The following is a 63845-nucleotide window of genomic DNA, read 5'->3' on the forward strand; positions in this document are numbered from 1 at the left end:
TCTTAGTACAGAGTGACTGTCAGCCAGGCATGTACCTCAGTGCCTCTAGCAAATTATGTCCAATTAAATATCTCAAAATGGCCACCACATGTAACAAACTCCTGCCCCCAAGCCACAGGCCCACTGGCCCATCAAATCAGCTAAGGACATCCTGCCATGATCACAGACTCCTCAGTTCAGTCACAGAAGCTCACTCCTCATGTCCAAGGATAGGCTAGTGTGCCCACCCCTTTCCCTCACCAACCACATCTCAGTCAGGTGGTTCCCCGTCAGGTGGACTGAAATAAAGAGAACATACTGGGCCCCAGCTCTTGCTCTTGTCTGCCTACTCTAGTCTTCCCGGGGATACTGGCAAGTAGGTTCTGTTTAGGGTGTGGCCAGGCACTTGTTCCCTGTGCCCTGGTGAACCTAATCCTACACCAGGAGGCGGAGGAGGAGGAGGAACAGGTGCATGCAAAGCAAGGTGCACATGGGACTCAGGGGGTAAGCCACTGAACCTGGCCCCTAGCCACATTGGTTCTTATCTGGACTCTGCAAACAGGAGCCCCACCAACCACCCCCACCAGCTTTCGTGACGGTATCATCCTGGACACTCCCTGGAGGTTCTTCCCAATCATCCAGGAGATTTCAACACCAACTCCCCATGTTCTCTCCCTAGTCGTCCCTGCACAAGATCCAGCAACTCTCACCCAAGAAACCTACCATAGTACCACCACACCAACTCAAGACCCGCCCACATGTGCTTCCTGCAGCCCTGATACAGGCAACTAAAGAGGGGATTCCACCAACAGTTAGCAGAGGGAGAGGGGTCCTCCCCTGTCCTCCAGGTCACCTCTCCACCCTCAGTTTGCTCCTGTTCCCAAGGAGAGCTGGCCTGAGTCTGTAATCACTTGATGAAACTTCTCTGCCTAGTGATTTGTATCCAAGGTCACAACTGACCTTTCCTGGCATGTTCAGTGTATTCTCCTGAAAGATAGGATTCTTGCCTAAGAGTAGTGGGCTGGAAGAGGCAGGCTTCTAGCCTGGGACCTGGGGGAGGCACACACACTGCAATAGTCAGGAAACATGCCAACAAGCATTTAAGAGCATGGTTTTGTTTCTGGTGTCTAGTCCCAGGAATCCTGGAGTTCCCTGTACACTACCAACAACACCTCTCCCCAGAGAAGGGAAGCCTGAGGGTAGGACAGGCAAGGCCAGGACAGGATAAAGCCTAGGCCACTCCCTACAATGGCTCCACTGAGGCTACCCACCCCCGGCTTGGAGCCTACAGGTTGTGCTCCTTCCCACCCAACCCTGGTGCCCAGCCGGCCAAGCAAGCCCTGCTCTAGCAGTCTATGGCCTCTTCCACCTGCCACAAATAGGAACTCCATCACAGAATGGGAAAACACACGGGCTACCACAGAGGCCTCATCCAGCACAAAGGCTGAGTCCACAGGCCTGAGAAGGGCCTGGTCCCCAGTGGGGCAGACCTCAGCCCCAGGGTATTGAGAATTCCATACCTTCTCTCTCTGGGACGTCTCAACTCAGGAAGGAGGAAGAGGGGTTCACCACCCAGGACAGGGGGGACATCTTTGAGTAAACTTCTAAAACTATGCACCAGTGCACAGCTGTCAAACAGGGTCCCTTAAAAGGAAAGGCCTGCCTAGGTTCTGGGGGACAAGGGCCTACTCGTTCTTCTGACTTCCACGTCTGGGTTGGTACTCCACAGAATCCTACCCATGAGGCAGCACTGCTCCTCAGAAGCCCCTACCCTTACCCCCTCACACACAGAGGAGGTTGGAGCCAGAACCACTTGTGACCACCCTACTGTCCCCTCTGTTTGACCATAGGAGTCATAGGAGTGGGGAGGGGGCAGGAGACCCCTGCGTTTTGAGTCTCTCGCCCCATAGTCTGTGGGGCCCTGAGGAAGGCTGCGCTAGGTGCACAGGTTCATTCTAGCACCGGTCGGAGCACGCGGGACTCCAGGTGACGCGCCCCGCATATCCGGACCCAGAGCGGGTCCTCACCTGATAAGCGCGGAGGCGGACGTAGCCAGGAGGCCGAGAATGAGCAGCAAGACGCCGGAGGTCTGCATGGTCGCGGTGGCCCGGAGAGAACAAAGCTTAATGCCAGAGGTCGCGGGCTTATAGTCAAGATGACGCCGCAGTCCCGCGGAGTCAGCTGATCTGCTTGTTTGCCCCTCAACAGATCACGTGAGACGCGGGCAAGGGGCGGGGCGACCCGGACCCGCCTCTAACACTGCCCCGGCGCAGGCGTGCCCTACTCCAGACCCACGCACGGCGCTCGGGAACGCGCCCGCCGACTTTCCCGGGACCAGAGAATGCCTGGATGTAGATCACGTGGGGAAGGAAGACCGAGCAGTCCCGGAAGCATCCACTGGGGCGGACCTCACCCTCAGCCCCGTCCCTCTCCGATCTGTCTTTTTGCATAATTAGGTTTCCCACTACCAGGATGTGATCTTAGTCTAGTTGGGCTCTGACCCTCTCCTGGGTACCAGCTTAAACCCAAACCTTTTCTCTCTCAGCTGCTTTTCCTTGCGAGTTTCCCAGGAGCCTCTCTGGACTCTTGGGCCAGCAAACTCCATCCTCTTCAAAGCTCCACTACCTGCTCATCTCCCCAGAGCTATACCCATTTTTCCTAAGCTAGAACAACTAGCCTGCAGATCCATAATGTAGCAATGTTGATTACAGGCCAAGTCCTGGACCATGCATCTAATGATACAAGGAGTCAGGGTCTGTGTGAGCTTGCAGAGAAGGGAGTGGAGGGGAGTGCACACTGAGAAGAGGCCAGGGTTGCAATCACCCTTGGATCTTTACTACTTCACTCTTTAAGGCCCTGCTTGATGCCAGTAAATGAATTGAGAGCTGTTTGAGAGAGGCAGAGTCCATCTCCATCATGGGGAGCTCACAGTCCGGAGAGGCATTTAAGGGGAATGTCTTCTCTGAGAGGTGGTTTCCAAACAAGGACAGGAACACAGAGGAGCCTTGCCAGGGTCTGATCCAGGGAGCTCTTTTGAATATGTTCTGCCTGTTCTGAGGTAGACGCCTCTTAGTCCACTGTACAGATAGACACATGAGCTGTTCTGGTTCCCCAGGTTCAAGGCTACAGTTCTCATTTGTTGAGCACTTGACCTCTGCCAAGGCTGTCCACTCAGGGTTAGTGTTAATGGTCACAAGTGGGGGTGACCACAGCCTGGACCCTGCCTCTGCAGTCAGCACTCCACACATTGCGTAAAGCTTGTGTATGAGGGCAAGAGCTGCCCTAAGATCTTGGAATCTGACCCTCTACCCTTTTGGATCTAAGACTATTCTTTGGTAACCCAAGAGACAGGGTCTGGCCCTGGAATTGTCATTTGCTTCTTAGGGCTATCTAGAGACAACTGCTGGACCATGGGTGGGCAATGTAAAAGGTCCTCCGGGGCATCATGCTGGGTCTCCCAGCTAGTGCTGTAGGGTGCTCAGGTGCCAATAGAGACATCTGTGAGATGATCAGGCTGCTTAAGGTAATGAGCAGTATGTGTCAGCATAACTAGAGCCAGGACATAGCCGCCAGCTCCACTCATGCGTGGCTCGTACAAGCTACAGGGTAAGAGGCCGACAAGGACCCCCAGAGATCCTCTACCATCCATTTCTGCAAAGAACTTTAGCTGCCTCTGTCTCTGGGGTCCCCCATACCTGGCACATCGTAGGCATCCTACAGTCTGTGTGAGTGAATACCCAGATGCACCCAGTCCTGTAGCTGCTACCCCACTGGACCTGAGAGGCTCAGAGATGGAAGCTCAGGTGTGTGTCTTCTGATTCCCTCTCATCTGACGGAGCTCAAGAATGGGCCACAGCTTCTAGAATTCCTGAGTCTCCCCCACCATACTAGAGTGTATCCTCCCTCTCTGCCTGTCTCAGGCCTCCAGGCTCTCTGCACCTGCTAGGCAGACTAAAGACCTGTTTGCACCCGGCTTGCCTTTTATATTCTCCAGCCAGTAAAAGGTCAGCATGTTCAGGCCCTGCAATTCTGTTGATAGTCATCCACCTTCAGTCCAGGGATACACTTAGGGCTCACTTTTCGACCCTTGCCAACTGCACCATACATTGACCCTGGTGGATTTAGAGGGGCCCATTGACTTATGACAGAGCAGAGAGGTTTCTTGGGGTTCCAGGTGCACTAGGCCAGAGCAGCTGCACTCAATAGGGACACAGGTCTTACCTGGTACATAGCCTGAAGGGAATGAGGAGGCAGGTGGGAGAAGCCAGCCTAGATATTAATCCTGGGTACCTACAACACATGGAGCTGCCTCCAGAAAAAGGAGTGCCCCTGAGTTTTCCTTAAAAGCTAAGCCCTCAGGTTGGGGAGCTCCCTAGCATCTTCCCCACCCCAAGCTTCTCCTATCCATTTAACAATAGGTCCAGCTATGATGGAAGGGCAGGAAGGGGAGCAGGCCTGTGCAGCACCCTCCGTGTAACACTTCCTTCTCACTGAAACATTCATTGCTTAGAGACCATCCCCCAGCCTTGGCTTTGAGGTGAGATAGCCCAGGACCAAGTGATTGGAAGCTATCCTGCTAGACTTCCACTTCAGAAACCCCCACAGGGGTCACACAGTGCCTCCTGGGCCAGCCCCCTCTGGGCCTTCCAGTATTGGTGTGTTCCTCTCGGATTCCCATTACTACTGAATACCAACCATATGCCAGCCTCTGCTCTTGGTGTCAAAAGAGAACAATGCAGAAAGTCCTGTCTTCCTGGAGTCTATACTTCAGGTGAGGACAGACAAAACAGGAACTGGGAAGTTTGTGCAAAACTCAAAAGCTGGTGCAGAGATGGGGTACAGAAAGTCATGGGGAGTGTTGCAATTACGTGGAGGCCTCATTTTAGTGGCTCTAAGGAAGTAGACAAGAGCCATGAATACCTGACAATCAACAGAAGAGGCTAAACAGTAGCTCAAGGTTTGGTCTATTGGGGGAGGAGAGAAAGAAACAGGCAGAGAAGTGGACAGGGGCATTGGGTCTTTAGGAGAGGGAGAAGGCCAACTAGAAGATACAGCAAGCTGTCCAGGTGAAAGGAAGCAGTAGGGCCTGGATCCTGAGGTGGGGAGAGAAAGTCAGGCTCTGCTCTATAGGAGGGTTTTTTGTTGGCTCCACAGATGTTACCAGGACTGGAGATCAGTAGTGACTTTGCAGGGGGCTATCTGAAACAGCTAGACTAGTGATGTCTGATGGGACAAGAGGTCCTCTGTGAGAGGAAGGAGCCTAGCAAGGAAGGCAGGAGCTGAGCTTTACAAGTTCAGGTCCAGTGTGTACCTGTAGGGTGTGTCTGAGGTACTGGTGAGTAGCAGGGGCCATTTGAGTTGGGAGTCCAGGAGACAGGGCCAGGTGCCATGGAAGCAACACATCATCCGTATTCAAAGTTTCCTACCAATCAGAGTGGGTGAGACCAAGGACCGGGGTGAAAAGTCTATGCACAGAAGAGGGCTAGCGATTGAGCCTTGGGGCTTCCCAACATTATATGGCTAAACCATGGGGGACTCACCAAAGGACACCAAACAGTGGCCATCTGGAGACAGAGGCCATGAGAGAAGAGTACCTGGGAGCTCTGAAGAAAGTGTCTGATGAGAGGACTGGCCATGAGGTTAGGCAGCCCAGATGATGCATGGGGTGGAAGGCAGAAACCATCGTGAAACACTGGGTTGAGCAATCTGACCTGGACAGCAGTCATTTCAGTGAAGAGAGGTGAGCATTTTGTTCAGTAATCAAGACAGGATGGTGTTGACAGAGAGTGGGTGGCAGCAGAGGAAGAGTGTCACCGTGGATGTGTCCAGATGATAGGACGGGCAGTGGAGAAGAACTATGCTTGAGTACGCTGAAATTGAAGTAGTGTTAGTGATCCTTCTCTCACATCAGACTGAACAATCAATAAACCCCAAGGGCACTGCAGACTTAGAAGGAAGGAAACACGAAGACGGCTTCTTCACTGCCTGGGAAGCAGCAAATTTGTTTAAACAGCAAGGTGTAGGAAGAGTATTGTTCTGAGTTCCAGGTCAGTCTGAGCAATAGTGTGGGGCACTTTCTTAAAAACAATAACAACAACAACAAAAACCAATAAAAATAATAAACAAAAATGGCTAACAGGTCTGAACAATCACATGACCAAAGACAGAATCTCAAAGGCAATTATTCAGAACAGATGCCTGGCACCTGCCATCACCAGGAGGGGAATTACAGATTAAAACAACAATGAGCCACCACTACACGCCTACTAGGTAGCCCAAATCCAAAAGGGTGACGACATTGGCTTAGGGTAGGGCAGGGAGGCAGTGGGCAGTCCCACTCATTGTGGTGAGGATGCAGAATGGTGTAGCCACTTTGGAAAACAGTGTGGTGTTCTCTTTCAAAACTAAATGTTCTCTTGCCATATAATTCGGCAATTGTTCTCCTGGGTATTTACTCAGGGAAGTTAAAGTCTGAAGTGAGGCATGGAGGCTCGTGACTGTGAGGTGACAGAGGCAGGAAGGGGAGCTGGAGACCAGTTTGGGCTGCTAGCCCCTGTCTCAAGAAACAGAACAGAAAAGAAATTTACATTTGTGCAAAACCTTACACACGCAGCATGATGGGGACTTCATCCATAATCGCATTAACCTAAAGGAAAACAGCTGTCTTTCAGACAGTGGTTGGACAGAAGTGTGATGTATGTCCACAAAGTAGGAAAGGATTCAGGGTGAGAGAGTCAAGCTGTGGACTCATGACTTAAGGACCCAGAGATGCACATTGCTAACTGAAAAGGCAACAGAATTGAGGTAATGTGGGGAGTCAGGAGGATTGGGAGAGGGAGGCAAATGTGTATCCGAGGGCTTCTTTATGACAGTGACATTCTTTTGTCTAATACTAGTGATGGAAATGTGACATGCAAAAAGCAGAAGGAGCACCCCAGTCCTCCGAGGCAGGCTGCTGGATGCTTTTGGTCCTGCGTGCCTTGAGCTCCTAGTTAAAGGTGATTAGGATAGAGAAGGACTCCCATGCTGTCTGAGTCCCTGTGGGCAGCAGTCTCTCTGAGCCAGTTCCTAGGCCCGTTTCCTCATTTCCCCAGCTCCATCAGGATCCATCAGGAGGCTGGGAAATGTCCGTGAAGGCCTCCAGAGGTTCCTGGGACTATAGGCCTGCTGGAAGGTTGCCTCTGCTTCTGTCTCCTGTCAGCTGGCCTAAGTTCTGCTCAGGAGCCTCTATTCCTCCCTGCCATGATGCAGGTCAGGCAGAGTTCAGCCTTGACTGGGCTTTGGGTCAGCTCAAAGCTTTTCTTCTGCATGCTACCTCTTCAGGGTGACCCCACACAGTCCCCAGTTCCAGCCTCTGCTGCTCCCTCTCTTTCTGGCTGCCAGGCCTGACTCCTTTGCAGCCTACATTCCAGTCTCTAGAGAGGGCTGGGTATAAACTGGGGGCATTGGGATAAGAAGAGACTCCGTGTGTGTGTGTGTGTGTGTGTGTGTGTGTGTGTGTGTGTGTGTGTGTTTGTACCTTCCTTGGAGTCAGCCTTTAGGCCTTTCCACCCTTGCTTGTTGGCTCTGAGACTCTTGTCCCATTAGCCATCATTAAATAACACAAGGAGGAAGCCTAGTCCAGACCCCCTTGACCCCTCATAGAGCACTGAGATGGCTGTAGGCTTTCTGAGTTTAGGGGAGGGGACTTTGCAGGGAGGGAATAGAAGGAGGGGTTGGAGCTAGAAGGTTGCAGGTGGCCTCAATGCTAAGTGGGAAATGGTTTCACCCCAACCTCCAACCTTGTGATGAGGTGCTGAATCACTCCATTTCTCCTCTTCCTTGCTCCTCCCCCTCCTGGCTGAGTCATTGATCTGAGACCTCAAGGCCCAGCTACCCTAAGGCTGGAAGGAGGTGTGACTTCCTGGCACTCAACAAGTTTCCCTACAAGTTTTTCAGGGGGGTATCTAAGGCCACCTGAGACAACAAGCTACAGGTCAGCTGAAAGGAGGGACCTTAGCTGGTGGGGGGAGGGGCAAGCTTGGGGCAGCTGGCATAGTTAAGGCAGCCCCTCCCCCTTAATATAAAGAAAAGCAACTGAGGATCTGCCTTCAGCCTTCATAATGCTCTCTGTTCAAGACTCCCAAGGAACCTGAAGGTCTCTAGTGATTGTCCTAAACATGAGGACAAGTTTCAGGAACAACAGAGCCCTGCAGGAAGGTCACCCTGAAGCAAGAGCAGTCACCTTCAAATCACCTTACAGAACCAGAAGTGAGCTACTGGCCAGCAAGGGCATAGCTGGACCATCACCAGTCACCTCCCACACCTCCCACCCTACCCAGTTTCTCCTGTTTAAACCCAAAGCTCTCAGCAGTGCCCCAAAGGTGGGTTCCTCATCTCCCCAGCATGGCTGGGGATTAAGATCTCTTCCTACTGCTTTACCATTACTTCCTTTTGCTGCTTTCTTTGGGGTGAGTGGCCAGAGGTGACATGTTGGCAATCCAGAATTAGAGCTCTGGCTTAGGACTCATTACTGGTAGGGTGTAGAGGTGAGTGGAAAGGAATTGGTAAAGAGAAGTTCAGGGACCCAGTGGCCCATAAACTGTCTGGAAAACTCGAGTCTAAGGGTCAAGCCCTTCTTTGTGGCCTTCCTCCATTTTGGCTGGGCATCTGCAGGTTGTACGGATACTCCCAGGAGTCCACAGACGTGTGTGCCTTATAGAGCACTGCAAGATAGTGGGATAGGTGACTTGCTATCTTCTAAGTTGGCCACCTTTGAGAATGAAGCCAGGAGGAACCAAGGAAGAGAGAGAGAGAGAGAGAAAGAGAGAGAGAGAGAGAGAGAGAGAGAGAGAGAGAGAGAGAGAGAGAAATCTGCCCAAGACAGGGGACAGAGATTGAGATGGATAGAACACACGAACCCTGAGGGGCAGTCTCCAGGAGCCTGGCAGAGAGGGGAAGTTTTGAGAGGAACCTAGAGATGGTAAGGTCAACTCTGGTACATGAATAGTAGGTGAGCACGAAGCTAGGCTTCGGGGTGGGCAGGGACAGGAGGCAAATCTACTTTGCTCTGATTACGGCTTGAACAAGCCTATCACCTGTGGATAGATGAAACACTTTCTTGTGTTCAGCGTCTTCTTGTCAGCTCTGGTAGTGATGGTAATTTGTGTGTGTGTGTGTGTGTGTGTGTGTGTGTGTACCTAGATGTTAGCAGACACACATCTAGATGTTTCTGTGAAAGTATTTCCTAATGAGATTAACATCTTCCTTAGCAGTTTATGAGAAAAGCACATGATGTGGGCAGGCCATGTCTAATCAGATAAAAAAAACTTAGAAAAAAATGCTTCCTCAGGAGGAAGGAGTCCTGCCCCCTCCTTGGAGCTCCAACTGCTCCTCAACTGCAGCCAGTTGTTTAAATGAGCCTCCCTCCCACCCACCCTTCGTCTTCATAGTCCCTGCATTTGGCTTCTAGAGAACTATGATGAAGACAGGTTTGAAATGGAGTCCTGGGAGGCACCTGGACAGTTGAAAGCCATGCAACAATGTCACACAGTCTCACTGTAGGGAGGGATGTAGGAGGGGCCAAGAAACGGGCAGTTGAAAGGCTCAGAAGAAAGAGGGCTGATCTTGAGCTGGACAAACCAGGCTTGAAGTAAGACTGTAGCATCGAGAAGAGGAGGCGAGGCTTGGGCACAAGAGCAGAGGAGTGTTTTATCAGAGCACAGGAAACCCTGGCTTCCATCTGCAGGACTGTAAGAGGTGGCGAAGGAAGGAGACAGGGAGACAGGAAAGAGGAGGAATGAGACAAAGGTAACAAAGGCTGGGACTCAGAGATGTCGCCCTGCTTGCTTCCTGCCTGTGTTTGTGTCCTATGGCAGCTGTCATAAGGGACTACAAACTGTCAGAATTAAAACAACACATGCTTATTCTCTTGCAACTCTTAGAGTCCAGAAGTCCAAACCCCACCCTGTACCTCCAAAGACTTTGCTCTATTCTCCACTTCCCCCATCACATCTTGCTATCTCTGGAGGACAGTGAGATTCTATCTTCTTTCCCAGTTTCCAGAGGTCCAGAAAGGGACATCTTTGGATGGGGTGCTATTTTATCTATCACATCATGGTTGGTGGAGATTGAGAAGGCTGGGTTTGAGAGTATATGGTATCTGGGAGTTGAATTTGTCACTGGAGTCCTCAAGACCAGCAAATGAGGTTGTCAAGGCTTATGAAGTTTAGATGAGGATATGATTTTTTTTAAGGTGGTTAGAAGAAGAAGACTATGAAGCCTGAAGCCAGATAATCAAGGGATTGGTAGAGGTCAGTGGGAAAGCAGAGGTGAGGTTAGGTGTCATAGGCCAACAGAAAGAACAGAAGAGACAGGTTCTGGCTGGGTAGGATGTTTGCCTGGATTGTGCATTCAGGACAGTCATGCTGATCATCATAGTGAATTAGCAGGGCTGGCCTGGGTTCGCTTCAAGGCCACAGTTGGGTTTATCAGGAATCTTGGAGCATTACCTGAGAGCTCCTTGTTTTCAGAACAACGGCATAGTTTTTCTCTGCCCCAAGTTCCTAACATCAACATCACTGCAGATATGGCCTCTATCAACATCACTGCAGATATGGCCTCTATCAACATCACTGCAGATATGGCCTCTATCAACATCACTGCAGATATGGCCTCTATCAACATCACTGCAGATATGGCCTCCATCAACATCACTGCAGATATGGCCTCTATCAACATCACTGCAGATATGGCCTCCATCAACATCACTGCAGATATGGCCACCATCAACATCACTGCAGATATGGCCTCCATCAACATCACTGCAGATATGGCCACCAGTCTCTCAGCAGGAAAGAGACCAGTCTGACCTCCATCACCTGCACTGAGTTAGATCTTCTTAGGGGATCCTGACTTTCCCACACTGAAGGGACCCAGGATATCCTGTTCTACAGAGTATGTCCCTGCTACAGAGTGACAGAATGGAGGTAGCCCAGCCTCTCTGCTTTCTGGTCCTAGTTTGTGGTCCAGCCCCTATACCTGGGACAGGGCCACACCAACCCTAGGATGACATTGTCATAGTGGGAGAAGAAAGCTGACTCCTGGGAGGCCAGGGCAGGGTTATCTTTCAGTTCTTCCTAGGGAACCTGTTTTGCAGAGGCTCCAGGAAAAGACCTGATTGTCTTCCCTCCACCCTCAGCCACAAGGCTTGTTCCCCAGGGTAGGCTGGTGGTGTTGGTTAGTACCTTTCTAACTTTGAGATGCCATCTTCCTGTGGCACCTGCCCCTCCTGGGCAGCTAGACAAACGGGTCTGGGGTTACAACACCCCTCCCTTGGAGCAATGACTCAGGAGGAAAGGGAGGGGTGGGTGGGACATGTGTCCCCTCCATCCTGGAACAGCAGCCCAGCTCTTCCAGCCTGGATGGCCCTGGTGAAGGTGGCTGGAAGGATGATTAGTCTGTCTTGAAGATAAATTTGAGAATCTCCATTTTCACTGTGAAGGGTAAAGCTGGAAGTAACACAAGACTGTCCCCTGAAAGTCCCTGCTTCACTTCTAACAGTAAAGACAGATTACCCAGTCCTGTGATTGTGGGTGGACCCTTCACCTCTATAGACCTCAATATCACACATGTAGATGTGTGATGGCTCTCAGTTCTGTGACTCTGATGAATGCAGGGTGAGTGATCTACCCACTCTGTCCCAGTGTGGTTGTATGCACAGAACAAAGAGACTTTATCTCCCAGGGCCAGAGGGGATAGGCAGAGCAGGTTGAGCCACAGAGGCAGGGCCAGAGGATGTAGCCTGGCCCACCCTGAGTGCCAGGAGGGCAGGGTGCCCAAGGGCTAGAACACAGTGGGTGAGTGTTACACAAAGATCAAGGAACACAAGCAGGGCACAGGAGAAGGGCTGTGGGTGTGTAGTTAAACACTTCCCTCCTATCATAGGAACACCACAGTTCTAAGAAAAGACATTTATTCAACTTCAGCTATACTTAGCCTAGAGCTTTCAGAAATCAAGGGCCTGAAGGCTGGAGGTGTAGCTGCATGGGAACCTGCCTTATATGCACAAAGCCCTGGGCACAACCCTAATACCACGTAAACTGGGTGTGGCGCACACATATAATCCTACCACTAAGGAAGTATAGGCAATAGATCAGAAGTTCAAAATCATCCTTGTCTACCTAAGAACTTAGAAGTCTGGGCTAGCAACACTTTCCTTCTAGGGAATCTGGGACAAAACCTTCTGGAATCAAGGTCTCAAGACAAGAACTCTGTGGATAGTTACCACAAAGAGGATGGAAAGCTTGGGCGATGACAAGGGCTCACTCTGGATTTCATGTCCTGACTCTAAGAGAGGGAAGGTGGGAGGCAAGAGGGCACAAGCAGTCCCCAGGACCTGCAGGAGTCAGTGACATGGAAAAGAGTGGTGGGGTTCTTCAGGGCCCCATCACATTAGGCCTGTCCCTTAGGGCTGTTCTTAGGATGACCTGGAGCCCAATGGGAGGCAGGCTCTGTCTGGGGTTCTATACCAGTATAGCCAAAGTCAGAGCCGACTCCTTCTCAGAATAGAATATCTGTAGTAGGGCTTGGGCATCTATTTGGTTATCCCCTTATTCCTAGGTAACGTTGTGTGAGCATCCAAGCAGACTGTTGGACACAGGAAGAAAACCAGGCTTCTGAGCACAAGGACAAGGAACAGTAAGAAGAGGAATGGGAAGGACTCGGATGCCTTCACTCTTATATCCACAGGACCTTTTGTAGTCTGAGCACTGCAGAGGGATGGCCACTTCAGTAGCTGTCCAGGAGAGGGTGTGCTGTTGGAGACCTGACTGAAGCAAACCTTAGCAGGAATGGGAATGAGCATCTAGCCCCCGGTCCTCACACTCAGTATGCCTGAGGACAGAGAAAGGCCACTTCCTCCCTGAGTGTCTATCATCATGTGACTGTTGTGTCCAGGATACTGACCTCTGAACACATGACCAGGGCCCTTCCTGCAGATTTCATGCCAGTCAGCAACTTCCTTCCCTTTCTGGAAGCTACTCTTGCTGCCCTTACACTGGGAGAGTCATATGATGCTGCCCTCAGCTCCTGGCCTCTATCCTGATCCTCAGAAAGGTAGCCCCTTCCTTCTCTTGCCCACAGATGATTGCTCTGCATGTACAGAACTGAATCTCCCTACTGGTCAGAGCCTTTCAGATTCCTGCCTATATGCTCTACTGCCTGGCCTTTGACTCAGGCTCTTCCTGCCTGAGTGGCCTGGTTTGTCATGTCCTTCCCCTGAAGAGACTACTGTGGATATCTGCTTTCAACTAGGAAATGTCCCCACAGATATTCCAAAGGGTGCAGAAAGGAACAGTCACCCTGGCCCTGCTGCCTATGGGTCTGTGGTCATTGATATTGATTGTCAATGTGACAGAGACCAGAATAACACAGAAATCACAGCTCTGTGAATGTCTGTGAGGGATTTTCTAGACTGAATTAATTGGGATGGAAAACTTACTCTAAATTTGAGTGGCACCATTCCATGGTCCAGGGTCTCAGACTGAATAAAAATGAGAAGACAAGTTCTGAGTTGCAGTGTGTTATCTTGCTTTGTTTCCTGTCTTAAGTGTGACCAGCTGCCTCATGCGGCTGCCACCGTGCCTTCCCCACAGTGGTAGATTGTACCCTCAGTGAGCCAGGGCTGGGAGTAGTGACACACGCCTTTAATCTCAGCACTTGGGAGGCAGAGGTAGGCAGATCTCTGTAAGCTCTAGGCCAGCCTGGGCTACATATTAAGTTTCAGGCCAACGTGGGTTAGAGTGAAAGCCTGTCTCAAAGAGAAACCAAAACCAAAACCAACCAACCAAACAACTGAATCAAAGGAAACCTTCCCTCCCCTAAGTTTGCTTTTAGTGGGCATTTTGTCTCAGCAGTGGTCAAAGTAACGGATACAGGGTCTGGCTTGCCAACTTCATGTGTGGACTTGAGTAGGATGCAAGAAGCCTAGGATAGGAGGTGACATCATAGACCCCAGAAGGGACACCAAGAGCTCAAGATGAGGAGCAAGAGTCACCTGTAGAAGGTGGCTGCCCACTGCCTTTCACACCCATAGACCACACCACAGCCACCAGAACATCCAGTCTCATCTGTACCACCCCGGCCTAAAGGGCAGGCAAGGCCTGGCCCCTATGCCCCAGATGAGGACACTTAGGCCACCCACAGGAGGAAGTTGCTCAAGGACATGGTATTTCTTGGTCTAGACATTTTTGCCTCCTGTGCAGTTTTAAGGAAGTCCCCATCCCTATCAAGGTTATGGCTGGGCTCTCCACATTAGGAGCTGTATCTATGAATCAGGTGTCAGAATCTCTGATGGGCAAAGGGTTCTGGTGTCATAGTGTAGGATGTCCTGGCCAGCACTCACAACACAGTGCCTCACTCCTGTGGACACCAGAGTGGAGCTCTCAAGTCCTGCCATTCCTCAGGCAGGAAGACCCTGCAGATCCTGAGCCTGAGAGACTCCAGCCCACGGATAATACTCAACCACAAACCATGGCTGGATCAGGAGGATGGCCCATGCCCTGAGGCTCACTGCAGCTCAGCCATATGAGCATCTACCTACACCTCTACCTTATATCTCTTCCCCTCCTACTTCTCAGTTTGCTGTCTTGTCTTGGGCTGGAATCAGCCCCAAAGTTGCTCATGTGATCCCCAGAACCAGAGGTTAAGGAGTCTGGAATGGACACTGGACTTGAATTAGCTCTCTCATTTTATGGCTTGAGCTCTTGATTCCCATGATCAGATCCACTCAGCAGTGTGGTGACAGTGGGATTTAATTTATGCAGGCTCATCACTACAGGACTTCCTGAGACTTCCAGGGGTCCTGGAAACAAGAAAAGAGCCCCCCACCGACCTAAAGCCATCACAGCTCCAGCCTCCCTTTAATCACAGGGAGGCAGGGACCTCCCTGGCAGGTACAGATCTCTCTGCCAGTCCAACTTTCTGAAGACACTGCAGTGTCCCCCAACCAAGTCTCCCACATTCTTATCAAGACATCAAGCATCTTTGGTTCCCATCCCCTGTTTATAGTGTTTGTCACCATCTTTTTTAAAGCCTGACTGTATGTAGTAATCGGAACCTGCTGGGGGTGCAGACGCCCAAGACATTCTGGAATGTGTCCCCTAGCACAATCCCCTACACTTCATGCTGCTTCCTCCCCACCCCCAAAGTTTCCCCAGCAGACTCTGATCAGCGTGTCCCTGCAGATGAACCTAAGTTTTATATAGATGGAGCCAGACATCATGTGTCTGTCCTTGTCTGGCTTCCTGCACTCAGCGTGATTATTTTGAGCCGCATCCACACTGCCTGGTACCTCACCACATTTGTTTTCCACAGCTGCAGTAACAACTTTCTGGAACTTAGTGGATTAAAGTAATAAGGATGCATTGTGGAGGTCTGAATTCCTAAGGGGTCACTGAACCCAAATCTGATGTCAACTAGATTATAACAGGAAACCCCCAGTTCCCTTCCTCCCAGCTCCCAGACCTCAGCATCCCTTGGCTCTGGGCCCAGTCCACCTGCAGAGCAGGCATTGGCCATCGGAGCACTGATGTCACAGGGTCAGATACACCTCCCAGGCCTAGACTTCAGCTCTTATTTGCACCCCATGACTACATTCCTCATTCTGTTATCCTTGATAATCTCCCACGGTGAGGTCGGCTGCTTAGCGACCTGAATCCCTTGTACAGCTCTAATTCCCAGTCACAGGGAGCTAACACACACAGGTTCCCGGAGGCTGGGGCATGAACCTCCTTGGGGGCCACTCTTCTGCCCATCACCCTCAATCCCTCATTAGTCCTAATTGCTGATGAATAGTTTTCCGGCCTGCGTAAGCCACAGTTGGTTTACTCATTTAATTCTCTGAGGTCATTTGTTGGATCCCAGGTTGGGGCCATTACCAGGGAAGCTGCAGGAGTTTTCACACTCAAATGTTCTCTGGGGGTTCTGGTTTTACTTCTGTATGAAGAGTGGTGGGACTGGAGGACACAGTAAAAGCTTGAGTAACTTTTTTAAAGCATCAAGTGTTATCTACAATACTCTCCTCATCCTCTCCGCCGTTTTTGTCAGCAAGATCGATTCTAGCCGTTTTGACCAGCGTGCCTGTGTGAGTATCCTTCGGGCACTAATCTGCATTTCTCTAATGGGCTATCAAGTCACGGGATGTGTTTATTAAGATGCTTCTCTAATTGTTTGTTGGGTTGTTTGTCTTATTACTGAAGGGAAAGAAATCTTGTGTGCATCTTCTCCCGGCCTGTGGTTTTTCTTTTCGTTCTTCTGATTGTGTGTTTCAAAGAAAATGTTTTCTTTGTTGTAATTTTGGGGGTTTGTTTTTTATTTTTATTTTTTCCTCTGTAACCCAGGCTGGCTTAGAGCTCACGACATAGCCATGGCTGGCCTTGAACTCATGGAAATCCTACTGCCTCAGCTTCTTGAGTGCTAGTATTAGAGGTGTGAGCAACATCCCCATTTTTTTTCTAAAAAGAATTTTATAAATATTTTGCTTACTTGTCTCTCATTCCATTTTATGCTGTATTTTCATTTTTTTTCTAAATTCACAGTTAGCTTAATTGTCGACTTGACAGGATCCCAAGTCAGCAGGAAAGGCAGTGTCAGTGAGGGGCTGTCAATATTGGGTTGCTCTGTGGACCTGTTTCTGGAGGATTGTCTTGAATAATTGATATGGGGAGACCCACGCTATTGTGCACAGCATCATTCCTTAGGCAGAGGTTCCTGAGACAAACTCCATGTGAGTGTTATCCCTTGTGTATTCTGGGATTTGACTTGCTGACCTGACTGGAGAGATTTTTATGCCTCAGACTATATCGGTCTCTTTTCTTACAGAGTCTTTGCCTGGCTGTGGAGTTGGGATAGTGCTGAACAAGCTAGGAAGAAGCAAGCTTCTCACCTTTGAGGAACAACTCCTCGGCAGTTACTGCCACACTTTAGATGTTGGGAGGCATGTGCTTCCTGAGACAGGGTCTCGTATTGGCCTGTAACTGGCCAAGGAGGTTAGGCTGGCTGGCTTGTGTCCCAAGGATCCACCTATCTCTACTTCTCTAGTACTGGGATTACAAACACACTACATTACACCTGACTTTTTACAAATTTATCTGGGAATTTATTTATTTATTTATTTATTTATTTTGTAATGAACATGATCCTGATCTTTATAGTTGTTAAGGAAAATATTGGCTCAGGACCCCCAAGACCAAGTTTTCAGCACAAAGGAGATTTATTTACCCCAGAGGGATGGAGGTAGGGAATAAGAGACAAAGACAGAGGAATAAGAGACAAATATAAGAGACAAAGATAAGAATAAGAGACAAAGATAGAGGATAAAGGAGAAGGTAACAGGAAGGGAGAGAGGAGGGGTATTTGTCCTGGAGTGAAACAAAGGGCTGCCTCTAGACGAAGAGGAGACAGACATGGCCCATAGGAAAATAGCAGGTTATAAAGGTACAAGGGGGAAACCTGGAGTTAGGGTGAGGTGTTTAGTTTTAATTGGGCGTGTTGATTAGGTGAGCCAAAGGGGGCTTTTAATTGCTGGACTTCAGTACTTTTGATAGCTGGACCTTGGTAGTCAGTATCAGGAAGAGGAAGTAGTCAAATAAAGGAATAGACCTTGGTGGCTAGCTTTAGGAATATAATCTAGCAGGTTTTATTTTTAGCAAGGTAGAGAAAGTTGGGAAGAAGAGCAAGGCTAACCAGAGCCATATGCTCAAGTGGGCTAGTATCCCTTCAATAATTGTTAAAAAGTAGAAAGGACTACAAGAAACCACTCCATGCTCCTGGCTAAGATGACAGATAAACCATCCAAGCCACTGAGGACAGATGCCCCAGCAGCTATGTCCATGAAGGAAGTTGACACTGTACTTAAGAATATTCCCTCAAGACTGGAAAGACGTCCTGGTATGTGAAGGGCTTGCTTCACAGACATGAGGACCTGAGTTTGGTAGAGCGCTCACTCACCTAGAATGCACACAACCATGGATTCCATCCTCAGCACCACATAAACCTGTGTGATAGCGCACACTTGAAATCACAGCACTTGGGAAATAGAGACGAGAGGATCAGGAATTCAAGGAAACCCTCAGCTATAAAGAGAATTTGAAGCCAGCCTGGATTACATGAGACCCTTTCTTTTAACAATAAAATAAATAGATAGATAGATAGATAGATAGATAGATAGATAGATAGATAAAATTCCTAGGTCCCTTTAAAGAAGTTTAGGTAACTGATTGGCTCCATGCAACCTTTCTTCCTCTCCAACTTGTTCTGAGTTAGGCAAAGCTGCACATCATGTTGTAGCTTTGTTTGTGCTGAGTTCAGAATGCTTCCTGATTTCCTGCTGGAAGTCTCTGGCTCCTGTCTGCTAATCTCCGTGTTACATCAGTGCTCTGTTGCTGTGTAACAAATGCAACCAGATAGCAAAGTGCCAGCCCACCCACGCTTGTTGCTGCACAGTAGTCAGAAGACCAGGCTGGGCTCTGGAGGCAAGGCCTCAGCTGCCTGTGCTCGTGCCTGGATCATGGTGTCTAGCCCCAAGATCCTGTTTATTTGTGGGTTGAACCCAAGCCCTTGTGGTTGCAAGACTGATATTATAATAGATCTCAAAAAAAAAAAAAAGATACTGTCTGAACAGAGGGTTTAGCAGTTAAGAGTGCTTACTGTGCAAAGAGTTCATCTCCCAGGACTCATTCAACAAGGTAGCATGCTGTGAACCCCAGCTCCAAGGAGGATGGAGACAGAAAGATAGCTGGGCTTGTTGGCTTTCACACTGGCTGAGACAACCTGAGCTTCAGGTTCATGGAGAGACCCTGCCCTAAAGAAATAGGTGGGAGTGACACATTTGCTGTTCTCCCCTGAGTTCTGTGTGTACACAAACATGCACACCCATGTACAGACATAATATTTTTTAATATGAAAAGGAGAGCTGGGTATGTGTGTGTAAGGTATATTACATGCACCTGTATTCCCAGCACTGGGAAGCAGAGAAAGGAGAGTCATTTGTTGGAGGTCAAGGCCAACCTGGGCTACCTGATACTCAGTCTGCAGAAACAGCACTTAGAAAAAGCTTGTGAGATTAGGCCAAACCACAGATGCCTCTCCTACCCCAACTCCTGCTTGCTTTGGGCTAATTAACAATGTACAGTGCCTGCCATACATGCATGAAGTCCCAGGATCCCCAGAACCTCCAAATTGATGATTTTGAGAATGAAGAAGTGAATTCTGTTCCTATAGTGGACCACTGTGCGAGATTCTATGGTGCTGACCATTGGCTAAGGGTCTAATCCTTCCTGACATGCTGCTGTTGTATTCCTACCACAGAGATACAGAGCTGAAGAGTTTTCCCACTTCAGACATCTCATAATCCCCCTGTTCACCTCTTCCCTACTCCACCCCCAACCCCACCCAGTGATGGTGCTGTCTCCTTGGTTTTGCCTTATGCACAGATCCGGGAGCTGGAATCATGTTAGACTGTCCTCTTCACTTGAAAGCATGTGTTTCCATTGTCTTTCATGATCTGATTCTTTATATCCATCATATATGGCTTCATCATAGGCTATTTATCTAATCACCTCATAAAAGGCATTTTGTTTGGTTTAGAAATATGATAATTGGTTTATTCATATGATAATATGAATAAAGTGGCTATCTCATTTCCATTGTGACAAAATACCCCCCCCCAAGCAACTTGGGAAGAAAATGATTTATTTCAGTTTATAATTCCAGGTTACATTCCATCACAGCAGAGAAGTCACAGCCTCAGGAGCTCAAGAGAGTCCCATCACATCCCCAGTCAGGAGCAGAGAGGCATGCTGCCTGCTTGCCTGGGCTCAACTCAATTTCTTTTTTCCTAGTTCAGAACCCCCTGCCTAAGGAATGGTACCCCCCACACTGGACTGAGTCTTCCCACATCAATTTACAATCATGACAACTTATCACAGACACACCCACAGGCCATTCTGATGGAGACAATTCCTCAAATAAGACTCTTCCCAGGAGATTGAGGTTGGATCAAGTTGGCAGTTAAATTTAACCAGTACAGGTGCTTTCATCATGTGTGTGCAGATTTCTGTGAGGAGGTCTGTGAAGTTGTTAGATGGGTTCTATTGTGGTTATGGAGGTTAAAATTTAGAAGAAATCTCTAAACTGTCTTCCAAATGGGCCTTACCATTCTGCATGCTCATCAGTGGTGAGGGATGCTTTCTGCTATGTGACATCCTTGTCAGGCCCTGGTGATGTCACTGTTTGAACATTAGCTATTCTAATAGGTATGCAGTGGTATCTCATTTTCGCTTTAGTCGTCATATGATACTGAGCATCTTTTCATGTACCTATTAGCCATCTGCATATCTTTGCTGGTGAGACATCCTTCTATACCTTCGCTTATATTATAAGTCATCTATAGGTTATGTTAGTGTTTGTACATGCTGGACAACCCCGCGCTACGGGGTTATGTGTTCGACCTCACCCATTTGTAATTTGAGAAAAATCTTTATTATACTTATTTATTGGAGAGACAGAGGGAGGGAGGGAAGGAGAGGGACACAGAGAGAGAGAGAGAGAGAGAGAGAGAGAGAGAGAGAGAAAGAGAGAGAGAGAGAGAGAGAGAGGGAGAGGGAGAGGGAGAGGGAGAGGGAGAGAGAGAGGGAGAGAGAGGAGTGGGGGCGGTCAAAGAGTAACTTTTGGGAGTCTGTTTTCTCCTTCCAGCACGTGAATCTTGGGATCAAATTTGTCATCAGACTCAGCAGCAAGTGCCTCTACCCACAGAGTCATCTTCATAGCCCCTTTGCAATTGTTTAAAAAGTGTTGTTATATTTGGGAGTCAAATACACTATCAGATAATGTTTTCACAAAAGTTTTCTGCCTAGAAACTTTAAAAAAATAAGAATTACTTATTGTATGTATGTGAGTGTTTCCCTGTATGTATGTATGTATGTATGTATGTATGTATGTATGTATACTACATCTACAGAGGTCAGAGCACATTGGATCCTCTGGGACTGGATGTCCAGACAATTGTGAGCCATGATGTGGGTGGTAGGAATGGAACCTGGGTCTTCTGCAAAGAGGAGCCAGTGCTCTTAACCGCTGAGTCATCTCTCCAGCCCCTTGAAGTTGTACATTTTAATAAAGCCCAGTTTATCAACCCTTCCCTCATTGTCAGCACCTTTGGTGTCTTGTCTAAGTCACTGGCAAAGCCAAGGCCAGCTAACCGGTTCTCTGAGCTGGTTATCGGGGGGATTTTGTGGCTTTGTTATATCCTTAATCCATTTGTTTATCTACTATTATCTGTTTATCTGCCTGTGTGTTTATTTAACATGGTCCTGGGACCAAACCCAGTACCTTGTTTGTGCTAACTAGGCCTGTGCTTTTCCATTGAGCTGCAGCCCAGCCCTGGGATAACTTTTGAAGTAAGTTTTAAAGTCAGTGCCTAGAATTCTTCTGTCTTTATTGTGCTTTGTCTATGGAAGTCCAGGTGTTCAGCACCATTTGTGAAAAAAAAAACCTACTATTCTTCCTTCCCTGGTCAGAGTCCAGTGGATTCTATCATGAGAGCCTCTTTCTGGGTAATAGAACATCTATTGAGCTATTTGTCTATTCCTTTGCCTATATCACACAATAACTTTGTAATATCTTTAAAATGGTTTTATTTTTTACTTACGTCTCTGTGTGTATGCCATGTGTGTATGGTGTCCAGAGCAGCCAGAAGAGGGTATCACATCCCCTGACACTGATATAGATGACTGTGAGCTGTCCCTTATGGATACTGAGAATAAATTCAGGTCTTCTGCAAGAACAGCAAGTGTTTTTGATCCTTGAGCCACCTCTCCAGCTCCTGTAGTCAGTCTTGAGGGCAGATAGTATAAGCTATTGGAGCGTATCTCTCTTCCATATTGTGTTGGCTATTTGGAGGGTCTTCTGCCTTTTCATGTAAATTTATACTTCATTTGACTTCCTCAAAATATCTTGCTGAATTTTTTTTTGTCATTACTTTTGCTTTTTGGATGGAGTCTTGCTATGTAACCTGGACTAGACTCTGTCTTCTCTGTCTTCAGCTTCTCAGATGATTAGGCTGCAGGTGTCTCCCACCATTCCTGACTTGCCTGTTGAGATTTTTATTAGTTGGGATGGCACTGCATCTACAGATCAAATTAAAAATAGAAATATTCAAAAATGCTTGCTTTCTATCCAGGATTGTGAACTATCTGTTTAGCCTCAGAGTTACAATGTTTCTCTCTGTAGCTCTTGTAGAAGTTTCATTATGCTGGGGCTAAAGAGGCTGCTCCATCCTTAAAAGCACTTGTTGCTCTTGTACAGGGTCAGAGTTCAGTACCCAGTCAGTACCCACATCAGGTGGTTCACATCTGTAACTTCAGTTACAGAGGGTTTGACGCCCTCTTCTGGCCTCGACAGATACCAAGCATGCATATGGTGTACAGACAAGCAGGCAAAACCCATATACATAAGAAAATGTTTTAAGATTTAAAAATAGGAATGACTAGGGAAACTCATGCTTTGGTTGGTTCAGTCTCTGAAGCTGTTTGAGATTTAAGGATAGGGAATTGAACTGAGTTTTAATGGATTAAATGGAAGAAAAATGGTTCAAGCCAGTAAACATGCTTCTGTGGAGCTCACCCACCTCTCCCTAGGTGTTGAAGGAAGATTTTAACATACAAAAGACCAGCTCCAGGTGTGATCACAGATTACCCAGATCTTAACTCACTTCCGATTGGTCCCCACTTGACCTCAGAGAAGATGAAAAAGGGAGACACAGGTCCCAAGCCTTGGGTAATCCTTGTGAATCAGAGTGAGAATACCAGAACTGGAGCAGGCTGAGGGCCTCTGTCTCCAGCAGCAACATGACTGACTGGGCTTGAGGCCCTAACTGAGGTGAAAAACAAGAGAAAATGCAGTCTGCACCCGAGATCCTATCTCTCTGCAGGCTTGCTATAGATGGGCACTTCTTCACACAAACTTACCAGCCTTCATGTGTGGCCTAGGAGTCTGTAGCTTTGGAAGGAAGCCAGGGAAGGCAGAGCTTTGACCAGAGAGGTCGTATGTGGGTGTGTGTTTTCACTTTGGTGCATGTGTGTGCATGCCTGTAGAGGCCAGAGGCCAGCATTGGATATTGTTTCTCAGAAGCCAACCACCATGTTTTGAGACAAGGTTTCTCACTGAGGATGGAGCTCACCATAAAGACTAGAGTGATTGCCACTGAGCCCTAGGGATCTGCCTATCTTTGACTCCCCAGAACTTGGATTATAGGTGTGTGACATCACACATAGCCTTCTTATGTGAATTCTGTGGATTGATCTGGGGTCTTCATGCTTGCAAAACAAATGCCTTACTAACTGAGCCATCTCTCCAGCGCCATATTCTAGTTCTTTAAAAAGATGCTATTACTTTTAGTGTGTGTGTGTGTGTGTGTGTGTGTGTGAGAGAGAGAGAGAGAGAGAGAGAGAGAGAGAGAGAGAGAGAGAGAGACAGAGACAGAGAGAGACAGAGAGAGACAGAAAGAGAGAATATGTGTGGAGGTCAAAGAACAACTTGTGAGAAGGAGAAAGGAACTTGTTCCTTTTTTCCTTCCATCATGTAGGTTCCAGGAATTGAACTCAGGTCATTAGACTTGACAGCAAGCACCTTTACCGACTGAGCCCTCTTGCTGGCCCCATACTCTAGTTTTTAATAAAAGCTACCTGAATATGGTGATAGATCATGACTGAGGTTTGAGGGAAATGGTCAAGCCTTTATCCTGTGTCTGAGCTCAGCTGATAGCCAAGCTGTGGCAATTGCTGAGTCCGGAGGAAAGAACAGTTTGTCTGCTGGCAATCGTTGTCAGTTTTGCAACTGTTTCAGCCACATGACAGTTCCGAGCTGAGCTTGGAAAAAAAAAGTCTAGGGTACACTTGAATCTTTGGCTTTTGGGACATCCAAAGCCATAGAATAAACCTATTCCCTGGGGACTGAGGATGCCTCAAGAAGAGACTGAATCAATGTTGCCTCTCAATATAGGGAAAAGATGAAGCAACCTCAGGCAGTACCTAATAAGAAAAACTAAAAGGAGCACTGCAGGCGGGGGTGGGAGCAGCAGGGTCCATGCCCTGCACACCTCTCCATAAAGTGTGTATGAACCACACAGCGACCTTGGAGATTAACCAAGATGCTTCGTACTCAGCACGTACAAGGGCCTGCTGTGCATGAATCACCAGGTGTGAGCCTGATGACAATATTGTCTTACATTATAGTCATGTCACCATCTTGGTATGCAGAGGACCTTTCTATGTAAGAGATCTAGTTAACCATTGACCAAAATGGAATACATAAGTACCCCAGAAGGTCAATTCCCCTAGTAGTTAGAAGCTTCCAGTAAGTAATTGAAAAGAAAATATTAACCTCTGCTAGTAATACTGGTGCTAATATAAAGCAGAGAAGACAACCAGCCTCTGATGGGAGAAGAGATGTCCATGATCCTTGGGTTGTGCAGGTTGTATGTGCATATCATGTGTGCTTATGTGCTTGTACATGCAGGTATGTGTGTGTGTGTGTGTGTGTGTGTGTGTGTGCACATTCATGCATGTGTAGGCCAGCTATCAACCTCAGGTGTCATTCCTGAGACTAACTTTTGTTTGTTTGAGATAGAATCTCTCCCTGGCCTAGAGCTCACCAAGTAGGCTAGGCTGGTAAGACCTCCTGTTTCCACTTCCTCACACTGAGGTTACAAGTGCACGACACCATGTTAGGGTTTCCTTCTCTACACCTGGGTTCTGTAGACCAGACTCAGAGCCCCACATTTGCAAGGGATCCTTCACTGACTGACCCATCTCCCAAACCATGTATTCTCTTAACACGAGAGAAATTAATACAAAGCAAATAACCAGGAGAGGTGGAGTATGCCTTTAATTCCAGTCCTCAGGAGGCAGAGGCAAATGGATCTCCATGAGTTCCAGGGCAACCATGGATCAAAACCAAGCCAAATCAAGAAGGAGGAGGAGGAGGAAGAAGAAGAGGAGGAGGAGGAGGAGGAGGAGGAGGAGGAGGAGGAGGAGGAGGAAGAAGAAGAGAGAGAGAGAGAGAGAGAGAGAGAGAGAGAGAGTTGTGAATGCTGATATATTTCTTGTTATCTGTATTAGTTTAGTTACTTCTCTTTTTATAAAACACTTGAAAGAAGCAATTTAATGGTAGAGGGTTTTTGTTGTTGCTGTTGAGTTTTTTGGTTGTTTGGTTGTCTGTTTTGTGTGGGGAGCATTTTTTGTTTGTTTTGCTCTGCTTTGCTTTCTGTCTTGTGGCTCACAGTTTTAGAGGGATTTGCCATCATCTTGGGAGGTGTGGTAGTTCATGGCTCCATGACAGCCATAGCCATAACCATTAGTTGCTGTTCTTGTCAAACTGGCAGATGCAGCTTAGAGAAAGAAAGATATATTTTAGTTCCCAGTCTCATGGTGGGGGTGGGCATGGTGGCTGCAGCTCCAGCTTTGGTGTTGGAGCTTGCAGCTGGTCACACCTGGGAACAGATGAGAAGCAAGAGACAGCTCAGCCTGGAACTGGCACATAGACCAGGCTACCCAACAAGCCTACCATAGAGCCCACAACCAGCCACAACTTTCTGAAACAGTCAGCAGCCGGCACCACATGTTCAAACACATGAAATGAAAATCCACCAACAGATTTACTGTTTTAATATAAAATGTCCCCACAGAATCACGTGCTTAAATCCCTTACCTCCACATGGAACTGGAGGTGCAGCGATGTGAGCTGCCTTGTGGGTGCCGGGAACTGAACTCTAGTCCTCTGGAAGAGCAGCCAGTGCTCTTAACTGCTGAGCTGTCAGCCACATGAAGGAAACTTTCTTAATTTGATAACAACTAACTGCCCCAAAGTCTGTTGGGTAGCAAGAGAGATGGCTCAGCAGGTGAAGGCACTTGCTGCAAGCCTGGCCACCTGAGTGGAATACCAGAACCCACATGGTGGAGGGAGAAGTGACCCCTGGAGGTTGTCTGACCTCTGACCTCCACACACAAGCCGAAGCACAAGTGTGTCCTTCCTAAATAAACAAATAAATAAATACTTCTTAGTGTTTTGATAATCACTGTGATTAAATATTCATTGTTGAGTTCCAGGCCAGCTTAAGCTATGGCCTTTTGGCTTTTTTTGTTTGGTTGGTTTAGTTTGGTTTTGATTTTGGAGTTTTTTTGTTTGTTTGCTTTTGTTTTTGTTGGTGGTGTTTTTGTTTTGGTTTGGTTTTTGGGGTTTTGGGGTTTTTGTCTGTTTGTTTTTGTTTTATTTTGTTTTTTGTTTTGTTTTTGAGACAGGGTTTCACTATGTAGCCCTGGCTGTACTTGAAATTGCTCTGTAGATTAGGCTGAACTAGAACTCAGAGAACTGCCTGCCTCTGCCTCTCTAGTGTTTGGATTAAAGGTGTGCACCACCACCATCACCTGAATATAAGACTGTGTCTAAAAATGAAAATGAGGCCAGGCAGTGGTGGCGCACGCCTTTAATCCCAGCACTTGGGAGGCAGAGGCAGGCGGATTTCTGAGTTCAAGAGTTCGAGGCTAGCCTGGTCTACCGAGTGAGTTCCAGGACAGCCAGGGCTACACAGAGAAACCCTGTCTCGAAAAAAACAAAAACAAAAAACAACAACAAAAAAAAGAAAATGAAAGAATAGGAAGGAAGGGAGGGAGGGAAGGAGGGAGGGGGGAGGGGGGAGGGGAAGGGAGGGAGGGATGACAGAAGGAACGAAGGTAGAAAGGAAGGAAGAGAGGACAAAATTCCCACAGTCACTATTTTCTTCTGTAGTTCTAGTAGAAGTTCAGCCAGACTGGGAGTAGGAGTTAAAAAAAAAAAAGTCAATATGTAAGGAAAAATTGTGTAAAATAAGTGAGAAGAAAATCGTTTTATTCTCAGGTGACGGGGCTGTTGCAGGAAACCCAAGAGAATCTACAGGGGGGAAAAAGCAAGCAAACCTAGCAAGAGTCCAGGGCAAAAGGTAACCCACAGTGACATAAGAGCAAGTTAGAGCACACCTCTGCACATGAGGACAACAGAACACACACTTAACTGTGCTGGCTTCAGGACTGGAGAGATGGATCAGTGGTTAATAGTATTAAATGCTCTTCTGGATGACCTGAGTTCAGTTCCCAAGTCCCTTAGAAGTTGGCTCACAGCACTCCATATAACCCCAGCTCCATAAAGATCTGTTTGTTGCCTTCTACTGGCATTTGTAGGCACGCACACACACACACACACACACACACACACACACACATACACACATCAGTTTGGTATGGTAGCTCACACCTACATTTCCATCCCTCAGAAGGAAGCAGGAGGATTTCTGTGAGTTCCAGGTCATTCTACAAAATTAGACCCTGTCTCAAAACAAATACATTATCAGTAATGGTAATAAAAAAATCCTAGACATAATTCTAAAGTACATGTCTGTGGCATTGATGAAGAAAAATATAAACAATAGAGTGGACAGAATGAAAGGGCCTTGCTTTGTCCCCCAGACCTGTAGCCAGAGCCACCCCAGTAGCCACAGTTGTTGCCAGGAGGGGAGGCCTTATGCCTTCCTGATACTGAGAGAGAAGAAATGATTACAGCCAGAGTGAGCCCTGAAGAACAGTCGCTGTGCTTTCTTAGGGGGCAGTGAGAGGAAGGGTGTGTCTAGACCCAGAAGGCCAGGTGTGTATCTTTTGAGAGGAAGTGAGGGCTGCAGCCCAGGGGCAGCAGTCAAAAGGCCTATATCAGGGCCCTCTGAGGCTCAAATCTATTGAGGAAACCTTGAGCAAGCCAGACTGCAGAGTGGCCAGGATGCAGAACATAAGTGGAAGGAATCACACAAGGACCTACACAAATGGGCAAGTCTGTATGTTTGGGTATATGACAGCTAATCTTGCTTTTCAACGCTGCCGGATTTAGAATCACCATGGAAGGAAAACTCTAGGCTTGTCTCAGAGGAAGTTTCTAGACTAGGATAATTAATGTGTACCTTCAATGTGGATCACACCCACTCATGGACTTTAAGCTTAATAAAATGGAGAAAGAGAGCGGAACACCAGCATTCATCTCTCTCTGGTTCCTGACTGCAGATATGATGTGACCAGCTGCCTCACACTCCCGCCACTACGCCTTCCCCGTCATGATGTACCACACCCTCAAACTGTGAGCCGAGGTAAACCTTTCCTTCCTTAAGTTGCTTTTATCTGGTATTTTGTCCCAGCAACAAGAAAAATAGCTGCTACAGTCTCCAAACCAGAGAGTCAGAACATATGAACAAGGAATCTCATTTTGAAAGCAGACTCTTGCCGGGCGGTGGTGGTGCACACCTTTAATCCCAGCACTTGGGAGGCAGAGGCAGGCGGATTTCTGAGTTCGAGGCCAGCCTGATCTACAGAGTGAGTTCCAGGACAGCCAGGGCTATACAGAGAAACCCTGTCTCGAAAAAAAAAAAAAAAGAAAGCAGACTCTTTAAAAACATGCCAACTAGGCCTGTAATGAAATGTAACAAATTTTTCTGACTAACTTAGGTTTTCCCCATCAGCACAAGAAGCACTCGGCATTGCAGTCCCTTGAGTGCAATGGTGAGATCAGGGATGTGGGTGGGCTTAGGGTGGAACCTTGCTCCAGATAAGCTTTGGATGAGTGCCTTCCAGCTCCTGGGGCTCCCGTGAGCAAACTGAGGAGCCTCTGTTGACTGAGGAGATAACTAAAAGTGGACAGACAGGTGAGTATTGAGACATCATCCAGGTGTGGTGTGTGTTCTGGATGAAGACAAATCCCAGCAACAGGTGAGTTGTTTCCCAGCCACACTTACTTCCTGGTGAGACAAATCCCTAGCCTGTCCTCTTTATTGCTCCTGTCTTCGATCTCTGTCCCTTGCTTGTCTGTCCCTTGCTTGTTTCCATGTGTAGCAGAAACAGGGAAGGTTCACTAACCATGAGGTCATTCTTGACCATACTGCTCTTTGATGCAAGTTTTACAAATCCTGCCCTGACTTGAAGAGCGTGAGCCTCTTCTGTATTGAATGGTTCCACATCCATTTATTGTCTGTCTCTTTGCTACAATAAAATGTTTCCAAAAGAAAGTGTTTATTTGGTTCCCAGTTTGAGGGACTCTTCATCAGGAGTGGGAGGGCAGCATGGTGGCAGGAGCCTGAGGTGACTGGCCACATTATGCCCAATCAGGAAGCAGAAAGAGATGAATGTTGGTGTTCAGCTTTCTTTCTTTTTTCTGATTCAGTCTGGGACCCCAACCCATAAAATGATGCCCCTTCCCTTATTCAGGGTGGGTCAGTTAACCCTAGTCTAGAATCTCCCTTTATAGACATGCCCAGAAGTTTGTCTCCTAGCTTGACAACAATATTAACCATCACAAGTACTGAAGATACAGTGATCTCATAAAACGATATGGAAAATTCAAAAGCACACCCTGGTGGAGAGTTCTGATCCTTGGCCTTTTGTAGGAAGTCACCAGGTGTCATCTGTTGCTACAAGAGCAGTCGGCTTTCTTTTGCTGCCTGAGTCACATGGGGCGTCAACTTCCCTGAGAGCCATTTGTTTCTAAGACAGTTTCAGTGTATTTGGCAGGGAGCAGCTTGCAGCCTTTCTGTGTTTAAACACTAGGTTCAGCAGCTTAGAGGCCTTTTTCTCTTAGGGGCAACGTGAGTTGTTGTCAAAATGCCCTGGCTCTGTCTCTTCAGAATTTGTCGTTCTTAGTCTTCCCATAGAATTTGTCTGTAAGTCTTGTGAGCATTTCTAATACACCTTTGTCTGAATTTTATTTATGTTTATTTTGGCACTGGAGAATGTCTCAGAGGCAGAGGCCTTCCTGGCCATGCACAATACCTTGGGTTCTATCCCTACCATGAGCACGCATTTGTGTGTGCGAATGTGCTGTATTGACTTGTTAGTGTGGGTGTGTGCATGTGTGAACATATGTGCGTGACAGCAGAAATCCAAGTCAGATCTTTTCCTTGATTACTCTCTACTTTTATTTATTTCATTCATTTTGAGATACAGTCTTACTATGTTGCTGGCACTTGCTGGCCTTGAACTCACAAAGATCCTCCTCGCCTTTGCCTCCCAAGTGCTAGGATTAAAGGTATTCACCACCGTGTCTAACTCTACCTTTATTTTTTAGATTTATCTTATTATCATGTGGCATGTGCGCCTGAATGCTTGTGTTCTACAGGTGCCCATAAAGTCCAGAAGAAGGCATTGTATCCCTGGGCCTGGAGCTAAAAGTGGTTTGGACCACTGACGTGGGCACTGGTGACCTGCCTCTGGTCCTCTGCAGAGCACGGTGCACTTTTAACTTTTGAGGCAGCTTTCCAATTCCCCCTTTTGTATTTTGAGACAGTCTTTCACCGATTGGAAGCTCACTGATTTGGATTGAATGGATAGCCAGTGAGCCTCCAGGGTCCCTTCTCTTCCCTCCAGCCCTAGTGCTGAGCTTACAAGTAGAAGCCCTCACATGGATTCTGGGTACCTGAATTCACGTCTTCATTCATATACACCATACACTTTACTGGCTAAGCCATGTCCCTAGCCCAGCCCTGCATTATTTTTAAAACTACATTTGAATTCCAGTAATGGGTGACTATCTGCTCATTCCATTCTCTCCTTCCTCCCTGTCACAATGGCTGGTTTTCCTCTAAGTACAGTTTTATCAGCTGCATTCCTTAAACGGACTCAGGAAATATGTTGAATTTCATTATTGCTCCCTTGTGAATTCCACCTCATTTTCTTTGCTTCACCTTTTCAGTTACCTTCATTCTGGTTTTCTAACATGAGAACATTCTGTTCAGATTGAGATCTATACAATACAAATAGGCAGGGGTGCAGGAGACATGAATGAACGGAAATTCTCAGGGGGGAAAAAGTCACACCTTTGTTAAAGCTTCTACAAGCTGATTGACTGATAAGAGCTTCTGTGATTGTGGGGAGCTGGAATGTTGCAGATCCAGAGCCAAGGTAACTTGGGCAATACTTAGCCCCATAGAAAGCCTATCCTGTGTATGACCTAACAAATTATTTTGAAGTGCATTGACTTAAAGGGCCTCTAGCTTCTACTGACCTCCTCCTAAAGGCTAAAAAATGTCATCAGATAGAGTCTAAGACTGATAGGAGAGGCTCCCCCTCTGTTCTGCAACCTGCCTACCTGATGTTTCCACCTAGGTATTTGAAAATGTATTCATTTGTGACTTTCTTTGTTCTGTTACTGTTAAAACATCATCAAACTGTTACCACAGTGGTATTTATAATGACCTGCATCTGTGTTCCCAGGCTATGGTCACTCATATTTGTCTCTGATTCCTTCTGAGGCGAGATCTGTGAGTGTGTCTGTTTTCATGACACTTACTCTACAGTCTTGCCAGCGATCAGTGGTGCAAAGCAAAGCAGGGAAGAGCTAGCAGTCCAAGTGCTGGGCCAGGGCTGCAACAGGCCGTCTGACCAGCTTGGGTTCTAGATACTGCAAATGACTTCTACAGAACAGACTCACGGAGAACTCAGTGAAGATTCTGGAGGAGATGCTTTTGGAGAGATATGTTTTGTTTCAAGAGAGTGTCTTGCTCAGTGGCCCAGTCTGATCTAATACTCACCAAGCAGCTCAGGTTGGCTTCAGCCCTATAGGGGTCCTCCTGCCTCAGCCTGTTGCGTACTTTCCCAGCTTGGGAAAAAAAAACTCTTTAAAGGAATGGGGAAAGAGGAAACCAAGCAGGAATGGAAGGGATCACCTCTTGGCGGTAGGCTCTGCTTCCAAGACTCAAGTGTCCTGGGAGAAGGGTGTGGGGTGAGGAGGAGGTCACAAGCAGGAGGGAGCTGCAGGTAGGAAGCCCCAAATCCAAACACAATATACTCTAAGTGCCAAACCCTGCCTGATAGCAGGGCCTGCCCAGGACTGAGACCCAGGACTTACCCTGGAAAGCTGTAAAAGTTGAGTATGTATATAACTGTTTGCATTACCTTCTTTTATTTTTTGACTTTCGTCATGTATTAAGAATGGATTGTTCTCTCATACAATGTATCTGGAGTCCAGTTTCCCCTCACTCTATTCCTCACAGTCCCTCCCCACTTCCCCTCCCCTCCAGATCCACTCCTTTCCTATCTCTCATTAGGAAAGAATGATCTTCTAGACGACAACAACCAAACATGACAAAATAAAATATAAACCATAACATCAAAGTTGGACAAAGCCACCCAACAGAAGGGTCTGTGCCAGGTCTTCTGCATATATATGCTACAGTTGTTGCTTGGTGTTTCTGTAGGACTCCTAACAGTGAGAGTTTTTCTAACTCCTTCACCTGCTCTTGGGCCCCCTTTCCTCCTATTGGGTTGCTTTGCCCATCCTTGATTGGAGGGTTTGTTCCTTATTGTAACCTGTAATGCCATTTTTGGTTGATATCCCTGGAAGACCTGCTCTTTTCTGAAGAGAAAATGGAGGGGAAATGGATCTTGGGAGAGGGGAGTTGGTGGTGGACTGAGATGAATGGAAGACTGGAAAACTGCAATTAGGATACATTGTATGAGGAAAAACGAAACAAAAAGACTAGGCACAAGAATCAGAGACCCCCTTATTCATACACCAAAAATCCCATAAAAATACTAAGGCAGAAGCTATAATGTATGCACAGGGAACCTGGCGCAGTGCCATGTAGGTTGCTTCAGCCTTGTTCAGTTAATTTAGAGGATCTTGTTCTCCCAGTGTCCTCCATCTGGCTCTTACAATCTTTCCATCTTCTATTCCAAGGGAGTCCCTAAGCTCTGAGAGAAGGTATTTAATGGGCACATCCCGTTTAGAGCTCCAAGGTCTCTCTCTCTCTCTCTCTCTCTCTCTCTCTCTCTCTCTCCTCTCTCTCTCTCTCTCTCTCTCTCTCTCTCTCTCTCTTCATAATGTCTGGCTGTAGGTATCTGTATTTGTTTTCATCTACTGTAAGAGGGAGCTTCTCTGACGACGGCTGAATACGGCACCCATCTGAATATGGCAGAGTATCACTAGAAGTAATTTTGTTGTTACTTCTTACTATTGTTGTTGCTGTTTACTTATTTCTTTTTAGACCAGCAGTATTTGCTTTTACCCTAGGTCTCTTGGTTATTTAGTCTCTGGCTCTTGACCACTCAAACTTTGTCAACTGTAGGTTCTGTCTCTTGGAGTGGGCCTTAAGTTAAATCAGACATTGGTTGGCTATTGTCGCAAGTTCTACACCACCATTGCCTGAGCATATCTTGAAGGCAGGCCATATTGTAAATCAAAGGGTTTTTATCTGGAGTGGTGTTTACATTTCTCTATTGGTAGCCTGCAGAGTACCTTCCTGTACCAAAGACACTAGAACGTAGGGGTGAAGGTTCCATGCAGGCTCCAACTTGATATCTCCATGTTCAGTGAGTTGTGTGAATGTTTTCCTTGGCAATAGGACAACTTTACAGAGAACAGTCTATTATCTTCATATCAGCCTAAGTTGTTTGGGGATTTCCATGGAACCCCCTTAGCCAACAACTCAGTTGAATGCAACTCAGTCCTGGTACTGGAAGACTTGTTTGATGAGAAGAGATGGCCAGTTGGGACGCTATCACCCCCATTATTAGGAAACTTCAATAGGATTGCCTTTATATATTTTAGGGATTTTCCTCTGTACTAGACTTCTACACCATCCTTCAAATGCTCCTCTATCCTAGCTGTCTCTCCCTGCATTCCCTGTCTCAATTGAGCCATGGTCTCCCTATGTCACTGGAACTTGGGTAACATAGGCTGGCATCAAATTCCAGACCCTCCTTTCTCAGATTCCCAAGGGTTGGAATCACAGGCCTGTACCAACACATCTAGCTAAGCAGATACCCCTAGCCTCTGACATCAAAGGTCTCATTGAGTCTGAACCCCACTCAGGCAGAGAGGAGCTGGCCTAGCACCATGGTATTCTCAGGCCCCGAGGACATTTGCTTAGGAAAGGAGACTACAATCCAAATCTGACCAGAAGTGCAGAGGCTCCACCAGATGTCCCTGTGCCTGTTAAGGAAGTTGATTCTCTCATCAAAAGGTTACTAAAGAGGCTGAAGAGGCTCAAGTTTGATTCCTAGCCGTGTCAGGTGGTTCATGGTTACCTATCCTTCTAGCCCTAGGAGGGTTCCACTGCACTCTTTTGGCCTCTGTGGCCCACTGCACTCTACAAATAACCACACAGAGACCTACATATACATACACAAAATTAAAAATAATAAAGGAAACTTTTTTAATTCTTTATTTATTTTATGTATATGAGTACACTATCATTCTCTTCAGACACACCAGAAGAGGGCATTAGATTACCATTACAGGTGGTTCTGCATCACCATGTGGTTGCTGGGAGTTGAACTCAGGACCTCTGGAAGAACAATTAGTGCTCTTAACTGCTGAGCCATCTCTCTAGACCCAGGAACCTTTTTTTTTATGTTCTAAATATGAAATCCCCAGGCCCCAGTGTTTCCTCTGAAAGCTTTGATAAGCCTTCACAGAAGAACTGATTGCTCATACTGTCTCCCAGTTAGGAGCACATTGTTCAGCTGTGAAACCCAAGCCAGCTTGACACCAAAACAGATGAAGGGGTGTGGATACATCAAACACTCAAAAGCTTTCTGTCTCCTGGACTATGTGATCTGAATCCTGTGGAAATTAGAAACCTGTAAGCAAGGCATGGTAGAGCATTCCTGTAACCCCAGCACTTAGGAGATAAAGACAGAAGGGTCAAGAGTTCAAGGCCAGGGATCAGGCAAGACAGTACTTGCCATGTGTGGCATCCTGAGTTCTATCCCTAGAACCTGTGTAAAGGTGGAAAGAGAACACTGACTCCACAGGTTTGTCCCCTGAGCTCTACATATGCATTCAAATGTGGCATGTAAATAATAATAATAATAATAATAATAATAAAGTAAGTTTTAAAAAATAATTCAAGGTCACTCTGGGATATACTTGAGACCCTGTATCTCAAACCATCCCTGTGTTTCCCCAAACACAAAAATAGCTGAGCATGTTAGTACACATCTGCATCCTGAGTACTCAAAAGGTAGAGGCAGGAAGATCAGGAGTTCAAAATCATCCTTAGCCACATAGCAAACTCTGGTCCATCATGGGCTACATAAGTCCTTGTCTCAACAAAACAAAGGAAGGAAGGAAGGAAGGAAGGAAGGAAGGAAGGAAGGAAGAAAGAAAGAAAGGAAAGAAGGAAAGAAGGGAGGGAGGGAGAGAGGGAGGGAAGGAGGGAGGGAGGGAAAACACAGTTTACCATCCCCTGGACCATATGGTGGAGCATAGGGCTGACATCTCTGCCGAACCTCTTCCTGGCTCCACTCTGACATACTGACATTTAAGCCAAAGGTGCTTGTGCAGCAGCAGGTACAGAACGATTGCTCTGACCTTGTGACTGCTGCTGAAAAACAGAAGATGAAATTCTGTTGTGAATGATTTGACATCCTTATCTCCAACAGCCCAGAGGATGGGGCACGGGCCTTATCTTTTAAGCTTCCCAATGTAATTTCATTTTCTCCTTTCCAACTCACATTCTGTATCCAATTCGGCTCCTGGACTGAGGATTTCCGGCTGCTTTTTTCTTTTTCTTGGTCTCCAGTTCCTTTGAGGGGCTCCCAGGCTCCACAAAACCAGGTTTCTCAGCAGAATGCATCACCGCGCCCCCATGCCCCATGCTTTCTGCCTATAATGTTTGTGGACCAACCAGGCTCAGGGAGAAAGTGCTTCGTCAGGAGAAATGACTCAGCTGGTAAAGGAGCCTACAGCCAAGCCTGACAGCCCTAGTTCAATCCCAAGACCCAAGACCCATGTGCTAAAAGAAAGAACCAGGTTCTGCACATGCCCTCTGACCTCCATATGCCCATTGCCCCACTTCCACATGCAATACATACATACATACATACATACATACATACTACATACATACGGAATGAAAATTAAAAAGGAGGCTGGAGAGATGGCTCAGTGGTTAAGAGCAGTTTCTGCTCCTCCAGAGGTCCTGGGTTCAGATCCCAGCACTCATATCTTATCTAGCAGCACAAAAACATCTATGACTCTAGCTCCAGGGGATATGGTGTTCTTTTCTGGCCTCTGTTGACATTTGCAAAAATGAAGCACACACTTATGTATGCAATAGGCCCTCAGATCTTAGCACAACTGGCTCCATGATGGAAGTACCACTCAGGCCATAAAACTCAGCATATAGACAATGCCTGCCAAAACTAAAATGAAGATTCAATCCATAAAAGTTTATATTTCTGTGAGAGTCTGTAAATGTACTGATCTTGCTTTTCAGCTTCTGCAGTTCTGCTTCTAGCTAGCTGTTTTGTTAACCCAAGATATGATTTGAGGGTTTAAAAGCTCACCCTGAAAAGTCTTAGGGCTATGCTGGAATCTTGAACACCCAATGTAGTCACTAAGAAAGATTCTCAGCTGGTTTGAACCCGTATCTGAGATTCTCTGGTGGGTACACCACAACACATAGACACACACAAAACACAGAAGTAAAGCAAATCTTTTAAAGAATGCAAGAAAGGGAGAGGGCAGAGGTAGACTTTCCAGGAGGGTAGATGCAGTCCTCAGTCAGTTCTAAGAACAGTGAGTCCTGCTTCATATGAGACTGAAATGTCCTAAGTCTGGGCTTGCTGGAGGATGCCACCCCACTGGCAACACAACTTCCTCTGCTGTGCTCCTCTTCACTGGGACATGAGACTCAGCTTCCAGGTCTGACAACAGTGCCTTGGTCCCCATGGATGCCTGCTGCTCCCTGGAAAGGCAAAGAGCAAGCTAGGAAGAGGGAGAGTCAAGAAAGAAAACAGAGATGCTTAATGAATACCCTGACCTCCGTGCTCAGCAGTTGGGAGACTCAGAGCTGTTCCAATACCAACTATCTCTGAATTCCTCCAGAGATCTATCTAATATAAGCCCATCATGATGCTAGCAGGATTTCAAGATGTGTGTAGAATCTAAAAGAGCCAAGAAGCTCCAAAAGGACATCAATGGGGTCCTGCCACCTGCTGTTCAAGTGTATTTACTAGGAAGCTGTGGCACTCAACTCCCTGTGTCATCAGTGAAGGTCAGTCAACTGTAATGGGAAGTTCATAACAGACTCTACAAATGCAGTGCCACGGTCTCAGTACAGTTTAAAAGCACAGTCTCTTTTGAGACTCAAGGCAATCTCTCTCTCTCTCTCTTTTTTTTAGAGGAAATGCAGCATTTGTTGTGTAAAGGATTTATATTTATCAATCAAGGATGCAAAGCAAAACGAATGCCATTAAAATTAACCAAAATGTTGACAGTTGATATGAAGTATTATTTGCCTGGTGATGAAAATCTAGCTAAAGTTAATCAAGTAAGTTCCAGTAAATTCATAAGGAAAATACAAGACTTCTGATGCCATTAAAGTAATTATAACCTTTCAAATAACAAAGTATAATCAGTATAAATGTCTTAGCTTGGAGACAAAAATACATACATTGTGTGCCGAAAGATGATGGATCACAAAATATGGATAGTGGCTGTTAGTCTCTGTCCTTTGCACCCAAAGCCTGAGACTGGTACCATCACTCAGGAATGTCAAGGCAATCTCTTAATTGTAAGACAGAGGTCTCGGCATAGAGAACACAAGTGGCAGATGAGAATGTTGTTGTGTTTAACTTTGACCTTGAAAATGTTTGATCTTCCAAAGGCACTGCCAAGAAAATGGAAAGATGCTAAAGAGAGCACTTGCCTAGCATATCCTAGATCCAGTCTCCAATCTCTGGCTCTGAAGAGAGAAGGAGGAGGGGAAGGAGGAGAAGGAGAAAGAGAAGGAGGAGGAAGAGGAAAAAGAGGAGGAGGAGGAAGAAGAGGAGGAGGAGGGGGGAGGGGAAGGGGGATGGGAGGAGGAGGAGGAGGAGGAGGAGGAGGAGGAGGAGGCAAAAGTGGAGAACGTAGTGTTGATATAGGGAGCTGAGACAGCCTTGAACGGGTGTGTAAGGAGTGGGTGAAGTCCTGGGTGACTGTATATTATTGACCAGAACCCCAAGACCTTAAACTCACACCTTTCTCCAGCTGAGGCTCTGAGGTCTACAAAGCCTTTCCTATACAGGCCACGCTCAGAATTGGCAAAGCCTTCCTCTGGTTCAAGTACCAGTGTTTTCAGAGGATTGACCAGCGTGTAAGGATTGACCAGTGTATGCAAAAACTAGCAACTGATTTGTCCTCTTTCTTCAGGTTCTGATTGCAACCTGAGACCTTAAATGAGAATGTATAATCTCTCCTCCTCCTCATGAGTAAAATAAACCTGCTGAGTTTCCAGGTTGATGCTCCATCAGAGTGAGCATGGCCCACCTGATCCCAGCTTGTGTGTGTGTGTGTGTGTGTGTGTGTGTGTGTGTGTGTGTGTGTGTATGTGTGTGTCTGTGTCTGTGTCTCTGTGTCTGTGTGTCTGTGTCTGCCTGTCTGTCTGTCCTTTATTTCCTTGCTGTCCTCCTACTCAGTTTTCTAGGACCAAGCCATCATGTACACAGTAAAAGGGGGTTTTTCAAGAAAAGAAAGACTAAGAAGAGGAGGGAAAAAGAAGAGGAAGGGGAAGAGTGGAGAACAAGGAGGAGAAGAAAGATATAATTAAAGCATACAACAGCGTGTTAAAGAGCGGCTTAGATTAGTTTCTCACCATACTCTGTGTGGCCCAGATGGCTCACTTAATGACGTTGATTCGCCCAGGGAGTGTGTTCTTCTTCTTTCAACACATTAATAAAAATTATTTTGATTTAAAACACTTGCCACACCTCTAAGTTTCTCCCTTTAAAAGAAAGTCTTGAGCAAGCAGTTATTTTCTTCTAAGATGTAATAAATTTGTTTTATTATTCCTCCTGTTTGTTTTTGCATCCTCTTTCTAAAGACAATTCACATTAGGCCACTGTGTGCAGTGACAAAACATCCTCTGGCACCAGTGAGATGACTCAGCAGGAAAAGGTGCCAACCACTGAGCCTGATGATCAGAGTTCACATGTGGAAGGAGAGAACTCCTACAAGTTGTCCTCTGACATCCACATGTGTGCCACAGTAGGAGTTCAGGCTGCTACAAAATAAGGAAATAAATAACATGTAAAATTCTTTTTAAGAAAGAAAAAACAGAGTAACTTTTAATCTAACTATTTGAAAAAAAAATACTTGCAAGTAAGTTATCCAGTGATGGGATTGTGACAAGATAGGTCATGGACTCTTAAATTTTAAGAAAGAACCAAAGAACTCAAAACATCAGACAGAGCGTTTAAGCAAGTTTACCAGCATCATAGACAGTATAAGCACAGAGACACTGTGGTACAGGCAGAGATGCTTTACCAGTTGCTTTTCTTATTGCTGTACCAAATACCAAAGAAGGAGCAACTTCCACAAGGCCAGGTCATTTTTGGCTCAAAGACTGAGGGGATTCAGTCTATCATGGTGGGGGAAGCCATGGTGACATGGGGTAACATGGCAGCATGGTGGGGACAGTCGGGGTGTTCAGCTTGTTTGCATCTTAGACAACCAGGAAGCAAAGCAAAGCTACTGACAATCCTAGGCTGGCTCTAACCCTCAAGGCTCCTTTTATGCGATTTCTTCCTAATTGACACATTTCCTCCTTGAGAGTCTCCTTAAGGTCAAGAAGTAAAGGAAACTTACAAGGCTCTGGAAGACCATGAAACATAAGACTCAGAAGGCCCCTCCCCAGCTCATATAAACAGTAACAATTGATGGAGAGGAGATTCTTTGGTGGAACTGCCTACCAGTTGTGCAGGGAGCTCCAGGAATGCAGCTTTCCCAAGTCATCACTGATGCTGGGGTGGACTTTTCAGTGCTGCAGTTGACTGCACTGGTATCCATGCTCCTTTAAACGTCCTCACTCATCTCCCATATTTTATACCCCAATCTCCCTGGTTCACTGAGCTGGGGGGATTTGGGTCTGTTGTCAGTGATGTACTTGGGATGAATAGACATTTCTTCATAACTCCCCAGAAAAGGTTACAGAACAGCTCCCTAACCCAGTGATCAGCTTCGGATTACATCCCACCTCCTAGAAGTTCTCTAGCCTCCCAGTCATTGCCATCACCTGGGGACCCAGTGTTCAAACAATGGAGCAAGCATGTGAAGGATATTTCCCACCCAGTTTGCAGCAGATACTCAACACACTGAGAATTGTAGAAATTAAAATAGAAGCCACTAGTTCTCACCTCCTGCCACTCAGAATGACTGACAGTTAGGAAATAGCTGGGAAGAATGTGGAACTGGAGGCTCACCCTGGGTCTGTGGGAGCCCACAAGGCCTTGAATCGATGGGAACAGGTAGTTTCCTGTAAAGTCTAGTGGACATTTACATAGGACCACAGTCCACACTTCATGATGTCAGGAGTGACATGAAGGTTCGTGCTGATGCATGAACACACACATGAATACACAAACATAAATACATGTACACATGTACTCACTCACATATGTACCACACATACATGTACTCATATGCGCATACATGTGCACTCATACACACATAAACACCACATATACATGAGCTTATGCACACACATGCACTCACGGACATATACATCTCATACAAACAAGCTCATGCACATGTGTACTCATACCACATATACACACTCTACACACATGAGCTCATGAACTCACATAAGTATATACCACATACGTAAGCTTATGCATCTGCAAGCATGCCTGTATGTACACATGTTCACAACTGCAATGAATGTTCAATCAACGTTAGTCTTCCTGTGCTTGTTTGGGTACACAGCTCCACAAACTCAGGTGGAATAATGAACATCTTTAGCATCTTAAGAATTTAACCTGCCAGGCAGTGATGGTGCACGCCTTTAATCCCAGCACTTGGGAGACAGAGGCAGGCGGATTTCTGAGTTCAAGGCCAGCCTGGTCTATAGAGTGAGTTCCAGGACAGCCAGGACTACACAGAGAAACCCTATCTCGAAAAACCAAAACCAAAACCAAAAAAAAAAAAAAAAGAATTTAACCTGCTCATTACGGTAGTACAAATACTAAAATTGAAACTATACTGAAGAGATCAGCACGGCCCCTGTGCAAAGATGACAACACAAACTCATGAAGCATTCCCTAGTTTTAAAAATTGGCTATCAAAGAAAAAAATGAATTTAAGAAATAAATATGTTCAGCCAAGCACTGCACATGTTTTCAACCCCAGCACTCTGGAGGCAAAGGCAAGCAGATTTCTGTGAGTTTAAGACCAGCTTGGCCTAAAAAAATTAGTTTCAGAACACAAAAACTCTGTCTCTATAAACAAGTAAACAAGCACCCCCTTCCAAAGGAAATAAACATGCTTTAATTCATTTGTTCATTTACTATATTGCGATATTCAGAACAATGCTAATAGCTATTAGCAACTGCAGCACTGAAACTAATAGTTACTGCAAAGCACACAGCCACACAAACACTTTAAGGACACAAATGACAATTCCCACACCTCCACATTGTCTCCTAAGTGTTTGGTAGGAGCCAGTACACTCCACAGCCACACAGCCTCCCCACGCCTAGGGAGCTGGGCTTAGAGGCCACTTCCGACCAGATCATGGCCTTCCTGTTTCTGGCAAGATGGGCTTTGGAGTCACTGCCACCAACCAGATGCTTGCTTATTCTTGCTGTAAATTGAACTTCCCTTGTCTCAAGTGAGCACCTTGCCAAATGCTTATTACAGTTTCAATGAACAGCTAGGCCTGGTGCCTCAGGCCTCTTATCCCAGCTGCAGGGAAGGTGGAGGTAGAGGAATCTCAAGTTCAAGACCAGCTTGGGCAACTTAGTGAGATCCTGTCTCAACATAAAAAGTAAAAAGAGGCCTAGAGATCTGAGTGGTCGATCACTTGTGAGTCCTTCGGTTCCATTCCCAGAAATACTACCCACCCTCCCAAATGCTCGGATGCACTGCTCTAGGAGATGCCTGCTCAGGTCACTTGCTCTTTTTGATTCGGTTACCTGCCACTCCTTGATGTTTTCCGGGAGTCCTTTTGGCATGTGGCAGCTACCCGTGCACCACCGCCCTACTCAGCACGGCATTCTTCACTGCTTATGGGATTTTTTTTTCCATTTTATTGAGCTGTGACAAAGTAGAAAATATACACATACCAAGAGCTGAATGAGCTCATTCGGTCACAGCTGCCCTCTCACCCCATATTGGAGCTGGACCCCAGTATTCCTTTCTCCATAATTGCAGGATGTCAGTGTGATGTACATTCGGGAGGAATCAACTGCCTGCAGCCTCCAGTCCACCCACGCCCTCTGCAGGTGACTGTGGCCAGGAGCTCAGCTCTGGTCAGCAGGCTGCAAACGTGTTCTGTAGCTCCTGAGCAAGGCTCAGGAGACAACAGCAGTTTGTCCCTTTGATTCTTCTTTAAAAAAAATTATTCATTTGTGTGTACCTGAGTATACACACATACTTTCACATACACATGCACTTGCACACACAATGCACTTGCTTACAAATACATGCTATGCGCAGATGCACCCATATACACACAGGTACTTGCAAGCATACATGTACTCCACACACTGACCCGTATACACACATACAGATACACACACATGTACTCACATACACATAGGTACTAGAACACATGAACAGTGGAACACTCATACATGTTCCCCCTTTGGATCTGGGCACACATATGTATACACATGTGCCCATATACACATGCACCCCAAGTATATGCAAACACATACATACATACCTGAAAAGGCATCTGCCCAAATGCACCTGCCATGCACCAAAACATATATGCACATGGGTACACAAATATACTATGGGTCTCAGGATGACCCAGAAACCCAAGTTCAAGCACAGGTACAGAGAAGTCTACCAGGTATCCCTTAGAAGCTGGCAAGCAAAGTCAAGGAGAGGAGGCCCCTAGTACCAAATTCCCAGGACCCACAAGCCTAAATATTTTGGTGACCAAGATACCAACTCAGTGGCTGGAAATAAAGGGGCTCTGTGACCCTGCCTAGCTGGGAGCCACAGGCCCGAGGCTGACCCCACTGTTTGCCCTTACACATCTCTGAGCACTCTCCTAAGGATGACCTGGAGCATCTGGTAGGCCTGCTGGACCCTTGAGGCTGTTTCTAAAGCTTGGGAGTCTTGACGGGGCTTCCAGAGAAGGCACCTGAGGAGGGAGAGGCTGATGAAGGCCCAGCTCAGACAGACAGGATAAACGAGAGAGGCAGCAGACTTCAGCTTCTCTGCTCCTCCATTCACGCAGACCCTGGTCCTACAGGAGCCTCACAGGTAGAGGCATAGAGCACCTTGGCCCCAAAAGAGGCACAGAAAGGCAGCCTCCACACATAGTTTGGGCACACTGCGATGGGCAGGGTCAAGAAAATCAGAAGAGGGCCATCTAGAGGGTGCTAGGGGAGAGTGGGCCTCTTCTCCATCCTGCCACACATGGCTGTGTTTGATTTTAGACCAGGTTCTGGTCATTGTCAGATGCCATGTGTCTTGTATGGAACAAAGGCTATGGCTGTGCTTAGGTTACATGCAGAACAGGGTTGGGGAAAGCTGGGCTCTAGTTCAAGCACTAATTTAAGAGGCTGGCAGCCCAGCCTGTGCCTGTGTGCACCCTCATCTGCCAGCATCTACCCACAGGGCCAGGGTCTCTAGCATGCCAATAGCATGACAATTTTACCAGAATCCTGCCAGGTGGGGCAATGTACCTGGGAGCTGTGAAACCCAGATATGTTGTTGTGGCAGGTTCATGGCCTTGACTCACCACTGCTGAGGTTAAAAACCCACACTATTGCTTTATTCTCTGGAGGTCAAGATGGCCCTTTACCTTTCAGCTTGAGAGTGTGTGTGTTCACGCATGGCTGTGCTTGTGAATCTGCATATCTGCAGTTTTTGTACATGCACATGCCCTTGAATGTGACCCTATGCATACTAGACACAGGGTAAGGGATCTGGCTGCACTTCCTGGAGGGTTCAGCGGCTAGATGGCAGGTGCCTCACCATGTGGTCCAGGCCTCTTGCTTGCCTGGCTCCCTTGGGGCCTAATGTCTGCTCTTTACCTTCCTTGCTGCAGGTCAGTGAAGTCTCCTTACCTCAGCCAGCACCTGCCTGGCCCTCCATAAGCCTTGAACCACACCTGTTTTCTGGCTGTTTCTGCCAACTTTCTCTACCTGATCTGTGAGCCTCTAGCCCCCCAACAACAGACAGCATGGTCCTCTGCTTTCCCTGGTGGTAAGGCTGTCATTGCAGAGGGTCTCTCCTCCACCTAAAGGGTCGATCTCCTCTTCATTATATTAGACAGTCCTCTCTCCTGGTTCTAGCACACCTGCTTTTCTGATCTGGAATATGTAAAGGCATCTTCTCTGAAGTGTTTCTCACTCCTTCTCAGCAGTGGCCTCTGATACCTCAACACTGAGGCCTTCCTTGGCCTTGGCCTGACCCTGGGTTGAAGACTGAGGAAGATTCAACTAGGATGATAAAATCTCTTACAAGAGAGCTGATGTCCTGGGTCCCAATTATTTCCCTATTTACTTGGAGTTTGTTTGGAAGAGTCGGGGGGATGGCATACCTCAAGTTTTCCCTCTCACAGATTTTTTGCTCAGAAAGCCAGAAATCTGAATATCCAGGGGCTTAGGACAGGCCCTCTGTGAGAAGGAGAGTCAGGTTGCAGCGCTTCTTGGGACCCTGCAACAGGCATGTGTACAGAAGGGGGCGCCCAAACGCCTGCCAGCCTTCTGGTCTGGGCTGCGAAGCCAAAGAGGAGGAGGCCCAGGAGTGAGCAGGGGTCGGGAAGGAGCGGGAGGTCAGGCCCAGCAGCCTGCAGACAGCAGGGGGAGCTGGGAGTCTGGCTGGTTCAGCCTTGCCTGGGGCCTGAATCTGCCTGGTGCCCGCTGTGCCCAACCTCTGGGTGCATATTGGATCATGGTTCCTCCATCCTCATGCCAGTCCTAGGACAAGCACTCAGCCACCTATAGGGAGCATCTAGAACCACCACCAGGCTCCAACATCTGTGAGTCAGGCTTCCCTGGGAGTTTGGGGAAACCTGTGTCCTCAAAGAGAGACTATGGGCCTTAGTTATCTGGGTCCCTTCCCATTTTTTTATCCTGGAAGCTTCTGTCGTGGGTGCAGGGGAATCTCTGTAACTCTCTCTCCAGGGGTCTTTATACTATAGTACCCTGCAAAGCAGGGTCTGACACACCAGGTATCCCCTTAGGGAAGAGTCCCCGCACAGAAGGATCCCCTAGAGTAGGATTCTCACACAGCAAGATGGCCACATAGCATTGTCCCCACACAACAGGCTTTCTGTACACCAGGGTCCCCCTGGAGCAGAGTGCTTACATAACATAGTTCACAAGAGTGGGGACCTATCTAGGATTCTCCCCAGAGCAGGGTCTCTACACATCAGAATCCCACAGGACAGGATCCCACAGGACAGGGTCCCACAGGACAGGGTCCCACAGGACAGAGTCCCACAGGACAGGGTCCACACACACAGCAGGGTCCTCTTAGAGCAGGATCTCTGTACAGCAGACCCCTCTCCCCCAACAGAGTCCCTGAACCGCAGAGTGCCCACATAGAAGAGTCTCTGTACAGCAGGATCCCCATAGCAGGGTCTCCCAGAAGAGGGTTCTTTCCCACACCACATAGCTGAAGTAGTCCTCACAATACCTTGTCTATCAAAAATCCCACCACCCAAGTTTAGAAAAACCTTAACCACCATCAAAAGAACCTGACTTGTTTGATGGGGCTTCTTGTCTATTCTGGCAAAAAAAAAAAAAAAAAAAAAAAAAAAAAAACAGGTAGTCTCAGGAGCCAGATCTCTGGGACTAAGGGGCACCTTGGGACATGGGGACATCAGGGACAGCAGGGAGCTAAGATCCTGAATGACCAGCAGGATGAGAAAGAGACCAGGACCAGAATACAGGTCCAGAGCTATAGAGAGCAAGTCAGGCTAGCCAGGCAGAGCAGGAAGGCAAGACACTCCAGACTGGGGGATGTAAGAAGGGACCCAAAGGTCTGGCCCCGGTAGTCTCCCTGACCCAGACACACTAACCAAGTAGCTACCCAGATAGCCAGACACGTGTTCTCACATTTGGAGAGCATGGATAGTCATCTACACACAGCAAACCCAGAGGTTCTCACACTCAGTGAACGCAGATGGCCCACAACGCCCAGAAAACACGGATGGCTCACACAGACTTGGAAAGCTGTGACCAGTTTGTCTATCAAGGACCCTGAAAAGTAGGCCAGGTCTTCATTTATAGGGGCTTCTGGACTGCCAGGCAACAGCCGTGTGACCCTAAGAAATCATTTTTCCTTCTCTGGCCTTCACCAGCCTGGTAACAAGATGAGCCAGTGGCCATTTTGTAAACAACCTGAGCAGGCCCAAGAGCCAGATATCCACTTTCCAGTGGTTCTCCCATTACCAGGAGTCCTCATTAGGGTTGGAGAGGGGCTAGGGTCTACAGCCACCGAGATGAGACCCCATGCTCACCTCTGTCCACCTCCCCACACCCTGAGCCCGGGACCTTGCCCAGATTGATGCTGGTGAGTCTGCCAGTGGGATGTCTGTGGGTGGGCAGCTGAAGGAGCCTGGTCAGGAAATAGCGGCTGTGGTGGAGGGCTCTTCCTCCCACCCTGTGCATACAGCTGCTCCTGCTGGCAACCAGTTCAGGACAGGCCTCTGTCCCAGGCTGGCTTTGGCTTCCCAATGTTCCCTTGGGTGGAGGACAGTGTGTGTCTAGGGAAGCCTTTGATCACATGCTCCCAAACTGAGGGTCTCCACTTTCCCTCCCTCCATGCCTGCCCTCCTCCCCCTTGGTTAGTCCGCGCCCCACTTGCTGCTAGCGCCAGCAAAGCTAGGGTTTGCATTGGCTTCAGGCCAAACCCCGGAATGTGCCTGCTGGCTGCCCGGCAGCTGTTCCTGGAAGAGGGGCGACAATGCACGGACTGTCTGTGAGATGGGGGGTGGACGGGGTGCAGGCTGTGCATGAATAGACCACAGAGGCCCTGAGACAGGGATGAATGGGTTCACTGGGCCCAGACACCCCTGAATGGGTTAGGACATCCAAAGATGCACTGGAGCTTGGAACTGGCCACCCTGGAGCCTCGACCTGGAATGTGGCCCTATGTGAGGTCTAGGAAGAGGTAATGGTAAACACGTGTCACCCCCAAAACCCTGGTGGTCTAAGGGAGAGCATACCCCAGTACTAAGATCCACAAGTATACTCAATTCAGGGACTAAGATAGGGGTTACAAGGGATAGTACCCCAATTCTAGACAGAGTCAAAGGTCATGTCACGTATATACTGGTATGTGTCAGGCACAGCACTGTGGAAGTCAGTTATGGGGGTGCAAGATACTCAGATTCTTGCATCAGTGGGGTTCATATCTTCCACATGCTGCTGGATTGTGGGGGTCCTCAGATATCCACAGCAGGAACTCTGATGCTCAGAAGGTGAAGCAGCCAGCCTGGCGCCATGCATGACTAGAGACTGGGACTAGAAGGAATATGGATTCACATGGGCCGTGACGCCCGCTAGTGATGAATGGGCAATGTACGTCCAAAGACGCAGTGGATCTTGGAACGGCTGCTGGGGGCCCTTGCCTTGGGATGTGGGCCTACGTGAGAGACAGGCAGTGGGGTGTTAGGCTGCCAAAGACCCTGGTGAAGGAGGACAAGCTGTCCAAACCTCAGGCGATGATGAAGAGGAAGACTGGAGCCTTGGAGTGGGGGTGCATGTCAGCATCAGCCAGCACTCTTGGGTTGGCGCACAGCTCCTGGGTGTAGGGGAGGGTTGGCTGAGACCCTGGAAAATGGGGCGGGGGAGTTGTGGGGTGATTCTTGAAGTCTTTTCTACCTAGCAGTTTAGAGAAATGAGGGGCAGGCTGCCAGACACCCAGAAAAGCAAGGGTTCCCAGGAAGAAGTTGCAGGGCCCAGCTAGTCGAGAACACGAGCATGAACTCTCTGGTTAGCTCAAAGGAAGGCACAGTCACCATATCTCCGGCTCTGTAGGCAAACGGACAAGACTGAACCCAGCCTTTGATGGACCAAGTATGCTTGTGGAGATGTATGAAAGGTGCTCCCATCTCTGAGAATCTGTACACAGCACAGAGACATCTGGAGGTGGATCCCAGCTGTACCTGTGCAGAGAGGACTGGGGTAGAGCATGAAGACCCTCAGATAGAAGGACACAGGACAGTGAGCCTCATAAAGTGGGGCTCTTGGAACCTATCTATTGTGATACTGAGAGTAAAAGGCACCTAGATACTCAGACAAGTGAGGTACCAGGTCTCCATAGTCTAGTCACCCTAGTACTCAAGTGACAGAGGACCCACTGGCCAACAAAGGGTGACACAGAATCTGGCAGAGAAGGCTGGAAATGAAACTCATAGTGTAGAGTGCTTGGCTAGTAGACATAAGACCCTTAGTCGATCCACAGTACTGTATAAACTGCACTTGGTAGCCTGTAATCCCAGCACTCAGGAAGTGTAGTCAGGAGGATCAGAGCTTAAAGGCCATCTTCAGCTACATAGTGAGTTCCAGGCCAGCCTGGGCTACATGAGACCCTGTCTTTAAAACATAAAGAAGTTGCTACTATATCTTTCAGGGGGAGAATATGGATAAATCCTGTAAAGCCCAACTGTCCACAAAAACCCACTTATAGGACATGGGGTGGCCAGGATGGAAATGCTAAAGAGATTGTGAATGGGGAACTCAGGTCCACAGTACAGTGGACTGTGGGGACTCCATGTTCAACTCATGAGGCATAGGTACCACACATTTGGACCCAAGGGGTACAGAGATCAGAATTCAGCAATCAGCACTTGAACAGGCTCAGTTCAGGGGGCACAGGTACAGAGTGTAGACACCTGGGAGGCTGGAGGTGGGCAGGCAGCCCAGAGCTCAATGAATGGCACACAGAGAGCTGAGACAAGGGTGAATAGGACGCACACAGCAGTGTGATGCCCAGGAACAGCGTGTCCAAAACCACAGGAACGCAGTGCCCGCCCTGGGCCTCCAGTCTGGCAGGCGGGCCTATGTACCTTGAGTCAATAGGCAATTCAGTAGGCCTAACAAGTGGGGTACAGGCTGTCCAAGACCCTGATGACCACAGAATGGAGCTCTTGTTCCCAAATGAACAGAGAACAGGTCACTCAGCTGCAGAGACTTTTGGGTACATGGGCCATGTACCCCAGATATTCGCAAATGTCACAAATGTAAAGACACCATGCTATGGTTTCCCTAGATGAACAAAGACTCCCCCCCCCAAAAAAATCAAGGTGTATAAGGGCTTCATAAAGCTATGATAGATGGGGCTCTAGACTCCAATTCTCTGAAGCCCTTGGGAGATGCATCCAGGCACCCAGTGAGTGAGCTCCACCATGATAGGGCATGTGTTGCCATGAATATAGGAGATGGAAGACTCACCCAGGCACTGCAGACATCAGGGTTCACATCCCTGAAGGCTCCAATATAGAGTCTCAAAACTCAGTGTGTCATATCCAGAGAAGCCATAGTGTAACACCACGCTCTCGTAGGGTGCATGGTCCTGATGTTGCAGTGATAGTCCCACATCAAAGCACAGGCAGGAGGTACACTCCCTTAGTAATGGTGCCATTTCTCTAGATTCTGGGACAATGGTGTGTAGCCTCCCTGGGTGGTTAAGAGATGGGGATTGTGTTCTTTGGGTTACTAGCAGTGGCTCAGTGTGCATTCTCCTGTGTGTGAGTGAATGGATGAAGCCTTACCAGATGTTCAAGTAATGAGGTACAGGCTCCTCAGATGTTTAGAAGTTGGGGTTCAGCTTCCCAAAGTGTTTAGATAATGGGGTTTGGGTTTGTTCTGATGCTTGGATGTTGGGAGTACATTCTCTCTCAGTGTGAAAGGCATAGATAATCTGAGTGGACACACAAGCTACATACAGAGGTCTGGGACAAGTTGAGCACCCATCTTTTGCTGTCCCAGGTCCCAGGTAAAAGAGGCTGCCTAGGAGGATACGGCCCACAGCAGGGTCAGTACAGACAGGGAACACGTGTCCCATCCCAGCACGTCTCTTGCTTCCCTGCCAGAGGCTCCAGGCTCTCTCGCCAGCGTCTGCCGTGTGTTCTGACCTCAAACATTCCCCAGGCATCCTCAAAGGAAGCATCCGAGTCCAGGAGCCCCGCCAGGGTCTCCACGGGGCTTCTGGCTGCCAAGCCGCCGTCTGGGGGCCGCAGGCCTGGCCATGGGCTGCCAGCTCTGTTTGGTTTTCCCCTTCCTGCCTCAGAACCTCAGACGCCGTCTCGCCACGGAGGCGCCCTCATTCTGGAGAGGCACAAAGCCCCTACACAGCCAGGTTATGGGAGCTACTTGGGGGGCCTGAAGCTCTGCTGCACAGGGGTCTGCTGGGTCCCAAAGTACAGGTGCTTGCTACCAGGGTGTCTTGCTATCTCTGCAGGCATACCACTGGCCCCTTTGATCTTATTTGTAAGTCCCTATCACAGAACCTAAATCATACCAGAGGGTAGATCCATCTCATGTCTCTACCCATGTGCCCAGAGCCACTTATGAAAAGCATGGGTGGGTGTACATATCCCACATGAGGTAGTCCCAGAGCATTCTACAGCAGAAGTTTCCTCAAAATGGCCTGTCTCTCACCAGCCCAGAGACGTTAACCATTACACATTCCGATGTCTGACTTCCAGAAACAGATAAGGGACTGTAGAGTGACCAGACCGGACCAACTGGTCAGAGCACAATGAGGAGCTCAGACTATGACCTTGGTTGAACCTAAACCAAGTTACTGAATAGATTATTGCCAATAGTCTAACCTCAGACACCAGGAAGAGGGCTTGCTCATTGGGAAGCTAAAAACTCAAGGGAATGAGTCAGGATGGCCTCCAGAACATTCTCTAAGGGTGGCAGTGAAGTCAGTCAGGCCCCCATGGCCCCAGGATAGTCCGCCACGGCACCAGGCAGCTCCCTTACAACGCTCCACCCTCTTTGTGCTAGCTTCCCTAGACCAGCATTGCCAGGAGGCACATTCTTCAACTAAGCAGGTTGTGACTCAGGACTTCTGGGTGTGTGAGCCTGCACAGAGGTCAGCCCAGCAGCCCTATCACCCCCTTTTGCAAAGTTTGGTGTGGCTTGGAGTAACCTCCAGCCTTGAAGAACACCCCGAGATAGCCTGGAGTCCAGACACCTGCTCCAGGGCCTCAGAGAGGGTAGACCTTCTCTCTCAAGGGAGCTTTCCTGGCTTATGAGGGCCAGTAGTTCCGATCATAAGGTGGGGCTCCCCAAAGCCCTGCCTCCACACCCCTTCTTTCCCGCAAGATTCATTTGATCACTAGCAACAGGCACCGCCGACTCTGCTGTGGGCCTCAGGTGCTTCCTAAGAGTGGACAACCAGCCTCTCAGTGGCTAGGGTGTGAGCAAGGAGGCCAGAGCCCACCAGTCACGGGAAGCAGTAGGTATCAGGTGAGGAAGGGATCACCCCTATGCTTGGGGGTGGGTGTCTTGCTTTTCTGGGGCAAAAGAACACGGAAACCTGTTCCCTATGAAATAGCACAAGGTCTGGTTAGGCTGAGGGTAGACAGAGTTGGTAACAGGTCTAACCCCGGAAATGAGTACCCGACTCTGGGCTGGCAGAGAATTTGGAGGAGAGGCCCAGTACTGTTCTGCATGGCTCCTGTCTTAAACGGGTCACTCGGTGACATCCAGTATGAGACTGGGTAGTTGTGAGGGACTGGATAGGAGTACCTGGAGAAAGTAAGGGCTCAAGCAAGCCTTGGAAGATGAGTGGAGTGAGAGAGGCTGGGGTCATGGATGCAGGCCTCAGACCCCGGTGTGAGTCAGACACCCTGCCTAGAAGGGATTACAGAACTAGATATGCACAGCCACTGGGAAGGAGCTTGGAGATGGAGCAGAGACTCCCAACTCCCTTTCCTAGGTCAAACAGTGCTAATCCCTTGAAAGAGTCTTCTGCAGCAGTCATAGAAGACAGACTGCCAAAGCAGGACGATAGGGTGGGACTGGGGAATCACAGAGCCTCTTTTCTATCTGTCCTGCTCAGGCTGTTCACACTTTTCCTTAAAGTAGCAAACTGAATGCTTCTGGTAGGTGAGGACCAGCGGGAAGAAGGGCTCCACCTGGTGGCTGACTTTCCACTTGCACCTTTACCACCATTGGAACCTGGGGGTCCTAAGGGACCTTGATGTCTCCAGGCCTTGAAATTCTCCCTAGTACCAGGAGCTGGTGTTTCTGAGGCCCCAGAATCTTCCAGAGACAGCTTCCAAACAGCCTGAAGTCCCCTATAGGCATGTGTCACCACCATACTATCCAGGATGCCCTCCTGAGCTACATACAGTTACAAGTCACAGGTTCTGGATGCCACTTGCTGTTAAGGTAAGGGAGGGAGGACTTTGAACAAGAAGGACACACTCACATTCTCTCTCTCTCTCTCTCTCTCTCTCTCTCTCTCTCTCACACACACACACACACACACACAGAGGGAGGGAGAGAGAGAGAGAGAGAGAAGAGAGAGAGAGAGAGAGAGAGAGAGAGAGAGAGAGAGAGAGAGAGAGAGAGCAATGTTACTTGAATTCCAACATTCATACCAGCTCCACCATTTCCAAATGGTAAATGTGTCTTTGAGCTCCACTTGAAGGCCAGATTTCCTTGAACCTGACCTCAGCCCTCCTATGCTAGGGACCCTTGAGGACCAACACCTCAGCTCCAGCTCCTAGTAGATTCTTTATAGTCATTATGGCCTCTTGCAAAAACCCTCTGCACCTCTGCTCCAGGGCCATGCTAACTTCAGAGCACCAGCCTCAGGCCATCCTTGAAAACATTATGGTCCCACAAGTGCAGGACCTCTAAAGGGAGACCTAGAAGGCAGAGCCTGGTCCCCTTCTGATTTGCAGCTGCCTCAAATCACTGAGAGATGGAGGGTTCTGAGCTCTGTGAGCTGTGGCTGCCTCTCTCCCACCTGCCAGTTAGTGAGCCACTGATGTTGCAGGAGAGGGTATCCTTTGGAATCATGTTGGGGACTCCAGGCTGAGGGTACGAGAGCAAGAGGGTCTATTAGTCACCCCTGGAGGGGTGGTCTGGTCTAGTAACTTGTATGCAGTCTGGGCTTAGATATATATGGCAGGAGGGCTGGCAGGCTCATGTGGCACAGTGGAGTTAGACTCAAGTTTTAGAAACTGAGTTTTGGCCGGCAGTTGCCATCTAGGGAAGCTAAGGAGTTGGGGGATCTGAGTTTGGGGAGTCACAGTGGCTCCCAGCCTCCAGCTGAGAACCCCACCCTTTCTGCTCATGGGGGAAGAAGCCAGCCTGCCAGGTGTGCACCTTCCTCAGGCCTCAGGCAGGTAGGGTACAGAGGCCAAAGCAGCTTCATGGCCTCCTCCTTTCCACTCCCATGCCAAGGGTGGCCAAGCAGGCAGGTAGGCAAGTTTGGGCGGGCATTGATTCAGCATGGAGGAATGTTCAGGCTCTCCCAGCTATGCCGTGCCCCTGCCTGCCCCTACCTCGCCCTCATCCTCAGGCACTACTGGCCTGGTGCCCATGCCAGCAAAGCTCCTTCAGCCTAGGCTTGCTGGAGCACATGCCCACCTACTGGTGGCCCTGTGCCCTGCATCCCCAATTCCTTTCTACATGACTTCATGGCCCATGCTACTCTTGGACCTGAGGCTACAGTGAACCAACTGGACTACCTTGTAGAAGATAGTGGGTCTTTGGAATGTAGAGAGCTATCATGGGCCCTCTACAAGAGACAAGACGTCACTAAAACTGATAAAAGGCTTCTGAGTCCTAGAAAAAAAGGATAGAGCTCTTCGTGAAAAGTAAGTTTGGAGGTTCCAAGTGAGCAAGGGCCAGCAAAAGCAAGTGGCAGGCTGCCCCCAGGCCAGGCCGGGCCTACTTGTCTGGGGTTGGAACTGAGGAAAGTGGCAAGTGGCTGGGCTTGAGGCAGCTAAGTCAATTCTTTGGCCAGGGCCCAGAGCCTCTCTCTATCTGGTTTCCTGACTAGCATTCTTGCCCCTGGCCACCCTAGGCTACCTTCTTGCTTTGGATGGACTCAGTACTGGCTGCAGCCAAGTGAAGAAGCAATACACAAAGAGACACCCCTCAAGTGACCTGGATTCCACAATTATCTTCTCAAAGCCAATAGGATCAGGAAGATGGGGCATGGCTCGATCCCCCTCAGTACCTCTGCCCCAGTTGATGCCACAGCTGGGCCCAGTCTTATTCCAGACCTCATTACCAAGATTCCCTGTGAGTGGTTGGAACTTCAAAAGTGGTACGGGCATGGTTCAGCCTAGTGGGGAGCCAGATTGCCTAGAGAGACATTTCAACAGCCTGTGCCCCTGGCCTAGGGCCTCGCTGGACACTCTTTATCGCCATCCTTGCTGCTGGAGTCCTCTTAGTCTCCTGTCTGCTCTGTGTCATCTGTTGCTGTTGCTACCGCCACCGCCACAGAAAGCAACCCAAGGATAAAGAAGCTGTGGGCCTGGGCAGTGCTCGTAACAGCACCACTACTCACCTGGTGAGGAGCAGAAACCCAAGTCTACCTGTGTCCAATCCTGTACTGGCTCACTCCAGGGAGGGGGATGCAAGGTTCAAGCTAGGGAGCTCACAGCAACCCTGGCAGGCCTTCTTCTCAGAGGAAGGAGACGAGCAGAGGTGATGGGGGAGGAGACATTCAAGAAGCAGGCAGATGCTAGTCTGTGGGCCATTGGAAGCTACAGTAGTAGCATACATGTTGTGTTGAAGGAAGATCTGGTTGGTCTCAGGGAGCTGTTCTGAGGCTATGTGGGCTGGCCTGCTGATGGTGGTTTGATCTGTGTTATAATTGTCCAGATCTCTGGTTGGAGATTGGTCTCAGTCATACTTGTCCGATCACCCACCATCCACCCCAGGTTCAACCAGATGTAGACTGCCTGGAGCCCTGCTCTGGAGGGGACCCACAATGGGGACGGCTCCTGCTCTCACTGGAGTATGATTTTGGAAGCCAGGAGGTAAGGCCCAGTCAGCAGGCCCAGAGGCTCCATGGTTGGTGGAGGATGTGATGGATGAAAAGCCAGGCAGAGGGGAATAAGGGAAAAGAATCCTTCTCTCAGCCTGAGCCAACTCATTGGCCCCCAGATTAGAGTGGGCCTGAAGCAGGCTGGAAATCTGAAGGCTGAGGGCACAGCAGACCCCTATGCCTGTGTCAGTGTTTCCACCCAGGCTGGGAGAAGACATGAGACAAAGGTACACCGTGGGACACTCTGTCCCATGTTTGAAGAGACCTGCTGCTTTCTGGTAAGTCTAGCCTGGGTAGATAGAGTGGGCTGGAGCCAGGGCAGCAGGACCCAGCTCATAGCCCTGCCTGCAGGTCCCATCAGCAGAGCTGCCCAACACCACTCTGAAGGTGCAGCTGTGGGACTTCAAGAGGTTTTCAGAACACGAGCCACTGGGGGAGCTTCAACTACCACTGGGCACAGTGGATCTTCAACATGTCCTGGAGAGCTGGTACCAGCTAGGTCCTCCGGGTATGACTGAGGTAAGCCTAGCTGGTAGGGGCCCGTGTAACATGGGGGAGACCAAGGTCTGAGTGTTGTTCCTGCTAAGCTCAAACCCCCAAGGGTAAGGATGACCCTCCCAGATGCAGCCCTGTCTTGTTGCCCACAGCATGAGCAGATGGGGGAGCTGTGCTTCTCACTGCGCTATGTGCCCAGCTCAGGCCGCCTGACTGTGGTTGTACTGGAGGCTCGGGGCCTGAATCTGGGTCTTGCAGGTGAGAGCTATACTTGTGTGGACAGGGAGCTGGACCTTTGCCATGTGCATGTATGGGACTCCCTTCTTGAACTCTCTTGCTCATGCAGAGGCCTATGTGAAGGTCCAGCTTATGTTAAACCAGAGAAAGTGGAAGAAGAGCAAAACATCCTCCAAGAAGGGCACAAATACCCCCTACTTCAACGAGGCCTTTGTCTTCCTGGTTCCCGTTAGCCAGCTCCAGGTAGAGAGCCGGGAGGAAGGGCAGAGCGGCCTGAGACATTGTGTCAGGCCAAACTGACAACTGTCCCCTCTCCATGTCTGCAGAGTGTGGATCTGGTGCTGGCTGTCTGGGCCCGTGGCCTGCAGCTCCGGGCTGAGCCTGTGGGTAAAGTGTTTCTGGGTCCCCGGGCTTCAGGCCAACCCCTACAGCACTGGGCAGACATGTTGGCCCATGCTCGGCGGCCCATTGCCCAGTGGCACCACCTGCGGTCTCCCAGGGAAGTGGATCGTGCTCTGGACCTGCAGCCTCGCCTTCCCCTGCTTAGGCCTCGTTCCTGAAAGAACCGTAGGTCTCAGTTTTCCCAAATGGAGAGCTGTGGATATTTGTGCAGGCTCTTCAGATCTCTCTGTAATAAATGCATCCTCTTTCACACTCATGTGTCCTGATGGAGCTCTGTGTGGAGGATCTGAGATAGATGAGGGGCTACACTTTGGTACTGGTGCCCTCTCAAGGATGGGGTGGGGTACTCTGAACAGATTTGCCAGTCCTGAGCCTCTGCTTAAGCCTAATTCCTAGGCCTTTCCCTGGAAGATGGGCACCACCCTCTCTGCCAACCAGGACTGGCAGAGGAGCAGGAGACTAGAGCTGGTGCTGTGAAGACAAAGAGGGCAACTGGGGGGAGTGGTGGGTAGGTACAGTTTGGGGAAGAGACCCTAACACCATGAGGGATGGTGATATAGTATCTTCTGTACTACCAGCAGGGGGCAGTAGATGCCTTTGGAAGCTGCTCCGGGGCCTTTGGGGGCTCACAGCCCTGGCTTGTGATATACCTCTTAATCCCAGCACATCTGGCGGGCTTTAGCAGTTCCAACCCTCCTCTGATCCCCAGGGGCCCCAGAGCAGCAGGGTTGGGGCCAAGCCATGATCTGGTGTCTCTGGGTGGGGTTCAGGAGCGGGAAAGGAGCAAGGGCCTGGCCCCAGTGAGCCGGGCAATGCAGGGCCTGCCTAGGCAACCAAGGGCTCTGAGCCCCCACAGGTCAAAGAAAGGTTCCTAGGGCGGTGGCACCACTCTCTGGGGCTGAAGGACATGTTCTAAGTTGCCTGTACAGAGGCACCCATGGGCAGGGTGTATGGCAGGCTGGGAGAGGCCCAGCTGCTGGTCCAGGGTCCCACTTGCTTCTCTTCCTGGGCAGAAAGGCAAGCCCACTACAAGAGATAGGCACCACTCTTCTGCGCCCTGACTACCTACCACACAGGGCCCAAGAGAATGCTTTTGTTTTTGTTTGGGCTGTGTGTGTGTGTGATTTTGCAGGAGGACTGGTGAGGTAAACAGTCAGCTCAGGGGCCTAAGCAGGGCATGGGCACCCAGCAGGCAATGAGCGGCCAGGGGGGGTGCTAAACTACAAGGCCACGCATACCATTTGACAATGACTCCAGTTCAGCCTATACTTTTGGTGAAGTTCAGTTTCCCTTGGAGGAAGACTTCAGTGGATGCTTGAACTGGGTACTTTGGAGACCCACATGGAAGGTTACTCTTGCTGTCCTGAGGACTCTTGCAGGAACAAGGGTGGCATCTTGAACTCGTCATTGAGACATAAATAGAGCAAACCACCCCCCCACTCCCCACCCCAAGACTTCTTGGACAGGCCAGCGCCTGGGCTGGCTGGCCAGGCGGCTGGGCAGGTGGGGAGGCTCTCCTCCTCTCTGTGCCCCCATTGGTCTGAGGAGACTCCATGCCCTTTCTGAGCAGGGGCCCGGCCCAGGGAAAGCAATTTATACCCCTCCCCCTGGCCCACCAGCCCAACTCACTGCTGCCGGCCTGACCTCGCTCCCAGCCCTGCTGCACAGAATCTAGGTGAGGCCTGGCTCATCTTCTTGAGGCTAGAGAATAGGATACTACTCAGGCTAGCTCACAGGAGGACTTCCCCGGGCAGGGGCTTGGGGGTCTGGGGTCTGCTGTTCCCTCTGAGTTTTCCCACAGATCTGGGGTTGAGAAGCAACAGGTGCTGTTAGGACTGGGCCATGGTCTTCAACAGGCCTCGGATAACGGGCTCTGACTCTGGGGACACACAAGCAGGAGAATGTCCAGGTCACACAAGTGGGGACCTAAGCCCCCAGGCCATACAGAAGAGCACTTTCTTCCGTGCATTTACTTCTCAAGCCAAAGGAGCAAGAGTTAAAAATAACAGGCTCACTCTGGCAGCCACCTGTGCTGGCCAGCCCCACCCCACCCCTCCCTTAGGGACAGCTGCAGCTCCTCAGGCCCCGCCTGGGACATTTTGGGAACACTTTCTCCTCTTACTTCTCACCCTCAGGGTGGGGGTGGGGGGTGTCCTCCAAATCCTTGCCCTCTGAGAAGGTCTGAGTTTCGGGTAGATCAGAAGTGGGCCAGTGAGCCCAGGTCTCCATGCCTAGCCTCATGCAAGGCGGACACTGACACCATCACCTCTCTCCCCACAGGCTCAGAGCTCGAGATCTCAGGATGGGAGAGTAAGTGATACCCAGGGTGACCCATACTGCAGTCCCCTCACCAGGGCTTGGGTCTCCTATCTCCCTGCCCTCTGTGGCTACCGCCCACCCATCCCATCAACCCCATCAACCCCTAAGTTTCATGAGTACCTCCGTGAGCCCCAATCTAACTTCTCTTTTTTTCTCCCACTCCCACCTCCCTCTTCCTCCTGGGACAGTGAGGAGGTGAGTATCATTGAAGGCTATAATGGCTCCCTGAGGCTAGGACAGAAGACACCCCTGTCAAGGTCCCCAAATGCCCCACCCCCTGAACTACCCCAGAGAGAGAGGAAGTGCCTGCCTGGTGCTTTATGAAGCAAGGGAAGTACAACTTGGGCCTAGTCACAAGGGAATCACTTCTCCTTTCTAATTTCTGTTCACCACTCACCTTCCGGGTCTCCCCTTGCCCACAGCCTCTGAGGCCTGGCTATATACTGCCTCTTCATCCCCATTACCCACTTCAGCCCTATGTACCACCTATTCAAAGTGTTAGGACCACAGGCATGTGTCCCTGAAGCAGGCCCTGGACTTGGGAAAAAACAGGTCCCTGGGCAGTGGCCTTGTTACCTCCTTGGGGACCCCAAGTCAGATGGCTCCAAGGAGCTCAGAGCTCTAGCCAAGGCCTGACTCTGTCCCTCTGTCCTGTCCTGCAGAAGCGCAACAGGGCCATCACGGCCCGGAGACAGCACCTGAAGGTAAGGGTAGGCTGCTGCAGAGGACTGGGGGTATAGAGGTAGGGATGGGAGTCCACTGCAGACCCTCACTCCCACCAATCTTTTTCTCAGAGTGTGATGCTCCAGATCGCGGCCACAGAGCTGGAGAAGGAGGAAAGCCGCCGCGAATCTGAGAAGCAGAACTACCTGTCAGAACACTGCCCGCCTCTGCATATCCCAGGCTCCATGTCTGAAGTGCAGGTAGTTCTTTCCTGCCCCATACCACCCAAGGCCCTTGCTACCCCCACCCCTCAGCAGGTCAACCCTATTGATCAGGACTGGGAGGGGACAGTGGTCCTCAGGTGTCAGAGTGGCTGCCCACTCACTGCTTGCCCACTCAGGAACTCTGCAAACAACTGCATGCAAAGATCGATGTGGCCGAAGAGGAGAAATACGACATGGAGGTGAAGGTGCAGAAGAGCAGCAAGGAGGTGAGAGGGAGGAGCCAGTGGAGGGGTGAGTGGGACATACGGCACGGGGTGGAGTCAGTAGCTTGCAGGATAGGGCAGGTGATATGAAGGGGGAGCCAGGCGACTTGGGGTGAAACCAAGTGATATGGGGGTGAGGCCAGCTGCTATGAAATGAAACCAGGTGATGTGAAAGTAAAGCCAAAGGTCAGGGATATGGAGGGTGCCAGGCTCCTAAACCTCCTGCTCCTTCCTCCCAGCTGGAAGACATGAACCAGAAGCTATTTGACCTGAGGGGCAAGTTCAAGAGGCCCCCACTTCGGAGGGTGCGTATGTCCGCTGATGCCATGCTGAAGGCGCTGCTGGGCTCTAAGCACAAGGTGTGCATGGACCTGAGGGCCAACCTGAAGCAGGTCAAGAAGGAAGACACTGAGAAGGTAGGCCAGGGTCCAGGGGAGAGCCAAGAGGGAGCGTCTACTCACAATTCCTCTCATAGATACTAAACCAAGGCCCATGGGAGTCTGGAGCAGACTGGGGTGGATCTGAGACCTCTCTGGTCCTACCCTCAGGAGCGGGACCTGCGTGACGTGGGTGACTGGAGGAAGAATATCGAGGAGAAGTCTGGCATGGAGGGCCGGAAGAAGATGTTCGAGTCTGAGTCCTAACTGCCCACTTCCCCAGTCCCACCCTACCAGTGGGGAAGCACCCAACATCCAGGTTAGAAGTACTTGGCCTCACTCCAATAAAGGATTCACATCCCTTCCACTGCTGTGGTCTAGTCCTGTCTCTGTCCACTCGGGAGCCCATCAGCAGTGATCAGCAATGTGGCAGGACAGAGGCTGTACAGCTTAGGTAGAGTCTGAAGGCCCTGGGCTGTACACTGTAACTTGTGGGTGTGGTCAATGTCTGGACCTGCCTAACATAGCAGGACCTAGAGAAAGATGACCATGGAACTCCAACATGTCTGAGAGGGAGCTTCTGGGATCAGCTTCTTTGTCCCTTGATGCAGTCATTTACTCAGAATAGCTATGGCAGACACAACCCAAGGCAGGCTCAATCTCCATTCCTCCAGCACTGCCCGTTCTCAGGGGCCCATCTGAGACCAGAAGTCAGAAGCCATCCTGGAAGGCTGAACCTCTGTGTCCATCCCCAGACTCAGCTTAAGTCAACCCTACCTCCTCCTACACTAGTACCTGCCCATCTCTGGACACTGAGGGATGAAGGAAAGGCTAGGCCTGCACAGTTTGCCTGGATCTTCCTTGCACCTCACAAGGTCAAGAATACATTCACCCTGAGGAACATAGGGCCTGGGATATTTCAGCACTTGACTTCATTGCAGGCCCACAGGCTCCAGGCCATCCTACAGAAGTGCACATGGATATTCTGAGTCAGTAGCTCCCCACTTCCTCTAGAGGCTTGTACTCAGCTGGTAAGGCCTGGGTCCCTGTTCCTGAGTAGAGCTGCGACAGGCCCTACCTTGGCCCAGAAGGGAACTTGTCTTTCTTCTGTTAAATCCCAGGCCTTGGCCCAGCTAGAACAATATCCCCAACTAATCTGATAAGAGTCATTTTGGCATGGCTGTGTCCACATCCTTGCTTTGTGTGAGATGCTATCAGGGTCCTAGATCTCCAGTGGGGGATTCCAGAAGCAGTTGTTCCCATTCTGGAGCTATGAGGAACCCTGGCGGGTGCCCACTGATCCTCAAAATGCACTCCCTGGCCCTCGCTCTAGCATCTGGAGTCCTGGGTCCACCATGCTTCTCTCACCAGCTTCCAAAGCCCATCAAAGGCAGAGCCTCAGTCCCGGACCTTCTCCCCAATGTCCAGACAGCAGCAGGCCAGACCCCTAGGGATGGTTCTGCCTCACCATGGAGCTAGGTAAAGCAAGTCAGAGCCAGATAGGCTCAGAACAGCATGACTAGGCATGTCCCTAGGGGCCAGGGATTACCAGACACTTCTATGGGAAGCTGTGCTCAGCGATGTCAGAGGGAAATGGGTCACACAGGAACCTGTGTTTAAGGGACACAGGTGTTCCAAGATCAGGTTTATACAGGAAAGAGATGAAAAGGACAGTGGTCTTCCCACCTCAGTGACTCCACAAGAAATTCCCTCTCTGAGATGCCAAAGTATCTGTTATTTTCCTGATGCTACGATAAAACAGCTTGACAAAAAATCAGCTTGTGGAAGAGAGTTTATTTTGGCTTGTGGTTCCAGAGGCTAACAGTTTGTCATGGTGAGCAAACATGGAGCAAACAGTAGCTATGGTGGCCAAAGCAGGGAGACAGCTCACATCTCAATCACAAGCATGAAGCAGAGGGAACAAACTGGAGGTGGTGCTAGGCTTTTAGCCTCAAAGATTATCTCCAGTGACATACTTCCTCCAGCAAGGCTACACTACCTAAACCACCCCAAATGGGGTCACCAACTAGGGACCAAATGTTCAAATAAGGGGAATCATTCTCATGTAAACCACTCAATGCCCATAGGCGTGTCTTCTAGATGACTTTAAATCCTGTCAAATTGACAATCAATATTATCCACTCCAGGATGAAACTATTTTTTTTGTAAAAACATGAAAATGTCAAATACAAAATTCCAGATTGTGGTTGCCTGGGGTGGGTGGGGGTAGTGGGCAAAGAGTAGAGCTCTTCACAGACATAGGCTTGGGAGATATAATTTTTGAGTGGAATGGCAGATTTATAGGCGCTTGCTACATTTTCCAGTGAATGAATGCAATACAAGAGACCTCCACAAATCAAACCAAGCTGACTGTAGAGCCCTGTTCCTGTGCCTAATGCCGTCTGTGACCTCCACAGAATGACCCTGTCTGCCTCCGCTGACAGGTCATACATCCACAAAGCAGCAAAGCTGAATGAAGCAGGGTATGGGCGTCTGCAGCAGTTTTGTTTCCTGAGATGATCTCAATAGGTGGAGAGTCAGAGGGGACGTGGGGCATGGGAGCCAGCACCATCTCCTGAACAAGTGGGGGCCTAGGGCTTAGTGGCCAAGGGAGTGAGGATCTGGGACATTCTCTCAAGGTCTAGAGCAGGCAAGGAGTTAGCTGTCTGGGGGTCTGGAGGAGTTCCTTGGGTAAAGACTAGAAGTAGGATCTGGGATGAGATGCTAACCAGGGTCTCTTTAGACATGAGAAGGGCCTAGGGCTAGCTGCAGGAGAGGAGGAGGCAGGAAAGATGAGGAGTGAGAAATGTCTACAGGAATGCACTGCAGTCAAAAGTTGAGAAACCCCATGTGATGTGTGCTGAGGTTTTGCTTGTAAAACTTTCGAGTGCAAGGTATTATTTTTAAAACTGGCTGCTGAAGACCAAGGGCTTAGGTGAGTAGGTGGTAAGTGTGTGTGGGGGGGTGGGGAGGGGTGCAAAGCATAGCTAGACAAAGGTGGGCAGCTTCCTGCCCAGCTTCCAGCCTTTCCCTTTGCCTTTTTGCTTCTCTGTCTAACTCTCATCTTCAAAGACATCCATGCAATGACCAATTTGCCATCAGACCATTTCCAGGGCTCTTCTCTGCCATGCACAAGGCCCATGGTGTGTTTCTCCCACCTTCAGGTGGGATCCTGCCCACTCCTTAGTCTGTCATGCTCCTGGAAAGACAAGCCATACTGATGACTTGACACAGGGGACCTTGCCTCCTTGCTTCTGGCTGGGGCTCTGGGCAGACCCAGATAGCAATCTCCATGCCGTATAACTCTGCCTGTGCTTTCTACCAAAGCTACTAACGAAGCTCTCACCAAAGTAGACTTGCCTTTTGCTCTCCTGTCTTGGCCTGTCCACATCCTTGGTCTCACACTTTAGACTGTTCTTAGCTCAACTCATGAACCATCTCCCATCTGTCACCAAGTCTGTGCTCCTCACCTAGTCTTCTCCCAGAAACCCTTTTATGGACCCGACTATCCATGTCCCCCAGGCCATGTAAACGTGAGCTTCCAGGGAAAGCCTGGATCCCCATCTTTCTTACGTTTTAAGTGAACCTAGAGTCTCATGTGCACTGGGCAAGTGATCTAACACTAAGCTATGTACGCACTCTATCACTAAGCTCTTTGTGATTATTTAAGACAAGGTCTCACTAAATTGCCTAGGCTGGCCTTGAACTTTGACCTTACTGCCTCAAGCCGTCCAAGTAGCTAGCATTGAAGGCTTGAGCCCCCAAGCCCAGCCTGACTCCCCATCTTAGCCTTATAAGAGAATCTCTCTCTCTCTCTCTCTCTCTCTCTCTCTCTCTCTCTCTCTCTCTCTCTCTCTCTC

General features: G+C 48.9%; 3 protein-coding genes and 1 non-coding gene across 6 annotated transcripts in view; 3 read left to right on the forward strand and 1 right to left on the reverse strand.

Annotated features, from left to right (window-relative positions):
- Positions 1 to 2180, reverse strand: part of Ctsd (cathepsin D) — an 11417-nt gene extending 9237 nt beyond the window's left edge. The window contains exon 1 of the mRNA XM_028786970.1: positions 2007 to 2180. Coding sequence (XP_028642803.1) covers positions 2007 to 2074 — 68 coding nt within the window. The 5' untranslated portion in view covers positions 2075 to 2180. The remainder of the gene's footprint in view (positions 1 to 2006) is intronic.
- A 38827-nt stretch (positions 2181 to 41007) lies between these two features.
- Positions 41008 to 41113, forward strand: LOC114638518. Its single transcript, XR_003713894.1, has one exon. It is a non-coding gene; the product is annotated as a U6 spliceosomal RNA (small nuclear RNA).
- A 10234-nt stretch (positions 41114 to 51347) lies between these two features.
- Positions 51348 to 56392, forward strand: Syt8 (synaptotagmin 8). 3 transcript variants are annotated; one of them, XM_028786878.1, is made up of 9 exons: positions 51348 to 51458; positions 54144 to 54254; positions 54356 to 54525; positions 54899 to 54997; positions 55125 to 55283; positions 55357 to 55524; positions 55653 to 55758; positions 55847 to 55980; positions 56064 to 56392. In XM_028786878.1, the coding sequence occupies exons 2-9, from the start codon at positions 54161 to 54163 to the stop codon at positions 56295 to 56297; spliced, it is 1164 nt and encodes a 387-aa protein (XP_028642711.1). In that variant the 5' UTR covers positions 51348 to 51458; positions 54144 to 54160; the 3' UTR covers positions 56298 to 56392. The 3 variants fall into 3 exon arrangements, with proteins under 3 accessions (XP_028642711.1, XP_028642712.1, XP_028642710.1); XM_028786879.1 differs by having other exon boundaries at positions 51354 to 51447; XM_028786877.1 differs by lacking the exon at positions 51348 to 51458 and adding an exon at positions 52828 to 52930.
- A 1369-nt stretch (positions 56393 to 57761) lies between these two features.
- Positions 57762 to 60352, forward strand: Tnni2 (troponin I2, fast skeletal type). The gene is made up of 8 exons (XM_028786880.1): positions 57762 to 57814; positions 58420 to 58449; positions 58647 to 58653; positions 59121 to 59162; positions 59253 to 59381; positions 59522 to 59611; positions 59848 to 60024; positions 60157 to 60352. Exons 2-8 carry the CDS (start codon positions 58442 to 58444, stop codon positions 60250 to 60252), a joined length of 549 nt encoding a protein of 182 aa, XP_028642713.1. The 5' UTR covers positions 57762 to 57814; positions 58420 to 58441; the 3' UTR covers positions 60253 to 60352.
- The last annotated feature ends 3493 nt before the right edge of the window (positions 60353 to 63845 follow it).

Source organism: Grammomys surdaster, unplaced genomic scaffold (assembly GCF_004785775.1).
Source record: "Grammomys surdaster isolate TR1022 unplaced genomic scaffold, NIH_TR_1.0 125603, whole genome shotgun sequence".
NCBI lineage: Eukaryota > Metazoa > Chordata > Mammalia > Rodentia > Muridae > Grammomys > Grammomys surdaster.

Bases quoted from the DNA above. Each gene is read 5' to 3' on its own strand.
- Syt8 (XM_028786877.1), top strand. The intron at 54,255-54,355 runs GTGAGTGGTTGG...CCCCTGGCCTAG, and splicing joins CCTCATTACCAAGATTCCCT to GGCCTCGCTGGACACTCTTT. The intron at 54,526-54,898 runs GTGAGGAGCAGA...CATCCACCCCAG, and splicing joins ACAGCACCACTACTCACCTG to GTTCAACCAGATGTAGACTG.
- Tnni2 (XM_028786880.1), top strand. The intron at 59,163-59,252 runs GTAAGGGTAGGC...TCTTTTTCTCAG, and splicing joins CCCGGAGACAGCACCTGAAG to AGTGTGATGCTCCAGATCGC. The intron at 59,612-59,847 runs GTGAGAGGGAGG...CCTTCCTCCCAG, and splicing joins TGCAGAAGAGCAGCAAGGAG to CTGGAAGACATGAACCAGAA.